This window comes from Natrix helvetica, assembly GCF_964273705.1.
Source record: "Natrix helvetica genome assembly, chromosome: 1".
NCBI classification, from domain to species: Eukaryota; Metazoa; Chordata; class Lepidosauria; order Squamata; family Natricidae; genus Natrix; species Natrix helvetica.
Genome location: NC_138548.1, coordinates 298,566,209 through 298,638,297, shown reverse-complemented (window position 1 = coordinate 298,638,297; position 72,089 = coordinate 298,566,209). Strand labels below are relative to the sequence as shown.

The 72,089-nt window shown below is 41.2% G+C and overlaps 1 protein-coding gene across 3 annotated transcripts; it reads left to right on the top strand.

Annotated features, from left to right (window-relative positions):
* Positions 1-20,670: 20,670 nt before the first annotated feature.
* Positions 20,671-71,762, top strand: DCAF1 (DDB1 and CUL4 associated factor 1). Of its 3 annotated transcripts, none has more exons than XM_081956177.1 (24): positions 20,671-20,804; positions 29,209-29,326; positions 30,729-30,805; positions 33,765-33,838; positions 34,850-34,963; positions 36,271-36,408; positions 36,956-37,429; positions 38,126-38,227; positions 39,479-39,637; positions 40,418-40,594; positions 41,135-41,344; positions 47,310-47,479; positions 48,315-48,439; positions 49,592-50,852; positions 51,171-51,369; positions 52,567-52,649; positions 53,242-53,326; positions 55,412-55,645; positions 56,782-56,875; positions 57,616-57,720; positions 58,824-58,897; positions 59,032-59,136; positions 67,631-67,754; positions 71,572-71,762. In XM_081956177.1, the coding sequence occupies exons 2-24, from the start codon at positions 29,217-29,219 to the stop codon at positions 71,628-71,630; spliced, it is 4,353 nt and encodes a 1,450-aa protein (XP_081812303.1). In that variant the 5' UTR covers positions 20,671-20,804; positions 29,209-29,216; the 3' UTR covers positions 71,631-71,762. The 3 variants fall into 3 exon arrangements, 2 of the variants coding, with proteins under 2 accessions (XP_081812303.1, XP_081812302.1); XM_081956176.1 differs by having other exon boundaries at positions 67,631-67,883; XR_014175636.1 differs by lacking the exons at positions 55,412-55,645; positions 56,782-56,875; positions 57,616-57,720; ... (2 more) ...; positions 67,631-67,754; positions 71,572-71,762 and adding an exon at positions 52,959-53,130.
* Positions 71,763-72,089: the final 327 nt, after the last annotated feature.

Sequence of the window (72,089 nt, the reverse complement as noted above, 5' to 3'; positions counted from 1 at the left end):
AGCTCAAGAAGAAAACTGACGAGACTTAGAAGAGCTGACAGAAACAGATACTTTTAAATGAAATAACTAATGATAAGGACATTCACTGTCAATCCTACCAAGACAGTTAAATGTAAAACCCAAAGGGAAGCATGACAAATGGTCCCATGGGGAGAAAAATCCATTGCTCCTCTCCTATTTTCCAAATTTTCCATGGATATAGTTGAACCGTTATCAAAATCAGTGAAAAAGAACCATTATACAGTATTCTGGTTTTATGTAACTATGCCATTAGATACCCTGAGGCCAAACCCCTGCGCACAATAACCACCATAGCTACTCAACTGAATTGAATAAGACATTTAGTGAAGAAGACATACCTAATGAGATTTAGACAGATCATACTCCAAGTTTTCAGTTCTACTACTGAAATATTTGTATGTAGATATGGCCATATCTGGAATTAGAGCTGGTCTGTACTACCCTCAAACAGATGAACTAATGGAGTGTCTTAATCAGACTTTGAAAAAACTATTGAAGAAATATATACAGGATGACCTTAAGCATTGGGATGTCTGTATGCTTTTTGCATACAGGTATTCCTCAACATACAATCACAATTGAGCCTGTAATTTTGGTCATAAGTTGTTGTGGTCACTAACCATGTGACCAGACTCAATTTTGTGACTGTTTTTCTGATGGTCGCAAAGCGAGTGTCCATAAGTGTTAACAGAACATGTGTTTATTATGTGAATCCAGCATATCCAATGAGCGTTTTTTGCCATTTTCTGTTGGAAAACAGAAAAATAAATTGCAATGTGGTCATGGGATGCTGCAACAGTCATAAAGGCGAGCACCAAGCATCAGAAATGTGATCATGTGATCCACATAATTTCAAGACGGGTTGTAAAATTCATGGGGTTATAAATGCATGTAACATAGATGTGTGTGTGGGTAAGATTATCACTCCTGCTGTCAAGCAAAACCAAGCATGTAATAGTGATTGTCATACCATGTGCATGAATCACACAAGTGGCAAGAAAATAGGGGCAGTCAGGCATAATACAGGTTATGTAGACAGTAAACACAAGGTCAATCAAAATGGACTCAAATGTCTATATATCAATGCACAGAGTATGAGGAATAAACAGGGAGAATTAGAAATTCAAGTAAAAGAGGGCAGATATGATATTATTGCCATTACAGAAACTTGGTGGGATGAAACTGACAAATGGAACATACAGCTAGAAGGATTTAAATTATTTAAAAGAAATAGACCAAATAAAAGAGGAGGTGGAATTGCACTATATATAAGAAATAACTATGTCTCTACAGAAATAGAGCACAACAATAATGAGAACTATCTTGAATGCATTTGGGTCAATATTAAAGGTTGTGGGGGAAATGACATTGCCATAGGTCTATACTACAGGCCACCCAACCAAGCAGAGGAAGAAGATGAACTTTTTGCTAGTCAGCTAACTAAGGTATGTAGGAAGCACACCACAATAGTAATGGGAGATTTTAACTACCCTGACATCAACTGGGAAACAAACTCTGCACCAAGTGGAAGATCCAACAGGTTCCTAACAAACCTAGCAGACAACTTTGTTTTCCAAAAAGTAGAGAAGGAAACAAGGGGATCAGCCATACTGGACTTAATTCTCACTAACAGAGAGGAAATGATAGAAGGTGTTGAAGCCATAGGAACCCTGGGGGCAAGTGACCATGCAATATTGGAATTCAACATTATCCAAACACAAGTAGTAGAACAAAGTCAAACTAGAGTCTTGGACTTTAAGAAAGCTAATTTCAATAAACTTAGAGAGAGCTTGGGAAAAATTCCATGGATGAGAATCCTCGAGGGGAAAACAACTCAAGAAGCTTGGGAAATTTTGAAAAATGAGATTAGAAAAGCCCAGTCTAACACAATACCAATGAAGAAGAAAAACAACAGCTCCCAAAAGAAACCAGCATGGCTGCATAAACAACTATCTGACAAACTGAAAGACAAAAAAAGTAAGTATAAAAAGTGGAAGGAGGGGGACATAACTAAGGCAGAATATCAGCAAATAGCCCGAGCCTGTAAAGATGAAGTGAGGAAAGCTAAGGCTCACAATGAAGAAAGGCTTGCCACAAAAGTAAAAATTAACAAAAAAAGCTTCTTCCAACATGTTAAAAACAAGAAAAAAGTTAAGGAAACAATTGGTCCATTGCTAGGAGAAAGTGGCAAGAAGGTGACAAGCAACAGGGAGAAAGCAGAACTATTTAACTCATGTTTTGCATCTGTCTTTACACAAAGGGATAAAACAGTCCAACCTATCAAAAGCAGCACCACAAAATTAGGAACACAAATTGAAATAGGGAAGAAAATGGTAAGTGAGCACCTGTCTACCCTAGATGAGTTCAAATCACCAGGACCGGATGGATTACACCCCAGAGTTCTGAAGGAACTAGCAGACGAGATCTCAGAACCACTGAATTATATCTTTCAGAGATCCTGGAACACCGGGGAACTACCAGAGGACTGGAAAAGAGCTGATGTGGTTCCCATCTTCAAAAAAGGGAAAAAATTAGATCCAGGAAACTACAGACCTATCAGCCTAACCTCAATACCAGGAAAGATTCTGGAAAAAATAATCAAGCAACGAATTTGCGAACACCTAGAAGCAAACAAAGTAATAGCCAAAAGCCAACATGGATTTGTCAAAAACAGATCATGCCAGACTAATCTTATTGCATTCTTTGATAATGTGACAAAATTAGTGGACCAGAGGAATGCCGTTGATATAGTTTACTTGGACTTCAGTAAGGCTTTTGATAAGGTAGACCATAACCTACTACTAGATAAAGTAGAAGAATGTGGGTTAGACAGCATCACCACCAGATGGATTGGTAACTGGCTGACCAACCGCACTCAACGTGTAGTTCTCAATGGAACTGCATCTACATGGAGGGAAGTATGCAGTGGAGTACCCCAAGGCTCTGTTTTAGGCCCAGTACTCTTCAACATCTTCATCAATGATTTGGATGAGGGAATAAATGGGGAACTCATCAAATTTGCAGATGATACCAAGCTGGCAGGAATAGCCAACACTCCAGAAGATAGGCTTAAGATACAGAAGGATCTTGACAAACTTGAACATTGGGCACTATCTAATAAAATGAAATTCAATGGTGAAAAGAGTAAGGTTCTACATTTAGGCAACAAAAACGGAATGCACAGGTACAGTATAGGTGATACCATACTCAGTAGTAGTAACTGTGAAAGGGATCTTGGAGTCCTAGTGGACAACCATTTAAATATGAGCCAGCAGTGTGCAGCAGCTGCCAAAAAAGCCAACACACTTCTAGGCTGCATCAACAGAGGGATAGAATCAAGATCACGTGAAGTGTTAATACCACTTTATAATGCCTTGGTAAGGCCACACTTGGAATACTGCATTCAGTTCTGGTCGCCACGATGTAAAAAAGATGTGGAGACTCTAGAAAGAGTGCAGAGAAGAGCAACAAAGATGATTAGGGGACTGGAGACTAAAACATATGAAGAACGGTTGCAGGAACTGGGTATGTTTAGCTTAAGAGAAAGAAGGACTAGGGGAGACATGATAGCATTATTCCAATATCTCAGAGGTTGCCACAAAGAAGAGGGAGTCAAACTATTCTCCAAAGCACCTGAGGGTAGAACAAGAAGCAATGGGTGGAAACTAATCAAGGAGAGAAGCAATTTAGAACTGAGGAGGAATTTCCTGACAGTGAGAACAATTAATCAGTGGAACAGCTTGCCTCCAGAAGTTGTGAATGCCCCAACACTGGAAGTCTTTAAGAAGATGTTGGATAGCTATTTGTCTGAAACGGTATAGGGTTTCCTGCCTAGGCAGGGGGTTGGACTAGAAGACCTCCAAGGTCCCTTCCAACTCTACTATTGTATTGTATTGTATTGTATTATTGTAAGTAGTTTTTTTTTTTAAGTTTATCCTAATTCAAACCATTCGTAAGAGACCAATCATACATCAAGGTCTATATTGAGAAGTTTTACAAGCTTCCACATAATATTTATTTATTTAAAATATTTATATAGACACCCATCTTATACTGAACTCTGGTTGGCTCCCAAGCAACAAAGAAAACAGAGAACATCAATAATAAAACAAAATAACACATATGTCTACTAAAACTATAAACATAGTTTATAAAACTATAAACATTAAAAACCTGGCACCAAAGGAATTGCTTTCTGCATGAGGGGGCTGTCCTTTTTCAATTCTCACCTAAAAGTTGTTGTGTAGGTTGTTTTGCTTTTTCTTTATTCCTAACATATGCATATTTCTACAGAATGTAGAGGTTAACCGAAAACTAGCCTGTTTGGGAAGATTGTGTGTTCCTTTGTCTAATCAAGCAAAATGTTGCAAACAAGAAATAGTAATGTTTATTTCACAAGCAGGCCTCTGCCAAACTCCAAGCAGATTTATCAGCCTTTGAGTAGTTACATACAGCTTGCTCCAAGCCTCCTAGGGTCTCCCCCATCCCCCCTGGGGCACCCCACACTCCTTATCTTACTGTGCTGCCTCTCTGCTCAGAGGCTGAATTCAAGCTGGATTTTGGCTCCCTCTGGTCTTTAAGTACTGGCTGAAAGAGCACTGGCTGAAAGAGCAACATTTTGCAATGGCTGGAAATGCTTTAGCAGCTATAAAGCATCATTTTTCAGGCCGTCGTTTATTCAAACCATTGATAAGCGAACGGTCATAAGTCGAGGACTACCTTTAAAGTTATTTTTATTGTGCATGCACACGTACGTGGAAGTAGCTGAAACATTACAATGATATGGAAAGAGATGTTTTGTAATCTGCTTGCATAGGCTGCAAGTAGTTTTTTTTCAAAGACTTTGCATAGCTCTATTGTGAACATTATTCAATGTGGCTCTGAAATTGCCTATATGAGTCTTGGGACAGTATGCAGCATATCAGTGCCAGCACTGTGATACAGGAAAGAACACCAGGGAATTTGCCAAGAATCAAGGGCATAGAGTGGTCACAGGAAGCAGAAAAAGCAGACGTAGGTGGATCAATGAACCAAAGTAAACTTGTATAGTTTACACTAGTAAATAGGTAACAAGGGGATCCACTTATGCATGAATTACATAGTTATTTAAAGTATATAGCAAATTCATATCAAATGAAGACCTTAGTGAGGCAGATTCACTTTCAGAGTTATTAAAATGGAAGCGGCATAATGCATATTAATTGAGCACAATACATATAGTAAATTATTAAATTATATTTTTCACAGGTAGGTAGTCTTCATTTAATAACCATTCATTCAGTGACTGCTTGAAATTATGATTGCACTGAACAAAGGGACTTACCGTACAATCCATGTCTGAAGTTATGGCCGTTGCAGCGCCCCTGCAGATTATTTTAATTCATTGTGCTCACGTTTTAGGCCTTATTAAGTATGCAGATCATGCTTGTAGGTGATCTGGTTTGGGACAGGGGTAGCATACTCAATTTTAGCTTTCTTGGTGGTTTTTGATACCATTGGCCATGATATCCTTCTGGAACAGTTGAAGAGGTTAGAACAGGGCTGTCAAGCTTGGCTCCTGGATGTGTCACCTACTAGCCACGCTCATGCCTGGTTTAGCAAAGGGGTGGGGGAGAGTCGTGATATGTCACGTAACGCTGCCGTGACAATGCGGGTTTGACACCCCTAGGTTAGATAGTAAGTTCTATAGAGATTCTTCTTCCTCTGAATCCAGTTCTTTAACCCAGTTTCTCAACCTTTTTTTCACTGGTGGACCCCTTCCAACCTTGTTTTTCTCCCGTGGCTCCTGTGGTTCCATTGCTGTACATGGACATAGGGCTGTAACTGGTGCATTTTCTGGCCTCAGCAAGATAGTATATGCAGTATAATACAATGTTGTTTTTCTATGACCATCTCAGCAAGTGCTCTAACCCCTGTTACATGTTTTTCACCCTTGGTCTCCTTAAAATATCCCAGGGCCCCCAGGGTGCCATAACTCCCAGGTCAAAAAAGCTACTTTAACCAACCTTTTGCTCAAACTACTGTCATTAAGTAGTAATGAAAGTACTTGAAAGGAAATCATTTCTCACTCTTGTCTATATCCTGCCATTTTCTTTTGATGCGGTTTTTGGTTTCCAATGGAAGATATTCCTCTCAACGAAACCATCAGCGGAGCAAAGAAAAATCTAAGCAAGCTTCCAAAATAATATCAGGAGAGTTGTCTCTTAAAGGAGATAATTTATTTAGACAATATTATCCCGACTGGAAATTCACTGACACCGTTGAAATTTGAAGCAATTTTTAAAGTATGTTGCTTTGATGTTAAATTAAAAGTGACATGTTTTAAAACATTTTGATACTAATACTAAATGCGACACTCCTTTTTCTCTCCCTCCTATTCCTCTCACTCTTAGTGGTTATGAGGAAGTGTGTCAAGGCTTTTGCCTCCCAGATTATAACAATTATTTATGCCTCAGTTATTTCCTAGCTTAACTACTGTAGCACATTTTACATCAAGCTATCTTTGAACAGTTTGGAAGATAGCTTGTTGATCAGAAAGGTAGGCAGTTTAAATCCCTAGTTCAGGTCTCCTGCGTGAGCAGGAGGTTGGACTAGATGACCTCCAAGGACCTTTCCAACTCTGTTACTTAAAAGATACAATTAATGTAAAGGGCAGCAGCCGGGCTTCTAAATGATACACAACACAAGGAGTATATTATCTTGTGGTGAAAAAACTGGGATTTCTTGCCAACTTAAAAACAACCTTTAAGGACCTTTATAGATTAAAGATATATGAACCAGTCTGGATATTAAACTCCACAGTCTTTGTAGATGTGTTTACATTTAGGCATTTTTTTTCTGGATGCAGAGGAAAAGGCTTTCTTCAGTGCTGCTTGTAAGCTAATAATGCCCTCCTTTGGGAATTAATAGAATAATAGAGTTGGAAGGGATCTTAGAGATTTTCTAGTCCAACCCCCTGCTTAGGCAGGAAACCAGAGGTGGGTTGCTGCCGGTTTGGCCTGGTTCGGCTGAACAGGTAATGGAATTCAGGCCTAGGATGCAGAACCGGCAGCGCCCCAGGCCTGACATCCCCCCAAACCGGTTCTCTCGCTGCCGCTGATGTCGCCCCCATGTTAGATTGTGGTGACTCTGCGTCTGCAGTTCGCTGTAAATTGTTCTGCACATGCATTTCAGACAATATGGTTGTCCAATCTCTTCTTTAAAACTTCCAGTGTTGGAACATTTAGAACTTCTGGAGGCAAGTTGTTCCACTGATTAATTGTTCTAACGGTCTAGAAATTTCTCCTTAGTTCTAGGTTGCTTGCTTCTCTCCTTGATACGTTTCCATTCATTGCTACTTGGTGCTGCCTTCTGCTGCTTTGAAAAATAAGTTGACCTCCTCTTCTTTGGGGCAGTCCCTCAAATATCGGAACACTGATATCATGCCATCCCTAATCCTTCTTTTCATTAAACTAGACATACCCAATTCCAGCAACTGTTCTTTGTATGTTTCAGCCTCCAGTCTTCAAATCATTTTTGCTTTTCTGTAGGTTCGGTGGGAGGGGCTACAGCTGGGTTTAATCACAGCCTGATTGGTCCAGAGACTGAGGGAATTTTCTTAAGTATCCTTCCTTCCCTATAGGCTGCCAGTTTCCCTAAGTCTTAGGTCCAAGCACTAGCTGTGGCTCCAGTGAGGTACTTATTGAAGTTTATATTTTTCTTAACTTGGTTGATTGGATATTCTAAAATTTATGCGAAAATTTCAACTGCTGGCCATAGAGACTGTCCCTCAACCTCATCAGGATAAGGAAAGCCTTGGCATCCTACCCTGGGCCTGAAGAGGGGCTTGCCCGATCCCTGGGTGTGCAGGGATGGCTGGCTCCTATTGCAGTCGAGCAAATTGCAGGCTCTGCGGGCGGCTTTGATTGTCAGACCATTTTCAATTTAAGGTCACGAGCCTTGCTGCGGCTTTAACAACCCGCCGCTGCTGCAAGGTCTCGCTGCCACCAGAGCCTCACCATGACTTTAAGAATTCGCCGTGGCTTTAATTATGCTTTGAGAGACACGCATCAGTTGTTAAGTCACCGCGTGCGGTGCAGCGCATCTCATAAAGGAGCGTGGAGCGTGAACGGAAAGATCTAGCCGCTGCAAGAGTTCCAAGGGGACTCAGCCTGCCGGGAGGCCACAACCTCAGAACCATTGATACCGGGCATCTTCTCTCTCGATCCATGAGGTGTGGTGGCTAATTTGGTGCGACGTCGTGGGTGGCGGCCATTTTGTAAGACAGTAGCCTGCATCGGGGCCATTGACCAAGGCCCACAGATGTCTTCTCCTCTGGCCTACTGTCAATATTGCAGCCATTCATTGAGGCCTATAGATTCCTTATCCTCTGACCAGCTACCTGTAGCGTGGCCATACATCGAGGCCAGCAGGTTTGCCGCAGTCAATCCAGGCACAGGCCACGTGAGTGAGGCATGGCCTCCACAGCCCCTGAATCAGTGCAGGCCCAGGGAGAAATAGCAGAGGAAGGCCAAAGCAGACTCAGAACCAGGGCAGTGGCCTCCAGGCCTGCAGCTGACCAGTGCCCTTCCAGAGCAGCTGCTAGAGATGAGTCAAGGAGACAGAAGGCCTTGGAAAAACAGGTGGCCAGGGCAGAGAGGCGAGCACAACCTGTTAGGCCTAAATCCCCTTGTAGATCCAGATCCCCAATAGGGCCCAGCTCTCACCATTCCGGCTTGCTCCCCAGGGGCTTCAGTCCTTCTTCCACTTCTATCTCACCTGCACGGACTCACAGACAGGTGGCTTCTCCTTCACCTCCCATCTCACCAAACTCGTATAGGGAAGGGGGAGGAGATCCAGGAGAGGGGGATCTCGGGACTATCTCCCAGACACACAACTTGGCCCCCAGGGGCCCTCATCCCGGGGCCCTTCCAAAGAGGATTTAGAGGATCTTGAGCTTCTGCCTGACAGCGTCAGGAGGCTCATTTCCACCGCTATAGCTAAGAGCATTGCCTCGGGCCTTTCCCAACAGGAACGCCCCTCCCAAGGGGTGGCAAGGCCTCACTGTGTCTCCAGACATCCCAGATCTCCATCCTCCTCTAGGGGACAGGATTCACCTAGACCTCCTTCCCCTTTGGTGATTAGTGAGGGCTCTATCCTAGGGGAGGTAGCTCATTCAGACCTGGGGTTCTCAGAAGATGAGGACTCAGTTCCTCCTGACCCTCCGGCATTTCCAGGCCTCTTTCCCCCTCCGGCCTTCTCCATAAAGCTAAGAAGACTACTCAGATTGGTACGGGGCCCCCTCCAGTTTCCCAATACAGGGATCCCAACCTAGCCATGTTTATAAATCCCAATACAGATAAGGAGGAAATCCCACCCCCCCTCTCTTCCCGGAAGTGTTCAAGAACCAGTGGTCTCGATCTTCTTCCTTGCCTAATCCTGGGAGTAATGATAGGCACTTCTACAACATGGAGCAGGCCTTCTCCCAGGCCCTACAATTACCAACGGTAGACTCCCCTGTCACCTTTCTCGCTAATGCATCCACCTTAGTCTCAGGCGACGTGGCCGACAAACTAAAGCCCGAGGACAAGCGTGCGGAACTTACACTCCATAAGAATTTCAATGCTTCGGCCTGGGCTGTTAAGTTGGCTGCAGCGGCTTATTTTAATCGCACGGCAGTTATATGGCTGCGCCAATTACAGGACCGCATTCCACTCCAGGATGAGCGTCTTCAGCAAGACCTCACCAAGATTTGCTTCAAGGGCATTGTCTACCTCTGTAACATCATGGCGCCTCTTGTGGCTCCGCAATTGGCAAATGGACAACAAATCCAAATGGAATCTAGCAGCAGCCCCCTTCACCGGCCCCAACCTCTTCGGGGCTTTGCTTGACCCAATCCTTGTGGAAAATAAGAACAAGAAGAAGGTCCTTCCCTCTAACACCAAGAAGCCGGAGTCTCATCTGGCTTCTTACCAAAGACTACCTTCTTTCAGGCCTCCTGACCATGACTATCGCCAGCAGCAGTATGCCCCCTACAGATATGACAGGCAAGGTTAGCGCCCCTTTTACCAAGATAGGGGTAGATATCAGGGTCAGTCCAAATGGCCCTTTCGCGGAGGAGGAGGCTGCCCCTTCTGCAGAGGGAAATGACTCCAACCCGGGTCAGCCCATAGGTGGCCGCCTTGCATCCTTCACAGATCAGTGGGACCAGATAACATCGGATGCCTGGGTCAGGTCAACAGTCAGGGACAGCCTCCATCTGGAGTTTCTCTCTCTTCCCCCAACGCTCTTCAGGACCTTTCCCCTTCCAGGGATCTGGACTAATGCATCTAGCCATCCAACACCTGATGGACATTCGAGCCGTCAAGCTGGTCCCCCTGGAAGAGCACGCTTTAGGCCTATACACAAACCTATTTGTTGTTCCAAAGAGCTCCGGCAGATGGAGGGTGATTCTGAACCTGAAGTGCATAAACTCTTACCTTGTCTACCGGCGCTTCAAAATGTCCTCCCTCAGGTCCATCCTCCTGGGGATCCGACAGGACGACTTTATGGCCTCAATACACTTGACGGAAGCGTATCTGCATATCCCAATGCTGCCAGCCCATCGCAGATTCCTCCACTTCTCCCAGGAGGGCCCCCACTTTCAATACAGGGCTCTCCCATTCGGTCCGGCCTCTGCCCCCCGCACGTTCACGAAGGTCCTGGTGGCATTGGCAGCTCACCTGCGATTCCTTCCAGTGAGACTCCATTGCTACCTCGATGACGTGCTTGTCCTGGCCCAATCCCGAGCACAGGCAGTTCATGACCTGAATCTAACCATCCAGACTCTGCAGTCTCTGGGATTTTCCATCAACTTTCCCAAGAGCCATCTCTCTCCCTCGACGAGAATACTCCATCTGGGCACAGTGATAGATTCTGTAACGGGACTCATTCATCTTTCTCCAGAACATCTGACAAGCCTTCAATCCTTGGCATGACACATCCGCGCAAGTTGGCCAGTTTCCATCTTAACCTTGTCCCACTTGCTGGGCAAGATGGTGTCGTGCATAGGGATAGTTCTCTGTGCCCGCCTCCACTCTCGGACTCTCCAATGGACGCTCATCCCTTACCAATGCCAACACATGAGCAATTCCCCACGTTCAGTCTCCCTGTCACTGGGGCTTCTCTGGTCCCTGAAGTGGTGGCTGTCCCTGGCCTTCCGCCACAGATCCGAGTTTTTGGAACCAGATCACATCTCAATCATGACAGACGCGAGCCTTTTCGGCTGGGGGCCTTGATGGAATCCAGGCTGGCGCAGGGTCTCTGGACAAACTCAGACCTGTGCCACAATATTGGCTGGAGCTGAAGGCAGCTCGCCTGGCCCTGCTTCACTTTCGGGACTCTATAGCTAATCTCCATCCTTTTGACGGACATTGTCGCCGCAAAGGCCCACATAAATTGTCAGGGGGGGACCCATTCCAAGAGTCTATGGCTGGAAGCCCAGAAACAAGGGCTCTGGGCGAAGAGGAACCTGGCGTCAATAACATCAGAACACATCTCGGGCATAGCCAACCATCAGGCCGACTGGCTGAGTCAGGCGACAGTCGATCACGACGAGTGGCAGCTAATTCCAGAACTCTTCCACAGAATTTGCCTCTGCTTCGGCAACTCAGTGGTGGACTTGTTCGCCAGCCCGACCAATGCTCAGCTGTCCCGGTTCTTCTCCCGCTTCCCAGCACGCAACACAGAAAGAACAGATGCCCTCAGATGTCCATGGCCCCCTGGCCCCCTTTATGCCTTTCCCCCTCTCCCTGTAGTCCAGGGGACCCTGAGGAAAATAGTGATAGAGGAGGCACACGTCATCCAAGTAGCACCATATTGGCCGAGGTGGCCTTGTTGCGAACACACACCTCACATATATAAATCAAATCAGAAAACGTTTCTGTCCCTTTTCCTTCATGCTTTTTCCTCTTGCATTGTTGGCCCCAGTCCTTGGTAGTATTTTTCTAGGCTTTTGCTTCATTTTCCTCTTTTGCTTTAATTAAATAAACTCTTAATGAAATTGTTGAGGTGTTTGTCAATCACATCCTTCATAAGATCTACTTCTTATCTTCTCAGAAGTCATTCATAAAAATAATGCAATCTACAGTAGTCGAGAAACTTTTCCTGGTAGCTAAGGTAAGTTGATGTAGCCAGTTGTTTCCTTCCAATTCTGTCTTATGTGGAACAATTAATTTGAAAAATAAAAGCACTACTTGTGCTTTCAATTTTTTTTGTTCCAGTTCAACTCATACTCTCTGGAGATTCATTCAAGATACTTTCTGGCACAGATAGTTATCACTGTCCTTGAAAGGTTTTTGCAGCCTTAATGACAACACCTCTTTACAATGTATGTCTGTAGCCTCTATTATTCGAAGAAGGGAATCACTCATAACTACAATGTGCTTCTTCCTCCTCAAATTGGTTCTTGAGTTTCTTTTACCCAATGGAACCCAAGTGACAGGCTCAGAATGGGGGGAAATGCAATCATTCTGAATCTCTTTGATTGAGATTTTTGATACCATGAAACAAAGTGGTGGTATCCAGCAGGTTCTTACCAGTTCTGAAGAACCAGTAGCAGAAATTTTGAGTAGTTCGAAAACCAGTAAATACCACCTCTGACTGCCCCTGCCCCCATCTTTCTCTGCCTCCCGAGTCCCAGCTGATCGGGAGGGAATGGGGATTTTGCAGTAACTTTCCCCTGGAGTGGGGAGGGAATGGGATTTTGCAGTATCTTTCCCCTGCCACACCCACCAAGCCACACCCACCAAGCCATGCCCATAGAACTGGTAGCAAAAACTTTTTGAATCCCACCACTGATCAAACACTGTTCCTTCTGGACTTACTCCAGGGGTTGGAATTGGGAGGCTGGGAGTTATAGTGGTTCTCCTCCTTTCCCCAGGGCCAGTTTCAGGGAGGCAGTGCAATCTACGACCATAGGCACCCTATGCTCTCTCTACTTCTGTTCCACTTCTACATGAACTCACTGGAGGAAGTCACTATGCTCTCTCTACTTCTGTTCCACTTCTACATGAACTCACTGGAGGAACTACATGAATTCACTTGATCTTTTGGCTAAGATCAAGTGGGAGCTGTATCATGAGTGCACTGTTGACACACAGCTGTATCTCTCTGTCTCTGGCTGGCAAGTGTTGTTGTCAAGAATTGTTGCTAGAGTGCAGAGGCTATGGGTGTCTGGATAGGGAAGAACAAGTTTCAGTTCAACAAACAGGTAGCAGCTGTGACTAGGAAATCTTTACACAACTTTGTCTTGTTTGCTAATTGCCTCTGTCCGGCAGCAAAAGGCTTTGCTTACCATTAATCATCTTAAGTCATATCTTGGATGGACTACTGCAACATGCTTGAAGATAATCCAGAAACTACAACTAGTCCAGAATGCAGGTAGATTTGCATACACATCAGTATGACCATGAAACATGACCTGCACTAGTTCCCAATAGATTTTGAAGTGAAATTCAAGATACTGGTTATCACCTCTAAAATACTACATGACAGAGGACCCCTATCCCCAACAGTATCTGCTCATGGCACACGCTCTACAGGATGGACATGTTTCAAGTCCTTTTCTTAAAGCAACATTATGTGGTGGGCCTCAGCAAACGTGCCTTGTCTGTTGCAGTACCTGCCCTCTGAAGGAATCTCCCTTCCAATATACAGTTGGCTCCAATTTTCTGGCCTTCAGAACAGCATTAAAAAATTGGTCCTTCTTTGGGCATTGGGGTCACGTTGAGTGGAGTTTTTGCCTGGAGGAGGTCCAAAATAAATTGGGGTTTTGATCTCCTTTTAATATATGTTGCTGTTCTTAATTATACGAGATTTGTTGCTACTTTATTATTAATGGTACGAAACCCACAGTCACAATTGTTTGAATTGGGCAGCCATAAATAGAGTGTCTTCCCACCCATTCTATGAGGCCAGTTTTGGTGAGAATTCCTCAGATAGCCATAGATTGTTTTCTAGACCAAGAACTTAATATCAGTTGCTGTGTTCCATTGATCCTGGGTACCTCCTGATCCTTTCCTGGGACACATGATTCCATTTGTGTCCTTTATGTGTTTGCTTCTTTCCCTGTCTTACCCAGAAAATTTACTGCTCCTGTTATGTTGTAGTACAGAAAATTTCTCCTCAAACCCTTGTACCTTCTTCAGTAATAATGTAACTTGGACTTATATTAGATATAATTTTGGTTCTCTTCATGTAGTGGGATTAACATTGCACATATTTTAGAGATCTTCACAAAACAACCTTCACTGTATTATGTTGCTTAGTCTCCCTGCATTTTCCTCTTGCTAACCACCCACCCCTCTCTTACTGTATTTTTCTATTTTCAGATTCTAGTTTCCTTTTATGTTCCCCTAAAGTTAAACGGTTACAACTAGGTCAGCAGCAAGCAATCCTCCAATCACACACAATGGGCAATCAACAGCAGTCAGGAATAGCCAATGAGAGACATCAGTAAGCAGTCTCTATCTCCATCTCCTTGACTTTTCCATTCTCTTCTTCCACCTTTTTCTTTTCAATTTCTCATGACAAACACCCATTTGTTCTCCTGCTTTGAACACTCAAAATGAAATCACTTAATTAAAAACTGTAGTAAATTCTGGCAAACCTTAAGATTTAATTAATAAAATCATGTATAGAACTTGTTCTATTACTAGTCAGGAAAAAATGGAACTATAATAATTAAAAAATTGCTGCAAATGGAATATAACATAGCTTTTATAGCATTAGTGAGAGCGTGCGGAAGAAATTCTTCGGTAAATTCAACTAAAAATACTGTAAATCTCATTTCCACATAATATAAGATTTTAAGAAATCCTCCCGCATAATACATCTGCTGTGATACATACAATGTTTACCCATAACATATCACTTTGTCTAGGGCAAATAAAGAAAAAAAGTGCTTTAATGGGAACACCTGTCTGGTTTATGACATCAGAATGGAATCTGATGATAAAACACACTGTTAAAGAAGAAAAAGTGGTTGTACCAGATGATTCATCCAATGAAGCAAATTCACTTACCACTAAAAAAAAAAACACATTTGGACCATTGAGTCATTGTTGAGCCAAATTCATCAACATGAATCATCAGATGTTTCTGTAAAGGTAAATAGAATTTTTCTGTGAAATATTTTGAAAATAGTCCTATAAAACTTTCACGCATTTCAAAGTTAATTTAGTAATTTAAAAAACCTTTTCTGCAAACCACCCCCATCATGATTTGTTCATTCCATCCCCATTCTGGCTACATTTTGTCACACAGGACTATATAGATTTTTTTTTATTTGTGCTTGAAAGAAAAGACAACAACTCCAAAGAAGCTGTTCTGTTCCAAAAGCCAATGAAACCTACCATCTTGAGAAACTGTTCTAACAACAAAAATGAATTTTGCTTTCTAAGATTACAGAAATGTGAAGTGAATAAGAAATTACATGTAGTCATCATATATTACAAATTACAAGTAGTAATCATATACTACAAATATATGATGGTATAATTTTCTGTGTTTTTGTATTATTCATAAAATGTATTAGTAGCAGATACTCCTTGATTTTTCAGAATCCACTTTTGCTGCATAAGGTAAATCTCAGATTTCTGCTATGGAAGTGATCAGTTTACCTGTATAAGGTGACTTAACTAAAATTCCCAACAAAAGCCTCCTTAGGTAATACTAGAGAAACTTAGAAGAATAACGAGATCTCTTTAAAGTACATATTCTTCAAATCTTTAATCAGACTTTCTGTTTTATCATGCATCTGTTGACATTTTTTTCTGCAGAAATTGGGATGGAATTTTTTTTGTAAAAAAAAAATCAGATATTTGGAATTGTGTTCATTTAACACAGTGGGTCTCAACCTTCCTAATGCCTTTAATACAGTTCCTCATGTTGAGGTGACTCCCAACCATAAGATTGTTTTATGTTTTCTGTATTTTTTCAAAAATATGGGTTTTTCAATGGTCTTAGGCGACCCCTGTGAAAGGGACGTTCGACCCCAAAAGGGGTCCCGACCCACAGGTTGAGAACCACTGATTTAACAGATACTAAGGACCTTAGTGATACATGGTGATAATTTTTCAGTGGACTTGAACTTTGGGAACGATAGCATAATTCCAAATGAACTGTGCAGATCCAGAGTACTGAAGATAAGTTAAGAAGTTCATTTACCTACTTTAAAGTGAGTAAAACTATTGTACACAAATCTTAGAGCAAAGAAAGATGAAATAATAATTCAAGTTCTAAAACTTATTGAAACTCCAGAATATTGCTGTAGTAAGCTGTACTTTTTTCCTTCAAGTTTGCATGAAGTCTTCATTCTAAAGTTTTAAAAAAAAGGTTCACCCATTTTCCTGTACATTTATTAATTACATCTATACCATGTCTACCTGCTCACTCAAGACACCAACTAGTTTTTAAACCAGAATGTAACCTAATACAATGAAATGTTATTTAATGGACTAACTACGGGCGCAGTTAGCTGTTATTCACAACTGATAGAATGAAAAATGAGGACAGGGGAGAACATCTACACTGTTGCCTTATTGCCATATAGAGGGTTAATGTGGTTTGATTTGAATTTTTTTTTTTTTTTTTTGCATATAACTGAAAAGCCAATGGAGACAGGAAATGTTTGCAAGTACTGGAAGCCACCTCACCACCAAAAAAAAAAAAACAAAAAAAAAACACCACTTCCAAATAATATCTTGCAGAGATTTTGTGTGTGTGTTTGTATATGTAATTTTTATCTAGGATTGTTAGGAAAATGATTTATAGATTAACATTAGTACATAAAAAATAAGGTGTTCCCCTTTTTATTTATGGAAAACCGATTGCCCCATCTTTTCTGTGTACCCTTTGATTCTTTCTCTCAAAAACTATCCCCTTCTATTATTTTGTCTTACGGTGGAGATAAATGCCATTTTGATCAATATATATATATATATATATATATTTCTGTTGCTCCTTTTTATTCTTACTGATTTGAAATGTCTGAGATATAGGGAAGATGGAGACACTGAGATTTGTTGCATCTTACTATTGGAAGTGATTCTGCTAATCATTTAGCACCAACTGAGAAAATGCTTCTAGAACTGTTGGAGAATATAATGTTATGTGGACAAAACCTAGACAAAGGAATGCAGGAATAATTAAGAGAGAAAAAATGAGTCTTGGTAAAAGGGAAAGTGTGAGAAAGAAACTCAAATTATTCCAATGTATAAGAGTACAAAAATAACTGTGAAGAAAGAATGCAAGAACTATTAAGTAAAGATGAACTTAACCCACAGAGGTAAGAGGGATGAGAAGGAAACATAAGATAACACGGTCTTGATTTGAGTTAGTATAAGAGGGAGCAGAGGTTTTCAAAATTATTACTATATCTTCCAACAATAAAGTACAATTCTAATAATCATTATGAACTAATATGCCTTGAAGGATTGACACCTGTCTTATTCTACTTGGTATAAGAGGGGTCATAGGGTCGGCTTTTAATATTCTGTTATACTTTACAGCAGCGTTTTTCCAAAAATAAGACCCAGCTGGAAAACAAGTCCTAGCATGATTTTGCAGAATGCTCATAATATAAACCCTACCCCCAAAATAAGCCTCAGTTAAGATTGGCAGCCAATGGATACATTTAGTATTGTATTTCCTCCAAAATAAGAACTAACTGGAAAATAAGCCCTAGTGCATCTTTTGGAGCAAAAATTAATATAAACCCAGTCTTAATTTCAGGGAAACATGGTTAGTACCCTGGTAATCCTTGCAGTTTCTATTTTCTGATCTGGTGTATCTCAAGGGATGAAGAGTGAAGAACAGTACCTCATGTTTATTGCATCCACAGATTCTTGACTAATGGCTCTATTTAGGATGTCAAAAGATGCCTGAAGGCTTTCCGGATAATTTTGCATGTTTATTTGTAAATAAGTCATTTGTATTTGCTCTGATTTGGATACAAATTGGGCAGAATTAAGTGAGGTGAGAGAGGTGATTTATTTCACTATAAAATGTGCATCTTGTGGTACCTATAGGAGTAGATAGTTTTTGTAGTACCGTACGAAGTCTGCCACCTATTAAATTTATGCAATTTATCTTGTGTCCTTCTGGGTTCCCTGGAAGTGCTGGGAATTAAGGGCACTGGATAGAAAATTCCAGTTGGTAGTTATGTGGAGAGAGTGATTAAGTCCTTGGTTGCTTCAATCACAGGATTTGATCCTTTCCTAATCTACCTTAGCATCTATATAGGTGATCAATCATTAGCTTGGGATAAAGCATATTGGTGGTACATTGCCACCTCAGGCTAAGCTGGAAATGTTGTGGAAGTCTTGAATTGGTGTCTTGCATACCCACAGAGACTGGATAGAGAGATAGATATATAGGCTAACTCTGGCCAGATGGAGTAGCTGCTCCACCATAAAAAAAAAATTCTATCTAATATTGGCCATGAAGGAGCTGATCTGTGACTTGAGTTCCCCCTTGTTCAACCAATAGGTAAAAACTGTTCTTCTGGACTACTACAATGTGGTACATATGGGGCTATCTCTGAAGATAATGACCAAGTGACTAATGTTTTTTTTTTTGCAGTAATTAATATTATTATTGTTACTCATTAACATTTTATGACTTGTTTGAATTTATGGTTTTAATTCTGTGAATACTATAGATCAAAGTCTATATTTACTGGGGTGGTATATAAATGTTGTAAAACAAACAAATAAACAATATATTCTTTTATTCCCAAAGTAGTCATATCATTAGGCTGGTTAATAGTGGTATTGTCGGTAACAGAAATTACAGTCTAAAATGGGTGGTGGGTGGTGGTGACACAAATTAGTGATGTCTTGGTACTATGATATATAAACAAATAAGGAATTTCTTGATTCTTGTTTCACATAATACGCCTATGTAATGCTTAAAGCAATCCAGGATTGTAATGATAAAGGAAGGTAGTGGGTTTTGAAACTGACAGCTAGAAAGGATTACCTGAAGCTATGATGGCTTATCCAGGGTTATGTGTGATATAATCTTTGATCTAAAAGCCTGAATATGCAGTAGCAATTTCATATATTACTCATTTTAGATGAGTAAAAGATGTTGTCTTTGTTTCTTAAAATGTTATACCTGCTTGGAAGATTTTGTTACAGCTCAATACTACAGAGTAGAAATTGTATTTAATCATCACTAAACACTAAGGGATTTTTTTCCAGCCAAAAAGTGATAGGGATTAGATTGTATAGCAACAATATGAAAGGAAGCAATAAACTATCTATTGTGTGATGTAATGCTAAAACATCCACTAGGAGAATGATTGATGCTGGACAACTTGATACTGTAACTTTTTATAAGAGGAATGCATGGCCTTTTGAATCCTCATTCTTTTGAAGTGTGAGGAATTTCAGATATAACAGTACAGAGTTACTGCTATAACTATTTGCAATAGTTATGAACCTGAAGAAATATTGAACACAATGTTGCAGCATAGATAGAGTTTACCTAGTGGTTCTTCACTTAGGACTGTTTGCTTAATGACCGTTCAAAGTCACAATGGCACTGAAAAAAAGTTACTGGCACTTACAGCTGTTTGCAGCATCCCCTGCAATCACTTTGGAATTGCAATTTATACGATTTACAGTTGAGTATCCCAGAGTCACATGATCACAATCTGCGACTTTTCCAACTGGCTTCCAACAAGCAAAGTCAATGGGGGAAGCTAGATTCGCTTAACCACAATTCACTTAACAACTGCAATGTTTCACAGACATGGCAAAAAGTTTGTAAAATTGGGGTCTCAATTCACAGACTCTTTAGCAACAGCAATTCTGGTCTCAACTGTGAATAGTATAAATCGAGAACTACTTTGTTCTTCTGTCACGATGCCAAATTAAATTCAATAAGCAGCCTTTAGAGAGCTGAATTTACTTTTTTGATGTAAGATAGAAGTCTGCATATTATTTACCAAGAAATCAGTTCTATCGAGATCAATGACCTTTGCTTGTGCGTATTAAGAATTGAAAATAGTTCAATGTCTGCAGCAAATTTGTGCCATATGCATGCTGAAAAGTTGTGCATAAGCGCACCAGCGTACCTATTGTCCCTGTCCAATTCGTACCCATTTACTGTGTTCATATTTATGTTAATACTTATACCTATTGTTTTTTTTTACATGTTTGACAAACTAAATAAAATTATTAAAAATTAACAGTAAATTTTATGCAGTTTGAGGCTCTCATCCAACTTGGGATTTATTGAAGGTAAACACTGTTTAGCCTGTACAAGTCCTTGTGGTTTTAAAAATTATTTCTCATGCCATCGAAAAGATTTAACAGCACTGTCTCTTTACGACTACGAACCTGCGGGGATCGGAGGCTCACTAAAACAGCCATTTCGCGCTTTTCCCGCGGCGTAGAGGAAGCCAGCGACTCCCCCCGCGGAGGAAAACAGAAACGCTTCAGAAAGCAGAGACTACGATTCCCAAAGACCTTTGCGGAAGGGAGAACATGAATGGCTAACAGAGCGCGCAGGCGCACTCCTCGGACTACATTTCCCTGGGCCCTGTGCGCGCGCCGCCCAATGTCTCTCCGGCGCTGGGTCGAACAGCGCGTGGAGCTGGGAGGGAGGGAGGAGGGAGGAGGGCGACGAGGCTCTGCCGCGGTGACGAGCAAAGTGTGTGCCCGCCATAGTGCTAGCAGCCGCCGGGCCGCGGTGCGTGGGGCCGGGAGGAGGCCGAGAGGGTAGCGGCGGCGGCGGCGGTTCGAGCGAAGGGGCAGGTACGTAGGAGCTGGGCGAAAGGAGAAGCAGGCTGGCAAACGGGGATGGTGACAGGCGCAGGCCCGGCTCGCCGTGCGGACCCCGCCGAGGCTGTTCTGAAAGCCGAGCGGCGCTTCCCATGTGTTTCCAGGTGGCCCCTCAGCAGTCGCTGGACTGGGAAGGACGCGGGCTGGTTGGCGAAGGAGAGGAAGCGGGCGAACCTGGCCCGTCTCCGCTGCATTGAATCGAAGTGGGAAAAGGCGGACGGGGTGGTTAGCCCGCTTCCTCCTCCTGCCTGGTACTTCTGGTCGGTTTAGAAAGAAAGGAGTTTGTGCCCGTTTGCAGGCGCGGGAGAAGAAATGCACGGCAGAAACTACATGGGTGCAGTCCAGTGTGAGGAAGCCCCATGGACCCACCAGGGAGTTTGTTTCCGAATGAGGATAATTCTGTGTTGAAACCGAAGCCTTCACCTTGGATACCCTCCCTGTAAATCACCATCCCTACAATGGGGGAAGGGCTTAAGGGAAAAGCTACCAGAGTTTGGAAAGCTGGTTGTGCTGTAGTGTTTTTGTTTTTTTCCCTCTCTTGCTGGGCTGGCTTGCTTCCCTCTTTGGAACCCCGCTTAGTTTTTGTCTTTGTTTTACCCTCTGGTTTTCCTTTTCTTCAGTCCCCTTAGCTATCAGCCCTGAGGACTAGAAGCAGTGGGCTGCTCCGTAGCTTTCCTGTAAAATTTCCAGAAAGAGTTTGCCTGACAGAGGATTGTCTCTCCCCCCCCCCCCCCCCCTTCTTCAGTTTTTCTCTGGGCTTGAACGTATTTTGACTTAGGCTATAGCTTCAGGAGTTTTTTGATATCGCAATGCAATCCTGAAAGAAAACAATAGACAAAAAAAAACCCACCCCAGCATGTGCAAAAATTCATTTTTCTTGCTGAAGAATAGTCACCTGCAACCCTCCCCTCCTGTTTATTATATGTATGAGGAGGGGAATTCAAAGCAGCCCTACCACATGGTGCAAATTGACACTGGGAAGGCCCCATGCTCTAGTCTGTGATAGTGGACTCTTCCTAGAAACAGAATGGTTGATTTCTTGTATGCTTTTGATATGGACCAAATTGGTGGGTATGGAGAAGTAAGGATTAAGCTGTTGGCCTAGAAATCAGGGAATTCTGAGTTCTAGTTCCACCTTAGGCATGAAAGCCAGCTGGGTGACTTTGGGCTAGTCTACCTCACAGGGTGGTTGTTGAAGGGAAGATAAGAGGAGGAGGAAGTGTTTAGGTATGTTCACTGCCTTGAGTTATTTATAACAATGATAAAGGTGGGATGAAAATCAAATCAAATAAACTACTGTCAAGATTGCTGAGGTCATGGAATGAATTGCAGCCCTTAGGGCCTCTTTTGCTGGAGGTTAAACTACTCGGTTCATTGGTTTAGCATTTTCCAATTCTGTATTCCTAGGTTTGTTTGCCTTTCTGTTCTGTATAAATGAATAAGAGTAATTCTGTTATCCAGAAGAAAATTAGGCTGGTTTTGGCTAGAATTTTTGTCTAAATGCTAGCTTTACACTGCTGATGGTGGTCCTATATCTGGGATTGCCCTCCTTTGGTAAACTCCTTTCGTTTTTTTCTTCATACCAGTAGTTCATTGAGAATCGTTGCAACAATCCCTATCTATTTGGTAATATTAAATGCTTAATGTTTGAGAGAGATGCATTAAAAAATAAAAAATAAAACGCCCTTACATCTAATTTATCAGTGGTAGTTATGTCAAATGGTGTTAAGAGTTTTTTAAAATTTTGTTCTCCCTAGTTGACTAAATGGCACCTTCAGTCATACATCTATAATAGTAGCATATGGAAGTGAACTTTCATCTTCTGCTCTTCCCACGTCCCTTCTCTTTCTTGCCCCAATTAAATTTATCCTCTAAAGTCAGTTCTTGATTTATAGACAAAAAAACCCCAAATTTGTACCATTTACATTATCATTTTCATAGAATCAATAGCTTTGTGTAAAAATATAATTGGAGAATTGGGAAAATAGCATACCAGGAAATGATGGTGAATCGGAAGTCTATATCTTGTGGGTCAGATTTATTGCAAAGTCTTTCCATTTATCCTGTAACCTTTTCCCATTGGCTTCTCTATCCTTCTGGGTTTTTGGGGGTCTGCTTATTACCACCCAACCATTCCCTGGAGGGAAGTGCAGATTTTGAATGAATAGATTGACGGAGATTTGAAGTACTGTAGGACATTGTAGTGACACTTGCTGCTAAACTCTTTGACTGGACAGCCAACTCATTTAGGTCTCTCTTATTTTCTACTTCTGCCTTCTAATGGCTATCCATTAGGTGTTTATTCCCTTGCTGATATTGTGGTCTACTCTGATTTGCCCTAAGTTAAAAAAGAAAAAGAAGTCATAGGGAACACAGATCACTTTCTCCCGTATTAAGTATACAGTACTTTGGTCTTCAGTGAGAAGTATTGAAACCCAGTGCTGCTTTCATTTGTTTGATTAGTTCTAAGTTGAGTCTCTTGATCATAGTAGAATGTCACAAAATGGAATATATTGTACTACCTTCCTATCGCACACATCCTGTGACATTAGCTAAATGTTATGATTATGTACAGGAAATGTTATAATAAGGGTTGAAGAATCCTAGGGGTTCCTGACCACTGGATTGATGCTGGAGTGTGACTGTTTGGACCATCTTCAGATGCAAATATTTACGTTCAATTATTACTGTAAGCATTTCACTACAATGTCCTTGATTGGCAAAATTCCTTTGAGCAAAATGAATTGAATGCTTGAAATAATACAGTTTGAGTATCAGTGATTTGCAATTTCATCTTGTTAGGTCACATAAGTGGAGCCTTCTTCAGTTTGGTGCAGTGCTTTGCTATTGTAGCAATATTTTTTAGAAATGCTATTGGTTAGTGTTTAAGTATCTTGCTAGGTTTTCTTCTCTAGCAATGAATAATAATACTTTACTTCATTTTATACTGCCAGATGTACTGAATAAGGGAATGTACATATAAAGCTTGCTAGTTATGTAATAGCTTGGTCAAAATATTGTGTTATACAGGTAGTCCTTGACTTATGACCATAATTGAGCCCAGAATTTATATTGCTAAGTCAGACATTTGAGTTTTGCTCCATTTTACTACCTTTTCTGCCACAGTTAAGTGAATCACTGCAGTTGTTAAGTTAGTAACTTGGTTGTTAAGGGAATCTGCCTTCTCCGTTGACTTTGATTGTCAAAAGGTCGCAAAAGGTGATCACATGACCCTGGGAAACTTCAACCATCATAAATATGAACCGATTTGGCAAGCATCTGAATGTTGATCACATGACCTTGGGGATGCTACAAACGTCATAAGTGTGAAAAACAGTCATGTCACTTTTTTTCAGTGCTTTAATAACTTTGAACAGTCACTAAACGAACTGCTGTTACTCAAGGACTACCTGTACAGGCTTTATATTTGTATTTATGGGTATGTGATAATTTTGTTGTACAGTGCATTTGAAACTTTGTTCTTGTTATGATTTTTGGAAGAGTTCTGCTTAAAAATAATCTGCATAGTGTACATTTTCGTTAGATCAGATATTTTAATTACATACAGTACAAACAGTTAAATAATGTAACCAAAATTATTATATCTATGGCCCAATATTATGTAGTAATTGGATTTACTTCCCCCGTTCAAGATCTGTTGTATGTTGGAAAGAAAGGATAATTAAGCACATTCTTGGAAAGAAAATGAATGTTTTAGTTGGAGAAGCAAAGAATCCTTTTACAGAGATCAAAAGCAAATTGTTATAGTTTACAACAATGTGTACACACATTGAGAACAACATCAGAGGCTCAAAACTCCAGTGGTTCATAGGTAGTCACTCAAGACAGATCACTCTGAATACTGTGCCTGCATTGATTACTGGAAAGCCTATGACTCAATGCCACACATATGGATCTGTGAATGTTTGATGCTGTATAAAGTCAACAGACACTAAGGACCTTTCACAATAATTCAATGGGACTATAAAAGACAACATTAGAAGTCGAGACAGTTGACACAGGTGGCTATCAAGTATGGCATATACCAAGGTGACAATCTAAGTGAGGACATTGGACTGTCATTCAGACTGAAGGAATCTGGCCAAATGGTAGTCAAGAGAAAGAAGGTAGTTAAAACTGTTGGGTTGAAACTACCATTGGTCCATATAAGAAATATATAGACCAGGCACAAGTGCCTAAATATCCCACAGTTTCATGGAAATCATGATGAGAAAACAAGGAAGACAACAACATCCAACTACCCTTGAAGGATAGATAAGATAGATCCCCAAGAGCTAGGAAGATCAAGTTTTTCACCATCAGGACAAAGCCCTGCCAGTCATCAGATAACGTGCTGCATATAAGCTGGTCAAAGAAAGATATGGAAGCTACCAATGTGAAAACCTAGAAACTCTTTCACAATTTATGAAAGTTTCCACCCCAAGTCCAAAGCCCAGAGACTGTATACCAACTGGAAAGAGGGTGGGTGGGGTCTGGTGAGTGTCAAGGCCATTGTCCTGGATGAAACCCAGAGTTTGCAGGAATACAACAGTAAAATGGCACTCAGAGATGAGTTGCAGAGAGAATTCCCGAGTCAGTAGCAGACATGGGAGGAAGATCAAATAGAGGAAAGAGCCATGGTAAGCAGTGGTAGGTTGCAGGCGATATGCCCTGGTACCGGCGTACCGGAGCCTGCCCGGAGCACCGGGTACCGTTCCAGTACGGTGCTCCAGAGGGTCCACCTGCACACCTGAGCTCCTTACCTGTCCTTTAAGCCTTTGGTGCTTCCGCACACGTGCATGGTGCGTACAGCACCCGCGCAATGCTCTGCCAAGCAGCTGGAGCATCGCGGAGGCGTCACAGGCAGGTACTATGCATGCCTGCGCTGTGCGCGTCCATGTGAACGACGTCAGGCCAATCGTACCGGTTGAAACGGGATCTGGAACCCACCACTGATGTCAAGCTAAGAAAGACCCTACATAGGATGTACCATTGACAGATACCTGAGGTAGTTGGCACTGGGAAATTCTACCAGTGGCTGGAAGGGGTTGGACTAAAAGACACTGATCACAGCAACACAGGAATAGGCATTCCGCACCAGATCCATAGAAGCAAGGGTCTACCACACTAGGCAGGACCTGTGGTGCAGATGATTCAGAGAGGCCTCAGAGACAGATTCAGAGATGCAGGCAGGAATAGCATACACTGAACAGCACAACCAAGTAGTTGGCATTGTGTACAGGAGCATCCTCCCAAGTCCAGATGGGAGATTCCACATAGGACTGGAGAGAACATCAGGGCTAAGATCCTGTGGGACTTTCAGATCCAGAGAGATAAGCAGGCATTGGCCAAGCAACCAGACATCATGGTAGTAGACAAAGATCAGAAGATGGCAGTGATGATAGGTGTAGTGGTGCCAAATGACAGCAACATCAGGGAGAAGAGGAAGCTGGAGAAATACTAAGGCCTGAAGAAAGAATTAGAGAGGCTGTGGATAGTAAAGGAAAAAGTGGTCCTACTACCACTGGATGCTGTGGCTCCAACAGATCCCAGAAACAACATTAGATTTCTCTGTCTAAAAGAATTAATACTGAGAATAGTTAAGATACTGTGCAGGACCCTCAAATTCTCAGGCTCTGGTAGAAGACCCAAGAATGAGGAAGACACATAGCCATATGTGTGAGAAATTCCTTGTTTGTCATTTTAAGTGAATCCCTTTACAAACATATTTTAAAAATGATGTATGCGTATGAATATTTTTAGAAGAAACAATAAGATGATTCATTAAACGTTTATGTTATTCCAGTGATCAAATCTTATAAATGGAAACTCCCTCTTTTTCCTTGTGACACATCATATATTTCTGAGGCTTGGGTTGTATGTTCTTACTGCTACTTTATTATGTTTCATCAGCTCTCTTGCCAAGTTATTCATCACCATTCTTTTCTACCTAGAAATATGTGGTTGATGAAAAAATAGTTACCAACCTGGATCATTTTGAAGGAGATTGCAGGCTTTTGGGAAGGCTAAAGCTGTCAAGAGGTATAATGGATGAATGCTAATTTCAATATTGGACGCAATTTATGTCTCAGTAGCAATTGCTGAGAAAGGCTATATACCAGTGATGGCGAACCTATGGCACGCATGCCACAGGTGGCACGCGGAGCCATTTGTCAGGGCACGCAAGGCGCTGCCCTGTCAGCTGAGTTCACCCTCCAGAGGCTTTATAGGAGCCTGGGGTGGGCGAAAAGAGTCTCCCCCATCCCCCCGGAGGCCCTCCGGAGACTTCATGAGCTTCCCGGAAGCCTCCGGAGCGCAAAAAACCAGCCCTACCGGCAAACCGGAAGTTCGGGAACGGACTTCCGGTTTGCTCAGAGGGTTGTTTTGACTGCTCTGAAGGCTTCAGGGAAGCCTCCTGAAGGTCCCTCAAGCCTCCGGAGGGCTTCCGGGGGGGGGGGAGGCTGTTTTCACCCTCCCCAGGCTCCTAGAAAGTCTCTGGAGCCTGGGGAGGGCAAAAAAAGCATGCAAAAAATGGGGGGGTTGCACCTGTAGTGTGCGCATGCACACTGGGGGGGGTTGCGCATTGCATTATGAGTGTGGCTCGCCTGCCGTAAGTGGGGGGAGTGCAGGCTTTCCAATGTCATCTGGTTAAGCCACCGTAGAAGCACGAAGGGTTAGATTAGGATTCTCAGATTTTGTGTTGTCACAATCTCCTAAAATGATACATTAATTTGTTTGAACCTTCCTAATGAAACAAAAAAGCTACTCCTGAGTAGTGTTGAGTGCTAGCTGACAGTTTGGTATTGGATGGATTCCTTATTCTTTTCTTTATTCCAGTGGTGGGTTGCTGCGGGTACGGCCCAGTACGGCCCTACCGGCAGTGGCCTGGAGCAGTGGAGAGCATACCGGTACGGTGGCTCATTTGGCTCACCTGCCTGCCTGCGCTCTATAGCTGTGTTTATGCCAAAAGGCACAGTGCGCACACGTGCACAGTGTGCAGTGCCGGCACAAGCCCCAACAAGCAGCTGTTTGTTGCAGGGGCAGTGGATTGCGCAGGCATGCACAGTGCATGTCCGGCACGTGCACGAACAGACTGCAATCAGCCTACCGGTAGCGATGGTAAGAGCAACCCACCACTGCTTTATTCCCTTATATACTTAAAACGAGCCCTGCCCGAATTTATTCCGCTGCCAATTTGTCCAGAAAAGGAAGGAGTGAGTTCTTACATGGCTTTGGAAGTTGTGGATGGAGCTTTTGGGAACCAGAAGCTGGGATGCAGGTCATCATACTTAACACTGGCTTTCATCCAACTAAATGTCATTTTCAACTCCAAACAAAAGGTCTGACTTGAATCTCTGTTTTGGATTTTTTTTTTTGAGCTTTGCCAATCAAAACAAAGGGAGGTCTGTTAAATTAATTACTCTTATGTTTACAACTTCCTTTATTTGGTTGCATGGATAATATTTAACTATGTGGAGTATAGATTTATTTAATCCATTAAACCTTAAACCTGCTTTCTCATTTGATGGAGCTGACAAAATTTTTGAATCCTGGTGTCTTTCTGTTGAAATACTTTTTTTAAAAAATAAAACATTTACAAAGATACAGCCATCCTTATCTATCTGTCCAGATTAGCAGGTGCTCTAATGTGTTACTATCTCTTTGTCCAGTTTACCCTTCCTGTGTTGGGCAAAATATTTATGTTCCAGAGGAAAAATATTTTCCTTGGTCCAGATAACTTACTGTGGGCTGATTTCACTTACTTCATTCATTTCCAGTGGAGGAAATTTCTAAAATCTTTTGTTCTGAGAGAATTGAGGGTTGGGGTTAGATTGAAGAGATTAAAAAGAACTATTAACCCTTTGCTTTTGAGTCTGATGGAATGAAAGCGAGTGTAGTTTATAAGCCAAAATTTTATAATCTGTTACATTAGGATTAGAAATCATGGCCATGACTCCTGAAAGCTGTAATTAGTTGCAATTTTTTTAATATGGCAGAAAGGGAACTGATTATAAATATGATTGGAGGGTAATCATATTAGTTGCTTTGTATTTTAGTTCATGTAAATAACATTAAACACAGTTATTGTCTTGGTTTCATCTTGAGTGGCACCTCATTTGGAAATGTTGGCATATGGTGTCAACTGCTTATTATAGAAGAGAATACTGCTTTAAAAACATAAACAAGCTGAAGATCTTCGTGATTAGTGCATGCAAAGATATTTTTAAAATGTATGTCTTAACTTCCCCATTTTCAATTGTTTTTATAAAAAGTTGGTGGCTTTTCAAATTTAATGTTATTTTTTTGTGTGAAAACGAATGCAATAAGAATTGAGGATGTTTTTATCTCATCTTAATTGCTTCTCTCTTTTGTTTAGAGGGAGTCATGACTTCATGTTCTGAGCATGTAGATTCCAAGGCTGAGCTCACTGCTTTGCTAGAGCAATGGGAGAAAGATCATGGCAGTGGACAAGACATGGTTCCCATTCTTACCCGGTAGGTGTGATCAAGTATGGAATATGTTGTCGAAATGACACCATTCAGAAACAAATCTCAGTAGGGCTTAGTCACAGGTAAACCTTTTTATAATTTCATTTTTATATTCTGTTTACTAAGCTTTTGCACATCGTTTGATAAGGCAGGTATCAATTTTCTGGTTACGCAAAAGTGTCTTCTGAGCATGGAAATTTCATGGTCTGAAGACCTCAGGCAGTCTTGAAACAGCCCTACCAAATGATTTGCATATTATAGCCTAATACCACGAGCTTTGAGCAGTGTGAAAGTGACAGGAAATAACAGAAAAGCAATGGACTGGTTTTCCTGCTCCTTCCTTTTCCTGCTCCTAGTAACATTTGCTATCAAGCTCCCCTGTCCAAGATTTGGCAGTAAATACCAGATTTTTTTTACACTTCATAGCTAAAATTATTTCTTTGATTATACAGCAGAAGACTCAGACTCAGCTTGTTTGAGTGACAAATTGTGTCAGAAACAAGAATAAAACCATACTCATGAGTTGATTACCTACAGCAGTTAGAAGATGTAAATTCTCTTATAGCCTTAGGATTTAAATGAGTGACTTCTCCCTTCCACTTTTCCAAATTAATGAAGATGTAGGATAGTATTTGGAAGTTGTGAAGCTGTATGTTTATTGTATGTTTACATGATGGCTGTCTTTGGCTTGAGAATTGCCTCAAAGCCTCACAGTTCCTACCTTAGCAGTTCCATAAGTAGCAAAGATGACATTATTAAACTTTCAACAATATAGAGAAATTATGTAGATCATGGACATGGACATTTCAAGCACGTTTTTAGATGGATGAATTAATTAAGAGAGTGTAGTGTTTGCCTCTTTTTGCTGAAATGTTGCTAAATATAGATAGTGTTCATAAAGTTAGATGTCACTTGACCATCTTAGCTTACAATAGCAGTTGTGGCAGTCCCAGTTACCATTATTAGGCGAATCCTGCACATATGCAATATCCTGCAGTCACATGATTGCCCTTTAGGATCTATTGACTTCCCCCCATTGACTCCGCTTGTCAGAAGATGGAAGTCTCAAATTGCAGTTATATGACTGCAATGCACTGCAACTGTAATAAGTAATTAATGAAATGTGTATGTCATCCATCTCACCATCAAGCAACTCTGGGCAGCTCTGTGAGCCATTTGCCAAGAGCTCAAATCATGTGATCATGGGAATGTTGCAGTGTCCATAAGTACAAGTACCTCCCTATTCAGCACCATTGTAACTTCAAGTGGTCATTTCAACAAGGACTGCCTGTAATGTTTTGATCTTATGTAGTCCAATTAAAATCTTGGTTAATCATGGTTTTCCAATTTTAACAATTGAAATATTAAAGAGAAATACAAATTGCTCGTGTTTTTTTTCTGTTTCTAGAATGTCAGAATTGATTGAAAAGGAAACAGAAGAGTATCGCAAACGAGATCCAGATCCATTTGATGATAGGCATCCCGGTAAACTGAGAAGAAAGCATTTATCTGTGTTTATACATCACCTTAAACCAGTGATGGCGAACCTATGGCACACGTGCCACAGGTGGCACGCGGAACCATTTGTCAGGGCACGCGAGGCACTGCCCTGTCAGCTGGCCAGCACACATGTGCACGCTAGCCAGCTGAGTTCACCGTTTTTAAAAGCCATTTTTTCGCCCTCCCCAGGCTCCAGAGGCTTTATAGGAACCTGGGGAGGGCGAAAAGAGCCTCCCCCGCCCCCCCCCGGAGGCCCTCCAGAGGCTTGAGGGACCGTCCGGAGGCTTCCCTAAAGCCTTCAGAACACTTAAAACGACCCTCCGAGCAAACCAGAAGTCACTTCCGGTTTGCTTGGAGGGGCGTTTTAAACGCTCCGAAGGCGTCATGGAAGCCTCCGGACCGTCCCTGAAGCCTTCGGAGCACTCAAAATGACCCACCGAGCAAACCGGAAGTGACTTCTGGTTTGCTCGGAGGGTCATTTTAAGCATTCTGAAGGCTTCAGGGAAGCCTCCAAACGGTTCCTGTAGCCTCCACAGGGCCTCCGGGGGGCGGGGAGGCTCTTTTCGCCCTCCCCAGACTCCTATAAAGCCTCTGGAGCCTGAGGAGGGTGAAAAAAGCATGTAAAAATGGGGGGGGTCTGTTGTGCGCGCATGCGCACTGGGGGGGTCGCGCATTGCATTATGGGTGCGGCACACCCTGCACTTCCCCCACTTGTGGCACGCGAGCCAAAAAAGGTTCGCCATCGCTGCCTTAAATCATCTTTTTTCTATCAGAATTCTACCAAGGAGCAAAGTATTATAGTGCTTCTCTTTTGTATCTCTCTGAATTAACTAGAGGATTCGTAGAGTTTTTTTTTTAATTAAAAAAAGAGGGCTAAGAAAGAAAACCATAAATAAACCCCAGGCACATTTCATATGTTTTCAACCACAGTTGCAGAGATTAGGACAAAAATATGTAAAATTATGGCTTACTGCATTTAAACAATCCATATAAATTAACTGATATTACTTGGACACCACATTAAGACATCAAGACATGATTCATACAGATAGTCCTCAACTTACAACCACAATTAAGACTAAAATATTTATTATTAAGTGGTGCAGTCATTAAGCAAGGCATTAACATGACCACACTTGATTTTATAACCTTTGTTTTTGCTGTAGTCATTAAGTGAATCACTGTTAATTAAGCAAGACATCTTATAATTTGTGACCTCTCCTGTCAGCTTCCCCATTGACTTTGATACTCGCAGGGGGAGGTAGCCCCTCAAATAATCTGGTCTCATTGTAGGTGATTTCATTAAATCAACATAATAATTATGTTAACAACAGCATGCAACTAAATTGCTTTTTGGAGTTTCTGTAATTCTTGCTTCTTAAAATATTCCAGAGACATATCTTTAAACAAATTAAAAATACATGGAAACTGATTTTAAATGTTATATGAGAGGCCTGGAACAAAAAAATGTGAAAGACCTGCTTTTACCAAACAAATAGATGGTTTTTCAACTAATTAAAGTGTTTTTCTATAATTTAAGATATAGACCGTGATTGTACAACTGTATTGTAATTTTTTCACCTATCCAAAAATAACTTGTTCTTATGTGTGTTATAAATATTGAATAACCATAGGTGTGGGAGTGGAGGTTCGTTCTTCAAACTTGTGGGCTGGTTTCCAAACGTTTCGTTACCAGGCTAGTTAACGTCTTCAGTGTAATTTAGGGGATGTCAATGTTGGTGTCCTTCTGCTTATGAGGGCTTTGTGTGGTCAGTAGGTCTGGTGATGGGGGAGTCACATCAGGTGAAGGCCTAGTGATGAGTCTTGTGAGGGGATCATGTGTGGATCACGTCAGGTGAGGGTCTTGTGATGGGGAGGTCACATCAGGTGAGGGTCATTGGGAGGTGAAGTGCTGATTGGAGTTGTTGGCTGGTTGAATGTTGGTGCTGTCGGTATTTGGTTTTGCGGTTGATTTGACTTCTTGGATTCGTAGGCTGATTGTAGTTCAGTGTGTCTGTTGATGGAATTATTTGTGGAGTGCCAGGCTTCAATAAAGTCACAAACCCTCAGAAGACCCAGCATAAGACCTTCACCTGATGTGACCTTCCTATCACAAGGGCTACTGATCACACAAAGCCCTTATAAATAGAAGAACACTAACACTGACATTTCCTAAATTCCGCTAAAGGTGTTACCTAGCCTGGTAACAAAATGTTTGGAAACCAATCCACAAACTCGGAGAATGAACCTCCATTCTTATCCTACACCCGAGCTACAAATATTTGCCACTGTTGCAAAGCATAGGTGTATGACATGAATGAGTGTGTGTGTGTGTGTGTGTGTATGTATGTATATATATATATATATATATATATATATATATATATATATATATATATATATATATATATATATATATATATATATATATATATATATATATATATATATATATATATATATATATATATATATATATATATATATATATATATATTAGAAAGCTACCCAAATCCATAAGATTTTGGACAGCGTATAACTTTAAAAAGTGAGAAATATGAAAAGAATAAGTTGATTGCAAAACTATTTTAACACTTTTTTTTCCTGAACATACTGGACTTTTCATTAAAACAAGCTACTTAAGAATTATTGGCCAACAGTTTAGATTAGAAGGCTTGTTTATAGGTTTATAAAATTAAAATATAATTTTACATAAATTTGTCAATACAATTTTTTTACTTAAATTCAGTGCCAATATTTCTCTTCCATTGATTTGTGGGTGGAAATTTTTGAATTGCCAAGATATTCAATTAATCATACTTAACTTCAGTTAGCTAATATATTGTTTTACAAGTTTGTTTTGTTTTATCTGCGTAGTTTCTACTTAGGTTTGCTAGTGAGTGTGTGGTCTATTAATGGATACTGTTGTCTGTTTGTTTTACAGGTCGAGCAGACCCAAAATGTATGCTTGGACACTTGCTGAGGATTCTTTTCAAGAATGATGATTTCATGAATGCAGTGGGTTTGCCCTTTGAATTTATGTATAGATTTCTACTTGGCAACTGGTAGCTAGGATCTTGTTATTTAATTTTTTTGCCAAGATGGAAAAGGTGTGGTAAGGGGTTCCTTTTGTTTTAGATTCATTCTCTGTTGAAAGAGGAATGCAATTTCCAAAACTTTGTATAAAATTTGCCTAAGTCTCATTTATTCAAATCATGATGCAAGCAGTATAAAACGAGTCTTTTCCTTATTAACTCTGTCTGTCTTATCTCTGTCTACCAAAGGGCCCTTTGCCTCCATTGTATTTTCCAGAAAATTACAAATTCAAGGTGGTTATTGAAATTGAAGTAGACTCCAGTAAACTGAAAGAATTTATGTACAATGACAAATGGACTTAAGCTCTAATTTTGAACCTTATATTTTGCAAAAACTGATAAAGACTAATGTATTGAAGAATTCAAATGCCTGGATAGGTTGCTATACTTAAAGATGTAATATGTGCAGCAGAATCCTGTGCAGAAGTGGACAGAAGTGTGCACAGTTGAATTAAGTGTACTTAAATTTTAAGTAAATGCTCTTAGAATTACATTGTAATCTTATCTTTTGCTTCTATGTAATTTAAGGCTATCAAGACTTTTACAGTGCTAATGGAGGAACCTAAGCAATTCTACTTTTAAAAAATTGATAATAGTAATAAAGCATAATATAGATTTGAAAACTTTTTTTCTGTGGGTGGTTCTTGGCTCGTGGAATAAAACTGATTTTTGCAAATTTAACTTTTCCCCAGCATCTCTTGTCCTGTAACTATTGACTCCAGAGAGTCAGTGATCCATTGAATAAACATTGTAGGAGAAATTCAATTCAGATTCATCCTTCCCTCCTTCCCTCCCTCCCTCACCCCTTCATCCTTCCCTTCTTCAAAATGCAGCCTCTGCTGGACTGGCGTTTTTCCCTTAAATAGAAAGGCATTCAGATCTGACATGTAATTTTTTCTTTCTTTCAGAAATAACCCCCCAATTTTTCTTTTAGCTGGTAAATGCTTACGTCATGACAAGCAGAGAACCTCCACTGAACACAGCTGCCTGCCGACTCCTGTTGGACATTATGCCTGGGCTGGAAACTGCTGTTGTCTTTCAGGAGAAGGTATGGGAGATAGGATGATAGACCTAGAAGCAACATGGTACAGATCTTAGTAGACTTTTCTCTGACAGTTTTGGGAGGCTGGTAAGAATGAATTCCAGGTGGCTGAGAACATTACTTCTGCCCCAGTCAGGCAGTATATATAATACCAATTAATTGACTCCAGGTGATAGCTACCTTTATTTTGAAGGCTAAAATTCTGTTCATTTACATGGCCACCCTTCTTAAGTAATTCTGGGCAGCTTACAGCAACAATAAAACCAATATCTTTCAAATAATCATAAAACTGTAAAAACAATAAAATCCTGTACCTTAAATATTCCCTTGGGATGCCCCACAACAAGTTACAGTTGCCCTCATTCCTTATATACTGTAGAGAGATATAAACTGCCCAGAGCTCCCTCCCTGAGAGAGAGAGTGTGTTAGTAAATAAGCCAAATAAATAAATAATAAAATAGTTCTCTTTTTTTTCTTATTTATGTTCATATTTATATACATTTAAATTCAGACATATAAAATAGTTCAATATTTCTTATATTCTCCGAGACTTGATGTTTGCAGATATCAAGGCAAATAGAAAGGTTTTTTTTTTTAATTGAGTGGTATTGATATGCCAAGAGTTGCTATGATTAGTGTTTCAGTTGCTTTTCAACGGTTATGGAATGGCTGCAATCAGACACAATATGCTAAACATTCCTTTTTTTATTTGTTTGTTTTTATGAAGGGAGGAACAGGTAGGAATGAATGAGTTATTGTGGTTTACCATACTGACAATCCACAGTGCAGTTGATATTATGACGAAGAATTTTTGGCTTTACCTGGCATCTGAATGCATTCAGTGGGCCATCTGTGTGTAACCATACAGTCCCCGATACAGTTTGCAGTTAGTAGCCAGAATTGAATTATTTTTGCACTGAGTTTCTGAATTACATGCCAACATGGAGAAGAACTATATAAAAACTCCTGTGTATTGCCAGAAATTTTTTCATGCTTGATGGCAGCAATTTTGAAGAAAAATTATGTTGCTGTCCAGTTTAAAAAGTGCTTGTCCTTTCTTAGTAGGAAGTCTTACCGCCAAAAAAATCAAAGAAAATGCTTTAAAAAAATCATTCGGGATATGAATTTATTACTTTAAATATTGATCGTATCAACAACTTCATCTGCTTTTTTAATCTGAAAAGTTTCTTTTTGGAACAAAAAGATTATGGGACTTATATGTGAGTAGATGTCATATTGGAATGTAAGCTGTGAAAAAATTAACTTGCCTAAATACACCTCTCTTGTCCCGTCCCCCCGCCCCCTTATTCTAGGAAGGCATTGTTGAGAATCTCTTCAAATGGGCACGAGAAGCTGATCAGCCTTTAAGGACATTCGCAACTGGATTGCTTGGAGGTGCCATGGAGAATCAAGATATTGCTGCCAACTATAGAGATGAGAATTCCCAACTGGTAAACAGGAAATATCCATAACATATCGTAGACAAGTATTGAACATTTAGCCCCTGGAGCATTATCACAATGAATGTAGAAAAACTGCAGCAATGGTTGCATGTTACTATTCTACAGCAAATTTTAGAAATGTTCTTCTTTGCAAGTGGAGAAAATAGATTCATATATCAGCATGTTTGGTTTTGCAAGAAAATGTTTCCCTGACTCCAGTTTCCTGTCCTTCCTTACAGTATTAGAATAATAATATGCGACCTTAAGTTTGCAAAACAGGTGTATTTAAATATTGAACATTTGAAATTAACACCGGGATGTTGGTTTTTTTTGCTCCTCATCAATGTGTTTCCTTTTTGGAAAGTGAATTTACTTTACTTTACTTTTATTTAGATTTTTATACCGCCCCCTCTCCCCAAAGGGACTCGGGGCGGTGTAATAATGGCATAATAATAATATTATATAATATAATAATAGGTTTGAGTTTCTTTGGGCAAACTGATTTTGGTATAGCAGAACCTTGTTAAAATGATGCATGTTCAACTCTTTATGAAAGGTGGCATTTGTCCTTCAACGTTTGCGAGAGCTGCAAGTCATTGAAACCAACACAAAGCATGAAAATAAGCGTCCCAGCCCTCGAAAAGTGCCATCCGACCCCTTGCTGCCTCTAGATGAAGAAGCTGTGGACATGGATTATGGGGAGATGGCTGTGGATGGTGAGCAGGAGGAAGTGACGGGGGACATGGATATTTCATTTAACCTTGACTCAAATCACAAGACAAGTAGTTGGGTAAATTCTTCTGCAAAAAAATCAGGGAAGCAACACGAAAAAGAGAATTTCCGAAAAGCAAAACAAAAACTCGGCTTCTCTTCTGAACCAGAAAGGATGTTTGTTGAACTGTCTAATAGCAGCTGGTCTGAGATGTCTCCTTGGGTGATTGGCACAAATTATAACCTGTATCCCTTGACCCCTGCCATAGAGCAAAGACTGATTCTGCAGTATCTGACTCCTCTAGGGGAGTATCAAGAGGTAGGTTTAAAAAAGCAGAAGGATTCATGATAATTGCATTTCTTTTGGGAAGAAATTACACTTTATTATGGAGAATCATAATCTGTTTATGTTCAAGGTATGATCTTACGCAGAGGCATTCTGCAAAGAGCAAAAGATAATCTTTGGAACTGTCTTTCCAATTGTGCTTTGTTATGTGCTTGCCTTACAACAGGATGTTAATATTTTGATCATATTATAAATACCCCTCAATTATAAATAAAGATACCCATATTATGCAGATTCCTTTATTATAAAGAAAAATAAATCATATTATAAATAATGCATGTGTTGTAAAGAAATACTGAAGTAGTATACCAGAACAACATTCTTACTCCCCCTCCCTCCCCCCAGCTACATATTTTAATCTAAAAATATATAAGAGGGAATGGTTAGCTAGATAGTAAGTGCTATCCTCAAGATTACGCAGCACAGGAGTGTCAAATTGGTGGCTTGTAGGCCGGATGTTTCACACACAGGCCACACCCACCCCAGTTCCGTAAAGGAAAAAAGCATCCAGTATGTCATGTTACATCAACCTGATGCGGCGAGTTTGACATCCGTGATGTAGTAGAAATCTTGGTCAACCATACTTTGCATCTGGCTTCTTCTAGTTTTAGGAGAAAGAAAATATTTAAGATGACCTTCTTAAAGTATGTTATACATTTCCTCCAACAGTTGCTGCCTATCTTCATGCAACTTGGATCAAGAGATTTGATGATGTTCTATATTGATTTGAAACGGACCAATGATGTACTGCTTACTTTTGAAGCCCTAAAGGTAAGCAATAGCATTATGAACTGTTTGTTCAGAAACACAAACAGGCCTTGTGGCCTAATGTCAGTGTAATCTAATTGGATTCTTACTCTAGCCAAGTATTGCCATTGCTGTTTGGATGGAAAATTATGGATACTAGTCTGGAAGGAATTGGACTGGTACTGACTGACAACTGGTACAGAAAGAGCATCAGCTCTGAATACTTAGTTTTTTGATTTAAAGCTTTGAAATATTTACCCCTTATTTCTGTTATTTACCAGATCTATATATTAAGAGCTATACAGTACTCCAGATTAAAGACAGAATGTGTTTTAGTGATGTCAAGACTCACAGAGTTCTTATGCATATTATAAATTTTGAAATGTTGAACAGAGAGAGAGACTGGATATTCCAAACCTCCCCTCTCAGAACCTGCCTTGATCCTCTCACCTGCTCCTGCCTCCTAGTGTGGTTTGTTGGTGTCAGAATCTGTTTTCTTGGGAACCTCTTACTTGGGATCTACCCCTAATCCTTGTGTGTGTGTGTGTGTGTGTGTGTGTGAAGTATTTCACTCTGTAAACCTCTTTGCTATGCAGTATAGACTGCATGGTATCCAGAAGATTTGGCCTTTCTTTTCTTTTTTCCTTGGTGTATAAATCCATTTCACTAACAAAGCAGTTTGCAAATTAATTTAAAATCAAATGGCTAACTGAACGTTTCTGATTTGCAATAGATCATGAGTCTTCTACTCAAAATATACAGATCACAATGAGTTAATACTCATTAACCCATTATAAGTTAATACAGATACAAAACTCTGAAGAAAAAACATGTTCATGCAACATAGATACTGATTTTAAACTGAAAGCTCTTTCTGGAATTCTTGCTGATTTCAGTTCAGTCCATCTTGCTGAAGAGAATATTGTGAGATTTGTGCTTGGGAAAAGCATTTTAAATTTTGGTAGTTACCAGAAGACTGACATATACCGATCCTTCAAAAAAACCTGTATATTTAAATGTGGACAATTATGTAATGATTATGTAATGCTTGGGGACAGAACATTGCCTATTTAAACTTTACCAAAGCATTTGAATTGGAATCTGTTCTTATTTCAATCACAGTTTTTCTTAAAGAGAGCAATGGAGTGAAATCTCATTCGTCTCCATTTTTCACAGGACACAAGAAAGAATATTTCATTTGTAGCTTTGCTAGGTTAATTGTAATTCCCCTCTCTTCCCTTATAATTGACAATGATTTTATGCATTCGTCTGCAGTATTTGGCATCTCTGCTGCTCCACAACAAGTTTGCAACGGAGTTTGTTGCTCATGGAGGAGTACAGAAGCTACTGGAGATTCCTCGCCCTTCTATGGCAGCCACAGGTGTCTCCATGTGTTTATACTATTTGTCTTACAATCAGGATGCCATGGAAAGGGTAAGAGCACATCCTGCCACCAGAGGCCGTTCGCTTTGAAAAGGGTTTGCCTATTTCAAGTGGGGACTGGACTATTCCAGCTATCCTCACCTTTTGGGAAATCCAACATAAATATTTTGAGCGTACTTGTGTGATAGCTTATAACAGGATAATAGTTACTAGTAAACTGCTGGAGTTGAGAACAAGTCATCAATTAGATACATATCTTTATTGAAAGGTGGGTTTTATTGCTTATATAGAGTATCCTGTTAATTTCAGCAGGGGAGACACATACATTTTTTAATTTGGCTTGAAAATGTCTCTGTACCTGAAGACAGCAATAGTTAAGACACACACTTATTCATGTAATAAAACATGGATTTTATCCGACTCTATTTCAGCAAGGTGTATCCACTAGTTCTAAAGAAAGGATTGCACAGCTTTTGATGGTTTTTTTATCAGAATTCTGTGGTGTGTTGTTTTGGTTTTGATTGTCGGTTTCAATTATTTATTTATCTTCCAAGCATAGGTATCCTGTGTTCATGTTAACCACTTATTTATTTTTTGTAGTAGTGTTTTTATTAGAATTTGGATGTGTTCTGTATTTGTATCCTGAATGTTCGTTTTTGACTTTTGTTCAATTCAAGGACTCCAAAAGATTTTAGGCTGTGTGTCATCTTTGTAGTTAAAATTGAACAATAGACGCTATCCCTTTCATCACAGCACTTGCTGGTGGATTTGTCTACATATTGTTCCCATTACTAAAAGTACAAACGATCACAGTGTTTTCTTGTTCTGTAGGTATGCATGCATCCCCACGTACTATCAGATGTTGTGAACTACACCTTGTGGTTGATGGAATGCTCTCACGCATCAGGCTGCTGCCATGCTACCATGTTCTTTTCTATTTGTTTCTCGTTCCGTGCAGTTTTAGAGCTCTTTGATAGGCATGATGGCTTACGGCGCCTAGTTAACTTGGTAAGTCTTAAAACTGTTGTGTTTTGCTTTTCTTAAGTACTTCATCAGAACTGCTGCCTCCTTTTTTTTTGGGGTGGCAAAGCTGAGCGTCATTACAGGACTGGCCTTTCAGCTTGACTCTGCTTTGTGTTAAACAGAAACTTAAGGTTGTGTACAGTTTCTGAGAGTCTTGATTGAGGTTTTAAGAGCTCCTTCAAAAGTTTCCACCAAACAATAATAATCAATATGCTGGAATCTCCATTTAGTCACCCTGTTCTCAAAGCCAAATGTGGCTTTCTGTCCAAAACCAACTTACATGTATTCCATTTAGATAGTTTATGTGATACTTTGGACAGTGAATATTCATACCTGCAAATGAGCACCTTATGGTTTTAGAAGGATTCCTTAGGTTGGTTATGCAAAAATATGAACCAAATAACCAGCAAACTAAGAAGCAGGAGAGGTGGCTAAATGAACTTGTAACTGATGTAACAATGAATCTATAGATATTAAAAATAAAACTGCAGTAAGCCTGTTTTTTCTTCTTCTTCTTCATTTTAGATTAGTACTCTTGATATCTTAAATTTGCAAACCCAAGGTGCGCTGTTAAGTGACGATGAGATATTTGCTAGCCGTCAGACTGGAAAACATACTTGCATGGCCATGCGCAGGTATTTTGAGGCACATCTTGCCATCAAAGTAGAGCAAGTGAAGCAGTCACTTCAACGCACAGAAGGTGGAATTCTGGTCCATCCACAGCCTCCATATAAGGTAGGCAGTACATTGCTGGAAGTAATAGCTCTTCCCTTTTCTAGAGAAGAAAGAGAGATATTGAAAAGTGTTTTCAACTACAGGTAATCCTCGACTTACGACCACAGCTGAGCCCAAATCTTTTGTTGCTAAGTGAAACATTTGTTAAAGGAATTTTGCCCCATTTTACGATCTTTGTTGCCGTAATTGTGAAGTGAAGCACTGCAGTTGATAAGTTAGTAACATGGTTGTTAAGTGATTTGGCTTAACCATTGACTTTGCTTGTCAGAAAGTGACAAAAGGGGATCAAATGACCCTGGGACACGGCAACTGTCATAAATATGAGTCAGTTGCCAAGTGTCTGAATTTTGATCACGTGTCTATCGGATGCTGCAATGGTCATATGTCTGAAAAACAGTCTTAAGTCACTTTTTCAGTGCCGTTGTAACTTTGAACGTTCACTAAATGAACTGCTGTAAATCAAGGACTACCTGTACATCTAATACAGCAACTGTTATCACTTCTGGGAATACAAGGTCCTTACTGTGATTATATTTGGCATCTGATAGATGCCAGGGGTTGGCAAACGTAAACACTCAAAGAGCCATTTGGATCCGTTTCCCACAGAAAAGAAAACACCGGGAGCCACAAAGGTCCTAACCGGAAGCCCCCTGTTCCATTCTGGAGCTGACCGGAAGTTCAGTTCCCCCACCATAGAGTCTCCTCCTAGCGCGGCGTACTTTTTCCTCTGCCTGTCATAACCGAAAGCCCTATCAATTGTGGAGACAACTGGAAAACCCTCCCCTTTCCATAGAGTCTTCTCCTGGTACACTGTGCTCTCCCTCCCCTCCCGGAAGCTCCTCTCAAAATTGTGGTGCCGACCGGTGACGGAGCCACAGCAGAGGGAGGAAAGAGCTACATGCGGCTCCAGAGCTGCAGTTTGCTGACCCCTGTTATAGACCAATTTAGGGCACATTCTTTCTGGGGCTGCAATTTAACTATACCACTTTTCAGCTGGCTGTGAGGATCCAGTTCAATGCATAGGAGGAGGAGGAGCTTCCAATGATGATGGCGGGCGTCCCTTGAGCTCCAAGAACACCATGGAGCTCCCGCCCGGTTAAGGGTTGCTGCCGGCTCCCGTATCATCTGAGGGAGCCGAGAGTTTGATAGCCCGACCACCCAGGCATGTTTTGGGCTTGTTTTGGCCCGCCAGGGTGGTCGGTGAAGACCGGAGGGAGGAGAGGACTGGAGGGCTGTAAACGGCTGTAAACGGTCACCGGCAAGGAAAAAGCAATGGCGACGGCGTGACGGCGTGGTGCGGCTGCGCTGGCGCCGAGAAACGCTGAGAAACACCAGGAATAGAGGGAATAGAGGAGAAACACCGAAAAACCTCAAAAGAGCTGGAAAAGAGCCGGAAAAGTTGAAGGAGAGTGAGAGGAAGGGGGTGAGAGGCTCCGGAGGCATTGGAAGCATTGGAGGCACCGGAGAGATCCTTGAAACATCGAAGAACTTGAGGGAGAGAAGCAGGAAACATCTGATAGGTGAGAAGGACTGGGAGGTGGACGGAGACTGCTGGAAGAGACAAGGGGAGATGGCTGCGACGATGGCTGAATGGAGGAAGTTGCAGCCAGAGAACCCCCTGGGATATTTTGTCATCTTGTTATTCCTGGCTGTTTGTCTCTGGTTACTCCCTCTCCCCCCCCTCCCGGGCCCCTGCTGGCTCGAGCAGACTAACATTGAGAGCCAAGCAGCTGGGCCAAGAATCCCCCCCCCTTCCATCGGGGGGGCCACATCCACCATGGAACAGATGAATGGAACTATCATCTATCCTTTACCACCATTTACCATTTACCATCTTCGCCTTTCCCCCTACCATCTGGGACATCTAATCATGGCTTGCTCTCCCCCCCCTTTCTCTCCAAGTTCTGAGTACCATCTGGACATTGGAAAAAACCTTCTGCCCTCCATTGAGACTCTAGCCCACTGGTTTTCAACTATTAACTTTTATATCATCTGCACCCCTACCTTATCGGGATGGTCAACAACCTACCAATTTACTCGAGGACAGACCTGTTTCGCCTGCGGGAGGCCCCTCTCTCGCAGGTATGGCCCTTGGCTCTCTCAAGGGCCAGCCTTGATGACGGGTTCGCGAACCCCGAGAGGTGGAAGAAGAGGAAGCTGAGGGGCTTTTTAGTAAAATGTTTTATACTGTTTTTAGGGGGTCCCAGGGTGGGGGGGAGGGTTAATCAGACCGGGAGGACGGCCAGAGCCGGACAGACGGGTGAGTCCAGGAAGGACGGGGATGCGGTGGAGGGGGGGAATATAAAGGTCACGATAGCAGAGGGTTGTCCTATTACAACGGTCGCGGGGAGGAGGGGATGCGAGGACAGGATAAGATCCCAAGGTCGGTTGGGAGACCGTGGCTGCTGGTTACGCCCGGTCGCTTGTACCAACCCCTGCAGCCTAGGTGGACAGGTGCTACAGAGCCAGGGCCTGCGGCTGATGCTTTGCAACGCAAGGTCTGTCATCAACAAGGCCCCCCTCATTAATGAGTTGATCTCAGAGGGGGAGCTAGACCTTGCAGGGATAACGGAGACCTGGTTGGGCCACGAGGGTGGTTTACCCCTCGTGGAAATGTGCCCACCGGGTTTTCGAGCATTCCACCAGCCTCGGGCCCTGGGTAAGGGTGGTGGGGTGGCGGTGGTTATGCGGGAATGTTTAGAGCCGAGGGAGTTCACTGTTCCTCAGATACCCGGGTGTGAGTCCCTTGGTGTGAGTTGGGGCCCAGGGAGGCAGTGGGGCTTGCTGATTGTATACTTGGCTCCTCGCTATGCATCAGCAGCCCTGCCCGAGCTCCTCGAGCTAATCTCAGCGACGGCAGTTGAGACTCCCAGACTTCTGGTCATGGGGGACTTCAACTTGCCGTCAACGGGAGCGGCTTCCGAGGTGGCTCGGGAGTTCATGGCTTCCATGACGGCCATGGACCTGACCCAATTAGTGCAGGGCCCCACTCACGAAGGGGGCCACACACTGGACCTCATTTTTGTATCTGAACAGTGGACGAGTGATCTGGGAATAGGGGATTTAGTTATCACGCCCCTGTCATGGTCAGACCACTCATCCCTCCGGCTGGACTTCCCTGGCGCTATCCCCCACCGCGAGGAGGCGGAACCAGACTCTATAAACTGGTACCGCCCCAGGCACCTGATGGAATCTGATAGATTCCTGACGGAGCTTGGGCCAATACCTGTAGCCTTGTCCCGCTCCCGTTCCGAGGACCTAGTGACTGCCTGGAATAGGGCGACGACTGGGGCCTTGGACCGGGTTGCGCCGTTGCGACCTCTCCTGCGGCATCGACCCACCTGGGCTCCTTGGTTCACTGAGGAGCTCAGGGTGATGAAGCGCCACAGGAGACGTCTAGAGAGCAGGTGGAGATCCTCGCGCTCCGAATCTGACCGAACACAGGTAAGAGCCTATTTGCGGACTTACCTTGTGGCAATAAGAGCGGCCAAACGTAGACATTGTGCTGCTCTTATTGCGTCCGCGGATAACCGCCCTGCCGCCCTGTTTAGGGTGACTCGCTCCCTCTTATCGCAGGGGGCGCGGGAGACACCCTTACAGGGTAGAGCAGAGGAGTTTGGGGAATATCTTCAGGACAAAATCGATCAGATCCGGAGCGGGTGGACCTCCGTCAGTGGACCAGACGAGCCGCCAACAGCGAGTCTTGAGGGACCATTCTGGGAGGAGTTTGACTCTGTTGCCCCCGAGGATTTGGACAGGCTGTGTGGACGGCTGCGACCCACCACTTGTTTAACGGACCCGTGCCCCTCCTGGCTGGTACTGGCAGCCTGGGAGGTGACACGAGGCTGGCTCCTGGGCCTGGTGAGCGCCTCACTGAGTGAGGGATACTTACCAACCGCCTTGAAAGAGGCGGTGGTGAGACCCTTGCTCAAGAGGCCCGCGCTCGACCCAATGGAGCTAGCTAACTATCGTCCAGTCTCCAACCTCCCCTTTCTGGCGAAGGTTGTCGAGAATGTGGTGGCGCAGCAGCTCCCGCGACACCTAGACGAATCCGACTATCTAGACCCACGCCAGTCCGGCTTCCGACCCGGGCACAGCACTGAGACAGCCTTGGTCGCGTTGGTCGATGATCTCTGGAGGGCCAGAGATAGGGGTTGCTCCTCTATCCTGGTCCTATTAGACCTCTCGGCGGCTTTTGATACCATCGACCATGGTATCCTATTGCGCCGGTTGGAGGGGATGGGAGTCGGAGGCACCGTTTTGCGGTGGTTCGGCTCCTACCTCTCCGACCGGAAGCAATGTGTGTTGACAGGGGGGCAGAGATCGTCCCTGAGGCCACTCACTTGTGGGGTGCCACAGGGGTCGGTCCTCTCGCCTCTCCTGTTCAACGCATATGTGAAGCCGCTGGGTGAGATCATCCGTGGTTTTGGGGTTGAGTACCATCTTTACGCTGATGATACTCAGCTGTATATTTCAACCCCAAACCACCCCAACGAGGCTGTCGAAGTGATGTCCCGGTGTTTGGAAGCCGTCGGGGTCTGGATGGGGGACAACAGACTTAAACTCAACCCCTCCAAGACCGAGTGGCTGTGGTTACCGGCGCCTCGGTTCAGCCAGCTGACTCCATCGCTGGCCATAGGGGGCGAACAATTGTCCCCTGTGGAGCGGGCGCGCAATTTGGGCGTCCTCCTTGATGCCCGGCTGTCAATGGAGGACCATGTGGCAGCCGTGGCAAGGGGGGCGTTCCACCAGGTTCGCCTGGTGCGCCAATTGCGCCCCCTACTGGACCGGAGTGCCCTGCGCACGGTCACTCATGCGCTGGTGACGTCTCGCCTGGACTACTGCAATGCTCTCTACATGGGGCTTCCCTTGGGACGCATCCGGAGACTGCAGCTAGTTCAGAACGCAGCCGCGCGGGTTATTATGGGAAGTACACGTTACTCCCACGTAACACCTCTCCTGCGCGAGCTGCACTGGCTACCTGTGGCCTTTCGGGTGCGTTTCAAGGTATTGATCACCATCTTTAAAGCGCTCCATGGCAGTGGACCTAGTTACCTGCAGGATCGCATCCTACCACACACGTCCCTGCGACCTATCCGCTCACACAGAGAGGGGCTCTTCCTGGTGCCGTCTGCTAGTCAATGCCAGCGGGCGACACCTAGGAGTAGATCCTTCTCTGCGATGGGCCCAACCCTCTGGAACGACCTCCCCCCTGACATTCGAACTACCACCGACCTCCGTTCCTTCCGGCAAAAGTTAAAGACTCACCTATTTCAATCAGCTGGCCTGGCACTTTCTTAGTTCTACCTCCCGGGGATTTATTTATTTTAATTGGGTTTGGGGTTTTAAAAAGTTTTTAATATACTATATACTATATTTAATATTTATTATTCTATGTACAGTCTTGCAACCTCCTCCACCTACGTATTTAATTATTTAACTGTTTTGTATGTATTTTATAACGTATTTTAGTGACTGTACACCGCCCCGAGTCCCTTCCGGGAGAGGGGGCGGTCTATAAATATGAATAATAAATAAATAAATAAAATAAATAAATAAATAAATAGAATCCTTGTCCTTTTTTACAGAATGTTACCTGTAGAATCTGTTGAATTTTTTTCATTGGTGGTTTCGTTACCCAAATTCTTCTTCGCAAAAGACCACTAAACCTACATTCTTTACAATCTAATAAACGGAATATTTTTTAAAAAAATATTGAATGCTCTTGGATTTGCAATTTGAAATAGTGGGTCAGGTCATTGGGTTTTTAAATATATGCTCCTGTTTTTACTTTGTGCTTTTATAGATTTTGAATTTTGTAGTTAGTTTTTGAATAGTTTTTGATTTCCGTAGTGAAAAGGTAGATTGGATTTTTTTTTAAAAAAAACTATTTTATCAAGTGTTTGTCTTAATTTTTCCAGGTAGGTGATGATAAGGCTATTAGAATGTTTGCTTCTACTTGCAGGCTTGTTCCTATACTCATGAACAGATTGTGGAAATGATGGAGTTTTTAATAGAATATGGACCAGGCCAGCTGTATTGGGATCCAGCAGAGGTGTTTCTCAAGCTATGTTGTGTACAGCTCATGCTTCAGCTTATTTCAATAGCATGCAATTGGAAGACTTACTATGCAAGGTGAGAGAACAACAGGATATGAAATACCTTGTAAGTTGAGATGGCATTTGCTCCAGGACAATTGTTCTGACCCCCCTCCACGCCTGTGAATAAACCAGAACACAGGCTTGGCTGTTTGCCACTGTTTAATTATTGAGATAACGAATCCTTTGGCTGAGGGTCCAGACAACTCACGTTCAATAGAGCAACCCAGATAATTCCAATGAAGCAACGCAGATAGTCCAAACAAACAGACATGGCTAGAATACACAGATAGATTTTCTTTACTACTAATTCGAATGGTTGTTTCCTGCAAATGTCCCCTCCCAGCGCCTCACCTATAATCTCTTTTGGGAGGGGCCAATCCACAACCACCTGTGCTTAATCATCTTCTGTGAGTCTGCCTACGGAGTTGCTGCTTCCGTTTCTCAGCCCTTCTCAATCTAGCATCAGGGACAAACTGACTTTGATCCTCCCCACTGCTCCATGCCTCAGGCGCCTCCTGGTGGCCAACCAGCCTCTCTGGTCCCTGCTCTGAGTCTGAACCCTGCACAGGGTCCTCCACATCGTCCAGGGCAGACTCATATGGTTCCTCGCTATCGGAGTCCATCAGCAGCTCAACCGGATCCTGCTGGGCCACAACAGACAACTGTCCTCTGTGGTTAATATATATGTATTAATATTAACACAGTTTGTTTGTACCTGACAGACTTCTGGAGTTCCCCATAAAATTAATAAAAAACAATATACTCTCTTGTTTTTGAAAAAGACTATCCCGTGAATTTATTCAGTTCACTTTACCTTTAATAGGTTTCATAATGCTTTGAGTTACATGTATTTCATTTTCGTTTACCAGAAACGACACGGTGCGTTACGCGTTGGATGTTTTGGCCATCCTCACTGTGGTTCCAAAAATTCAGTTACAGTTAGCTGAGGCAGTGGATACCGTGGATGAGGGAGGAACATCTATTTCTATTGTGGGTAGGTGAAACCTCGTCTCTTGGTGTGCTTCCTACGGATACCAGTGCCAATGTAAAACTGTTAAATTCTGAGCAAATGGACTGTGATAAAGGATCCCCTTGACCGCATGGCTCAGTTAGTACAAATGATTTCTTTTTTAACTGGATGGTTTCATCTGTCTGAACAGATGAACTCAGGTTGGGAGGCAGCGGGGCGGGGAGAGAGATATGTAGGATGTTGCTCCTTTTGTCCAAATGATTAAAACAGTATTGCACCCTATGCTTCACTCCTTTTGTACATGTGCGACAACATGTATGAAGCACATTAAAAAAAGAATAGGGTTTGTACTATGCATCACTGTTTTCATCAGCCTCTTCTCTGCCTCTCACTAAGGTGTATAGATAGATTTGAAAGGGAAACTAGAAGCAAAGGCATCCGGTTCGTTATTGGCTCATTTTCTCTCTCACACACCAGCTTTAGAGCTTTCACTTCCAATTATTAGGTTGAATTATACCAGTGATGGCGAATATTTTTCTGCTTGGGGGCCAAAAGGGTGTGCAATACCCCCCCTCCCCCTGGCGCATGCGTGCAGGCCTCACTGAAGCCTGTGGACTTCCTGTTGGGCCAACTGCCCAACTGGAGGCTTTCCTGAAACCTGGGGAGGGCGAAAAACGGCCTCCCTCTGCCCTACGAAAGGCTGAAAATCAGCTGGAGCTGACATAGGGCAACACCTCGTGATATGGTTCCATGTGCCACCTGTGGCACGCGTGTCATAGGTTCGCCATTACGGAATTATACCCTCCTAATCATTATTGTGAGAGAATCTAGTGCTATAACATTAAGAATTATTTGAAAGAATGAGATGTTGAAGGGTTTTTTAGAATAAAGCTGCCCCCAACACTCTTTTTGACTGCTCTATTACTAATCCTTGTAGGAATTTCTTTATTTCATGGCAATGGGGTCTGTTGAGATGCAGGTGGGAAAAATAAGGTTTAGTCTGTATTGTGTATTGCTCAGCATTTTCACTAGATAAACACAGATTTGTGCAGCATTACATGAGTCAAAAGTTACATCGCTCCTATAATATACAAGCAGAGCCATTGTTCTCTTACACTAATGTGTGATACATTTTACTTGCTAATGTTTGACTTATTCTTTTTTCCTTTTTTCCAGGTATCAGCATCATTTTGGGGCTTGCCGAGGGTGAATTCTTTATTCACGATGCAGAAATCCAGAAATCTGCCCTTCAGATCATCATTAACTGTGTCTGCGGTCCAGACAATCGCATCTCCAGCATTGGCAAATTTATCTCTGGCACACCTCGTCGCGTACTCCCCCAAACACCCAGGAATAGTGAGCATACTTTGGCCAAGATGTGGAACGTGGTGCAGTCAAACAATGGCATCAAAGTGCTGTTATCCTTGCTCTCTGTCAAAATGCCCATTACAGATGCAGACCAGATCCGAGCATTGGCCTGCAAAGCCCTGGTCGGGTTGTCGCGAAGTAGTACCGTCCGGCAGATCATCAGCAAGCTGCCCCTGTTCAGCAGCTGTCAGATCCAGCAGCTAATGAAGGAGCCTGTGCTGCAGGATAAGCGCAGCGAGCATGTCAAGTTTTGCAAATACGCTGCAGAGCTGATAGAGCGGGTCTCAGGAAAACCCTTGTTGATTGGGACCGATGTCTCTCTGGCCCGACTGCAGAAGGCAGATGTGGTGGCCCAGTCGAGGATTTCATTTCCTGAAAAGGAGCTGCTCCTTTTGATCAGGAACCATCTCATCTCGAAAGGGCTAGGAGAAACTGCTACCATCCTTACAAAGGAGGCAGATCTACCCATGACAGCAGCTTCTCATTCCTCTGCCTTCACCCCAGTACCTGCCACTTCATCTCCGGTGTCTCTGCCTCGTACCCCTCGCATAGCAAATGGCATTGCGGCCCGGTTGACTAACCATCCTTCTGTTGCTTCTGGTGCTTCCTCTGTTCACCCTCAGCCAAGACCAGCTGGCTGCCAGGGCCCACTTGCACTGCCAGGCCCATCTCATGCCACCAACAACCCAGTGATTGGCAGAATTAGCTTTATCCGTGAGAGACCATCTCCCTGCAATGGCAGAAAAATCAGAGTGCTTCGGCAAAAATCAGACCACGGCGCCTACAGTCAGAGCCCAGCTATCAAAAAACAGCTGGACAGACACCTTCCTTCCCCTCCCACCTTGGACAGTATAATCACAGAGTACCTTAGGGAGCAGCATGCGCGCTGCAAAAACCCTGTAGCTACTTGCCCCCCCTTTTCTCTTTTTACACCCCACCAGTGTCCTGAGCCAAAACAGAGGCGCCAAGCGCCAACTAACTTTACCTCGCGGCTGACCCGCAGGGCAGCCTTCCCAAAGTATGGCGGGGTAGATGGTGGATGCTTTGATAGACACCTTATATTTGGCAGGTAAGGAAGATGGTTCTTTATTCCTACGATTTTTTGGGCCATGCCATTTAGAAAGTGGATTTGGGTGCCATACCGTGGCTTGGACAAAACTGATTGCCTTGGGACCACAAGGAAGACTTTGCTATATCACCTCTATAGCATTTCTGAGCTATTGGCAAGATCCTTCTTCCTTTACAAAGAAAGCTGAAGCCGTGTCTTTTCTCCTAGCAGACTAAGATGCAGCTGCCCAACTTCAGTCGCATTTGGCTATTGCTCCTGTTTCTCCTTTTCCCTTCCTGAAAATTAATTTTCTTACTTAGTTGCTCTTTCATATCCCAGGTTCCGTCCAATTTCTGTGTTCCGGGAAGCAAATGAAGATGAAAGTGGCTTTACGTGTTGTGCATTTTCTGCACGGGAGCGATTCCTGATGTTGGGCACCTGCACGGGGCACCTAAAACTCTACAATGTCTTTAGCGGGCAGGAGGAGGCCAGCTACAAGTGCCACAACTCTGCTATCACGCACCTTGAGCCATCCAGGGTAAGGAAAAGGCTGAGAATATTCAGGTCAGGTACGCTTTAATAATAGCATTCTCTCTTTCATAAGGATTGGGAGATTAGGCGAAACTCCAGGAATGAGAAAACATTACAAGTTGTGTTTAATAGCACAACAGGATATTACGGCCTGATTTTATTGACTTAGGTGGAATTTTTAGTCATTGCACAAAATATAGGTAGTCCTTTACCTATGACCACAATTGAACCTGGAATCTTGGTTGCTAAGTGAAGGGATCATTAAGTAAGATGTCACGTGACTGATTTCAGGTGTTAAGTGATTGTACAGGTTGCTTAGCAATCCCAAGTAGGGAGTGCAAAGTGTCTCGGGGGTGGGAGGGGAGAACCTGATTGGCTCTGTTCAGAAGCAACAAATGCTCCCTGCTGAAATCCATGGAGGATTTTCAGTTCCTGGGAGAGATACAAGCATGACATGCACCCGGCTTCTCAGGGCCTCTCCCACCTCCCCTCGGTGCTCCTTACCTTATTACACCGCATCTCGGCTCTCCACTTGGAATATTCCTACTCATCTCTGGGGACTGGCTGGACGAGCTGCCTGCCAAAGAACGTCTTTCATATTGACTTTCTGGGGAAGCCGGCAGAGAAGACTGCAAGTGGCAATCAGATGGTTGTGGGGTGCAGGACAAGCAGTTATAAATGTGAACAACTGGCAAGCACCCAGATCATGATCATGTGACTAATGCGGGAGTGGAGCGTGATGTTTTATAATGCAACCTTTTTGAGGGTGTAACTTTTAATGGTTGTTAAATGACCAGTCATAAATTGAGGATTACCTGTAACCTATCATAGATCACTCTATTCATTATGTTTTAAAACTTTTTTTTCTGAACATTCAGAGGATTGAGGAAGAGATGAGCTTCCAAAACCAGTCTCTTATTTTCTGATTTTTGGAGATCATTGGCTTATGCCTGAAGTGGAATCATTGTTCAGGACAGTTGATTTGTAATAACCATCTGGTCAGACCAAGCCAATAGTATGTTAGAGGTTTTATCTTTGTATAATTGTGGCCATACTACCTTAAATTGGCAAGAGTATTATCTGCCTAGAAGAGTATTTTGTACATTGTGACATAGGTAGAAATTCCCCTTTCTCTTAAAGAAACCCCACATGCTGTCCCCGTGCCTAAAGAGTGTCTGCTTTGACTTCTCTTCCCAAACTGCAGGATGGTTCTTTATTGCTGACATCTGCCTCCTGGAGCCAGCCACTTTCTGCATTGTGGGGAATGAAATCTGTCTTTGAAACCAAGTATGTATGCTTTCTGTCAATCGGTGTTTCTCAGCCTTGGCAGCTTTAAGATATGTGTTCTTCAGTTTTCACAATTCCCCACCCAGCACACTAAGAATTGAAGTCCACAAAGTTGCCAAGGTTAAAAACATTACTCCTTTATGGTGATTTAATTGTCTTGAATGAGCAGGCCATTAATCGGGCAATATTTTAATATTTAAAACTTTTTGGTTTTAAATACTGTGTAATATTCAGGCTCTCTAAAGTAGCCAAGATGTGTGATACTTTTTTCTATTAGTTCCTGACAGTTATTGTGTATTGTGTATACAGAGAACCATGTGGCACAGTGGTTCGAATGCAGTACTGCAGGCAGACTCTGCCCACAGCCAGGAGTTTGACGCTGTCTGGCTCAAGGTTAACTCATCCTTCTGATCCAGATTGTTGAGGGCAATATACTGACACAGTACATAGTACTGTAAAACACTATGGAAGGGTATATACTGTAAGTCTTATTGCTATTGCAGATGCATTCAAATATGCTAGATAAAAGCACAATTTTTGAGTGAAAGCTTTATTCTTTGTAGTTGGCTGATGATGTGCTTTTTCCTCGCAGGCATTCCTTCACGGATGACCATTATGTTGAGTTCAGTAAGCATTCTCAAGATAGGGTCATTGGCACCAAGGGGGACATTGCCCATGTAAGTATTGGTTGTTGAATCTCAGAAGAAATACAGGGTTACTTACAAGCCACAGCCATTTCTTATATACAGCACTTGAAAATGCAGAGAGCGAGGTTGTTCCTAAAAAATTGTTTCATGGCTTGAAACCATTAAAGTGAGATTGGTGGTATATAAATTTAATAAATAAGTACTACTAGGCTTTTTTCAATAAAATAAAAATATGTAATCACTGCCATATATTTTTTTAACAAATAGAAAAGTGGTGCTAAATGAAAAATATATTGATTAAGTACACTTTTGGCATTACTTGAGAGAATTAGAAGTAAGTTCAGAAGTGATCTAAAGTTCAGATATGTTTTGTGGGATTAGATTAGATATTCTTTAATATCAAAATGTGCAATATATTCTTCAAGACACGATCCTACCTTTTGAACATCTGTAATTATATCCCTAATGCTTCATGAGAAAGGCTGTTTTCTGGAATGTATGCCGGAATTCGTATTTATTCCTTAAAAAGGCAAACTGATTATACATCAGCAAATGTTTCCTAGTTGTAAAATTAAATATGTTGGAAGCTTTCAAGACAGAAACTGTAGAATCTGGTTTGTTTTTTTAAAAATGATAGCAATTTACCTTAGGAAAAATAAAGATGAATATTGAAATCCGAGTTCTGTGGGGAAAATTCTACTCAAGGGATACTCTAAATAGAGGAAGGATGGCAGGATTTGAGTGGAAGATGATAGCTGTAAATTTTGCCGATTTTCTGTCTCTTAAAAGGAGGAGATGACATAGTTGCACTGCAAGAGAAAAGGAAGAGTTAGTGAAAGCCGTGGTACCCTTGCTACAGTTGTGTTGCGCTGCTAGTTGTCAAACAACTGGCAAGCTAGGCATTGTGGCCTAGCCTTGCTTTCAATTTTCTCACAACATTCCAGAAAATATAACCGTTGTTTCTTATGACCTGATACAAGTCACCTTTAGACCATTTAGCCCCTGCTGCATCTATCTATTAAAATCTCGTCACTTTTCCTTATGCTTTTTGTTCTTATTCCTGCATTTTTACATTTAAGCAAGATGTTTTTCTGTTGATTTACTATTCTTTCTGTTAGCCTTCAACTATAAATCTGATCTGGGTTCATACTATGGTCATTTGTGACAAGCTAAAATGTTAATTCTGAACTTCAGCAAAGTGCAAGTGGCAGTTAAGAATCCGGGATGTAATCTATTCTGACAAAAAAGGTAAAAGTAATAAAGCCAGATGCTCAGAATATAAAAGAATAGATTACAAAAAAAAATTTAAAAGAAGAGAATAAGACTGTTAATGTTATTGGGTGCTAATGACAGAATGTTATCATCTTCATTTTTGTTTTGTGAATCTTTTTCACCACATACTACATTGGGCATTATTATGTAACTCACTGCCTCTAAGATCAGCTAGAATACTTTTATATTGCGAGCCACACATTCAGATATCAAAGTATAGTTTTCAGCCTAGCAGTTTTGCTTCATGTCATAGAATATTCTATGGCTGGGATGGTGAATGTATGGCACGTGTGCCGCAGGCGGCAAGCAGAGCCATTTGTCATGCGCACTGGGGGGTCGTGCATTGCATTATGGGTGTGGTACACTCGCACACGTCCCCCCTGCACTCCCCCCGCTTATGGCACGCGAACCAAAGAAGAATTGCCATTGCTGCTCTATGGCATAGGAATGAATCTAGGAGAAGTGAGTGACAGCCATGCTTCCCCCCTGGGTTATTAGATGACAACGATGTTCAAGGCCAACATTTCCCTTAATCATTTGGAGACAGAGGCTGAAGAATTTGTGAGGTTTGCATGTGAGACCAAATGGTCTGAGGTAACCTCTAAAAGACAGAAATAAAATTTAAAACTAATACGATTGTTGGATCATTCATTCTTCATCTTGACAACTTTTAAGATATATGGGTTTCAACTCTCACAGTTCTCCAGCAAGCATGAGGAAAACAAGGTAGATGAGAATCCATAAAATGTGAGTGATTTGGAAATGGTTGCATGTGCTTTTTTGGACAAAATATTTGACAGGTGTTGACTAAGTTATTTTCTTTTTTCCTTTTTCATCTAAAAGATCTATGATATTCAGACTGGCAACAAGCTCTTGACTTTGTTTAACCCAGATCTTGCAAACAACTACAAGAAGAATTCTGCCACCTTTAACCCCACAGATGACCTTGTCTTAAACGATGGTGTCCTCTGGGATGTTCGCTCTGCACAGGCTATTCATAAATTTGATAAATTCAATATGACCATCAGTGGCGTTTTCCACCCGAATGGATTGGAGGTCATAGTGAACACAGAAATTGTATCCTTTTTTAACCTTAATTTCAGTGTCTGTTGGAATAGTAGAGGTTGGTAGGAAGAGCTTACTTAATTGTTTATTTAATTTCAAGATTTATAATAAGGTCACACAACTTAAATTGTGTGACTCTCGGCAGCACATAAGATAAACCCAATCCTCTTTCATGTGAGAACTCAAAACGAAAATCCTTAATTGTGGAAATAACAGCAGGTTGGTAAACTTTTTGGCCTTGCTTATTGTCAAGTCAATTGAAGTCTTCTGCTCAAAGTGACTAAGGCAATAAATGTTTCAGCAGAAGGTATAAACAGCACTGTTCTGTAGAACAGAAATGAACATACTGCAGCCAAGTTTCTAGGAGCCACTTTTTATGGGATGGGTATCTATACACATTTGGTTAATGAAGCAAGAAAATTGGGGGAAAGGTAAGAAAAGCACGATGGAAGAAGAGATGGAAGCCATTTAGAAAACAGCAGAAACGAGAAAGCCCAACGCAGTAATGAATCCAGATTTCTGGAAAGGGCAAACTCTTTTTATCCTGATAGTTGTGTATGGATGAAGAGAAGAAAAAGGATTGTTAGAAAAACAGTAGATTTATAAAATATCCTTTTTGGGTTTCCTTTGACTAAAATATTTTTCAGTTCAAATATAGTTGAACCGTAACTTTTTGTAGAATAATTATTATATCAGTGGTTGTATTTTCAGTATACTTTTAACATTCTCTAGCATAACATTTGCCTTTGTTACAAAAGTGAGAGCAATTATGACTCTCCTAACTTTAGAGTCTGGTGATCCATGGTAGATCCATCCCACCATAAAGACATCTGTGAAATTCTGTACATGAGGAATTAATGCAAGGTCAATTCAAAACTTTTAAGTGATTTTGCAAGCTAAAATGAAATTTGATGGGTAGATTCAAAAGTATTATTCTGTGATATATGATTCAAACATATATGTAGCATGCAAATTGAGGAAATAATTTATTAGATTATTCAGATACGTTACTACAATTGTTAGAGAAATTCTGTCTCAGGGCTGGGCAGATGAAGGGGAGTGTGAGGCTGTCATTGGAGCTGGAGAGCGAGATCCTTTACCAATGTCCCTTATTTATAGTGCAGAATCTTCCTTAATGACCTCTCCAGTGGGACTTGCGGACTTTCCACTTGTTACACACAGTGCCTGCTTTGGATCAATGCCGTGTTGTTTTCAACCATACTGGGACAGTTATGTATGGAGGTAATGACTGATTTTCATTATGTGATGGCATCAGGAGAGCTATAGATTTTGTTTCATCCTGCTTTCTAGCAGTCACCAAAACAGCACAGTGGGTGTTGCCAAGATTTGCCAAGGGAAAACACTTTAAAAAGGTCTTGAGTTGGCAGTAGACTTCAGAAGGGGCTGAGGTTCAGTCTTAGTTGAATCTCTGGCATTTTCACATAGGATTGGGAAAGGCTGTAATCTGAAAAGTTGTCAGTCAGGGTCAGCACTTCTGAGTTAAGGGAGAAGAATTTTGATTCATGAAAGCAATTTTCTATGTTCCTGTATATATTAACATAAACAGTACCCTGCTGATTGGACCCCTGGATTATTTTGGCCAGCAATCTGTTCTTACAATGGCCAACCAACTGCATAAGGATGGCTTCTATGGACTTCTCTGGAAACTCGCTTAACATTTTCCCTTACTTTTTTTTAATGGTGCCTTTTTCTCCTTGTTTAGCTTTGTTGCTCCATTTTGGTGTTCTTTGAATCTTAAACAAAATGAATCATAACTAACTAAAATGGAATTTAAATTTCTAACCTGAAGTATAGTACAGTTGTATGGCTCTATATTTTCTGATTTTTTGATAGTAATCTTATTCAATTATAGGAGCAAATATGTATTTAAAAACAAAAAGATTCATTTAAACTCCTAAAGCTTCTTGTTTCATTTGCTTCCTCTCCTTATATTCCCTAAAAATATTTTCTTTCTTGATCAGCTATGCTACAAGCAGATGATGAAGATGATTTGCTGGAAGAGAGAATGCGAAGTCCTTTTGGATCATCTTTCAGGACATTCAATGCAACAGATTACAAACCAATTGGTAAAGATTATAATTGTTCCTATTGAAGTAAACCGAATGAAATTATGATTTCAGCTGCTCTGCTAGGAAACATTTCTTATCCATTTACTATCATGATCTTTCCAGAATGTAAATTTTGTTAAACATCAAAAATGATTTTTTCTGTGAAAGTAAAGAATGAAAATATAGGGGGAACAAAATGCCAAATACATAAAAAATCTCAAAATTTGTTCAGTGGAGAACTTCAGTAAAGTATATTATGTTTGGCAAATTTCCAAGGCCAAATATTCAAAGAAATCATAACAAGCAGAAGGAAAATCTCTATCTTCCCTTTCCTACTACATGGGGAAAATCAAAATACTACCTTTTTATTGATGAAGTATACTACTTCAGTTCAGAATCTGTTCAAAATTTGTTAGTAGAGGAATCAAAGATATTACTAAATAAATAGTATGCGAAAATCTCCCTCCCACATGCTGTTGAAATAAAAGGAGGAGGAATGAGACAATTGTGTATTTATTAGAGACTGGCTTTCAATCTGCATGTGATTCCTCTAGCCTCCATTTTGCTATTTCAGAGTACTTCTAAATCATAATTAAATGCATTACTATGGGTTATTTTTCTTTAAAAAAATGGTCTGTCCCTCTAAATCTTTGTAGATTTTGAACTCAATAGTTAAAAAAAGGGCGGAGAACCAAAATTTCTTTTTCCCCCTTCCTTGATCATTTTTCCTATTAGTAATTTCATGGTATGATCAGAAACATGATTTCTGTCATCCTCATAGGCTAAATGTTGTAGATCCCCAGCTAAAAATATTGCATCCTGGGGTATTTCAGATAATTTCAGAGCTATACGTGTAAAAATATCTTTCTGATATATGTCTTACAAATTGTAGCAAGGAATTGCCTTGTCTACCCTACATCACCATTTTGTCTTTCCTGTCTCCTTCCTCACTAAGGCCATCCTTTTGTGTGGAGGTTGGCATTGGGGTTCTAGACATACAGTAGATAAGATACAGAATTCCAGATCTCACAAGCTTAAAGTCTACTTATCCAGCTCTGAGACTTTGCAGTGTCCGGTTGATTTTATTATATGTCTTATATCTATATTATATTTTTTTCCAGCCACCATTGATGTGAAAAGAAACATCTTTGATCTATGTACGGACACAAAGGATTGTTATTTAGCTGTTATTGAGGTAAATTTTATAAACACACACACACACACACGTACACACACACAATCATTGAAGAAAAATAATCATACAGTGTTCATTAATAGCTTTGGCTGGAAAATTAATTTACTATGTTGTGCTGATTGTTCCTTTTATAGAACCAGGGAAGTATGGATTCCATGAACATGGATACTGTTTGCAGGCTCTATGAAGTAGGCAGGCAGCGCTTGGCAGAAGACGAGGAGGATGAGGAAGAAGATCAGGTGAGAAGCAGAGTTCTGATGAATGCCTTGTTTCTGGTGACAGGCTGTTAGAAACTCTTGACCTATTGAGTGCTTAATTATGTATGTGTGTATGATTAAACTAGTCAGTCAGTACCTCTAATGAGGTAGCTAGGCTTATAATTCTGTGCAGGATATAAAGAAGACAAGATGTCCTCTTATGATGATTTGTGGAATTTTGGGGGGCTTTTGCTTCAAGTAGCCAGTCATGAAATGGGAAGGCTTGGCTGTGAAATTGTTCCTGGCTAAGTAGGAAGAATGATTCAAGCTTGCTTAAAGATTCTGCTGTTTGTTTCCATTGTTTTACTGATATACCTGTAGTTGGCCATTAGGATATCTGAAAAAGATTATTACTCCCCGTCTTTTTAGGGCTGCAGCAAATAACATATACAGTTGAGGTGAATGCTCAGCTCCTGTTCTTGACGCACTTTGGTGTCACATTTTTTGTTGGATGATTTGGGTTTGTCATTTTATGGATAATGATTTTTAAAAAATTATTTCAGCAGAAAAATTGGTGTGTATGCAGATAAAGTTAAAAGATTGTCATGGCAAAGTATAAGAGAATAAAACAAGGAAATAGTGTTGCAATTTGATTTTCTGATTTGTCTATTAGGGTAGATTCATTAGGCAGGATTTCACTCATTGCCATTGGCATTTCATTTAGTTTTTGTAGGTGCTGAGTGTGATGCAACCCTAATAACAAGCACTAAACTTTTCATTGCTAATCTTTTTTTTATTACTCCATCTGTTACGAAGTCCAGTGTTTTCTTGAGGTAGCAGGCTCCTTTCTCAACATGTTAATTTTTTTTTCCAGTTTTCTGAAAGACAGGATATTGCCTCTGTTTTTAAAACTCCTTAACACATATTCCGTATCTTTTCCTGGAAAGCTCTGTTGCAATAAAAGGTTGCAATGAGATCTGGGCTTAGGCTTGCCCTCTTGCTGATATACATTTCTGCCTTAGTGTTTGCTTTTCTGACCATATTTTTATCTCCTCTAAGGGCAGTGGAGGATGAGTTACAACCCAAAAGTCAATCTTGGAGAGGGATACTGATTTGCCCTTCTATATAGGACACTTCAGCCTTTGCAAGAGCTGCAGAATTTCTGAACGATAGAGCCAAGATTAAAAATGAGACAAAAAGATGTTTTGCAAATGGAAACACAGAATGATTCTTTGGGACTTTGAGGGAAAGTTACTTTTACAACAACAGTTGCAATTTTGGCAAGTCTCTACTGTTGATCTGTAATGTCTTTTAAACCTTTTACGTTTGGGCTACGTAAGATTTCTGAAGATAAAAGTATATACTGCACCCAATCTTTCTAGTTCCACATTGTAAAGGCATGTTGAGATGGCATAGAAAACTAAGCTAAACCGATTCAATGCACTGTGAGGTTATTTTCCCTTGCCCAGCTCTTTCTGTCCTCTCCTCATAGGTTTGAGCCTGCAACCTTTTAACCAGTCTCTTGGGTTTGGGTTTCCTGTTTGGGCTACCCTGGATGAGAAATAGCTATCGGTGCCTCTGCTCTCAGGAAAGTCCTGCCTCTGGATATGCTCTTTTACCATTAATAAACTTGGGGAAGGTTTTTTTATTGTGCTGTAATCCATCTTTTATTAGTATTAGTATAATACTAAATTAATATTCCCTCCTGAATAGAGATTTCCCAATATATAGAATTTCTCCATCCTGATTTGGACAGTATCATCATAGCTGAGAAAGAAAACTGTGCTGTCAAGAGGCCTGCTCCATTCCTTTGGTTTGCACAGAAGGGGAAGAGAGAGTTGTGCAATGCTGCTTTCATCATTGCCTCCTCCTCCTCCTCCTCCCTTTGGGCCACCCCCTGCAGACTCTTCTGGTGATTGCAGCATGGATGTAAACCTAGCTGAAAGCAACAGCAGTCTCTGCGTATGGAGTAATAGCTATGTATTTTTGTGGGATAGCTAACTTATTTAATAGTGTGGGAAAACAACTGCATCTTATTTCATTCTTTATTTCATTTCCCAGCACGGCGCACAGGCCCAGCTCAGTGGTCTCAGCTCTTCCTTGAATCCATGTCTGATTCTCTTAGTACAAAATAAAGACTTCAGTGACTGAAACACAAAAAGTCACTTACAAAATGAAGTGACTCTATGGAACGTCTTCTCCTCTAATACCACCCAGTCCTTTTTTGCAGCACCACAAATATTTTATGGAGCTATGGTAAAAAGTCATGCTGTCTCCTCTAGCCTTACTGTCCTGGTCATTGCAGCATGATTTTTAGTGTAAAAAAAATGGATTAGTTGCATATCTTCATTATAAATATTTAAGCCTTTTTTATGGGCTTGAATAAAAAGGCGGCCAAAACTGTAGAAAGATAAACACTTGGGAATGCAAATATTTGAGAAATTGCATAAATGTAATCGAAGTTCCCTTTTGAGAGAGAAAAATTATGGCACGCATATGCCTTATTTGTTTTGCAACAGGTTGTTCTAACTCATAAGTTTTCAAAGTGCAGCATTCAAGGCTGTTCATGCCACTTATTATCAAAACACGTGATATTTCGTGTTAGGTATAACACGATGAAATTTCATTAGACATCTTGTTCTTCAGCCTGTTTGATTATGGATATGAATTACTTATTAACTGTTAGTGGATTATTTTTCTCAAAAAAATTATTCCTTTTGCATAATGCATCCAAAATATTTACAGTATTTTAGCTGCAATCCTGATTCCAACCAATCTTATCACTGATTTTTAATCATTAGGCAAATATGGCAAAGCACAGTCAGCTTTAAATCCCAAACAATAGCCTTTAAGAACTAACTCGCTGGAGCCCTTTTAAGTAGTCCATGCAATTAATTACTATTAAAAGATCTATACAAACCAGGTCATAAAAAACAAAATATAACAATGTATTCAATACAGCTAATTAACAATGACTATTGGGACTAGAATTTCTGTTGCTAAGCAACATCACCTGACTGTGCTGCTTATTGATGGAAATTCTGGTTCTTCTGATTGCTATCATTAAGCAAATAACCACAGTCATTAAATGAAGGTGTTCTGTGGTCACCATATGCAACCTCCTGCTGGCTTCCCCATTGACTTTGTTTGTAGGAAGCCAACAAAAAAGATCCCTTATATCAATCACATGACTGGGGGGGGGGGTATAACCAATGTTTGTATGAAGATATTTCTAAGTATGAGGCCCTGTCACAACTACCTCTTGTTCAGCATCACTGAACTTCAAATGGTTGCTGAACTAGATAATAATAATAATAATAATAATAATAATAATAATAATAATAATAATAATAATAATAATAATAATAATAAGCTTTTATTTCTAGACCGCACCCTTTCCTAAGCAGGACTCGGGGCGGTGTACAGTCATTATTAAAACCATATACAAATACATAGACATAGACATAGACGTAGACGGAGGAGGTAGAAAATATACTGTACAATATTTAGTTAAAATACAAATAAAATTAAAATTCCCTTAAAAAATTCCCCAATAAAATGTTTGCCAGGAGGTGGAAGATGGAGCTATAAATCGGCTAAGCCAGCTAATTGGAACAGGTGGGTCTTGAGCTTCTGTCGGAAGGAGCGGAGGTCGTTAGTAGTTCTAATATCGGGGGGGAGGTCATTCCAGAGGGTTGGGCCCATCACAGAGAAGGCTCTACTCCTAGGCGTCACCCGCTGGCACTGCTTGGCGGATGGCACCTGGAGGAGTCCCTCCCTGTGAGAGCGGATAGGTCGTAGAGATGTATGAGGTGAGATGCGGTCCCGCAGGTAACTAGGTCCCCTAGTTAAACAAAGAACAGCTATCCTTTCTGATAAATGTTTAATTTCCCCTTAAACACAGTGATTTTTAAATCACAGTAAATGGACAGTGGTATTTATTTTGAAATTCCTTTGATTTCTTTTACTGATAAAAGCTTGGCCTTAGAGCAAACTTGGTTTGTCTTGCTCAGAAAAATTGAAGTACTTTATATTAACTGGACTGTTTGTCGATCTGGCTCAATGTTATCTATACTCACTGGCTTTCAACCAGCTGTTCACAGGGTCTTTTCTGTTACCAAATTCCTTTTTTACCTGAATATATATTGCAGGCAAAGCATGTATTCTAACATGGATCATGTTATTCTCTAATATCTCACCCTGAATGAAGACTCTGAATGTTACTTATGGAATCCAAACAGGATAAATGTAAGATGCAACATTTGTACTTGTAGATACCAAGTTACTGTTTTAGTTGGCTAAGCTATAGAATGGCAATAACTATGTTTTATCTCTTCACTCCAATTTTGCCTCTTGTTACAAATGGTTTGCTGTGTGACACGTATTCTGTCCATCCATGTCTTCTGGGTCTACGTAGAAGCCTTTGGTTAAGAATCTTGCTTTCTGTGTGCTGATATGTATAGTCAGGTCTGTGTTATATTTGGATGACCCAGGAGGAGTTGGAATGCATTTGGAGGCCAAGCTCTAAAGGTAAAAGCAATATGTATCTTTTATACAGGATTTCTGTGCAGTTTAGATGAAAGAATAAATTATCTTCCATTTAAGGTAGGCAATAAAGGTTTAGAAACGCAAATGTTCAAACAAGGAGCTAAAAAGAATGTTAATTTTTTACATTTACATATTCAGAACAATCTTTTTGAATGAAATATGTATTCAGAAAGAGTAAATAGCATTTAAGCCGGAGATGAGCTATGTTTAAGCAGAAAGAATATATTTTCAGGGAGACAGAATTTGTTTACTGGATATTAATATAAAACAAGAAACTAGAGAAAGTTGAATTTTATTCCGAGGTAGTTATAGACAGTGCCAGGATTTGGACAGCATGTGGAATAGCAGTTCAGGTTTTGGAGCAGAAAGATCTTGATTCTAGTTTACCAAAGAAACCCATGTAGCAACAGAAGCTCTTTTGCTGAAGATTTTTTTTTTCCGACCGAGTAAGAATAATTGTCTAAAACAATGCTTATAAAATGGAATATATCTTTAATAATTTAAGACTTGGTTAGAGGAAAGAAAAGTGCATACTTTCTAATATAGAGATATTATAACAGTTGCAGATGTTGCTATAGCAATTGAGATTTGGGATTTTTCCAGTGCTAAAACAAAACATACAAGATCTGTTGCATTACCCTTTCCTGGATTTTAAAAAAGGATTGCAATTTCAAATGCATACTGATGGTCCTCAACTTACTACCATTTTAGTGCCTGTTCAAAGTGACATTGTGACACTGATAAGTCCTTGCATTTATGACCATCGCAATGTCCCCACAATCACATGATCAAAATTTGAGTGCTTGGAAACGTATATGTTTACAATGATTGCAGTGCTCCACAGTCATGTTGTATTTGTAACCACCCCAGGGGGCTTCTAGCGACCAAAGCCAAGGGGGGAAACCAGATTTGCTTAAATACAGCTTGATTCACTTAATGATCGCAGCAAAAAGCTTGTAAAATCAGACATGTGACTCGTTTAATGACAATATGGCTTAGCAACAGAAGGTCAGTCCCAATTGTGGTTGTGAGTCAAGGGCTGCTGTAGCAAATCTGCAGATTTTTTTTAAATGCTTCTATTATTAGTAACAGGGATTACACCTTCTGCTTTTTTTTCTTAAATACTAAATCTTTAGATACTTTTTAGGTAAAATAATTATTAATGCCTGATTTTGAATTCATGATCTCTTTCAAAAATCTGGAGACTGTATGCCCAAAATAGCAAGTGAGATTGTATGTATGTATGTATGTATGTATGTATGTATGTATGTATGTATGTATGTATCAGTGGTGCGTTGCAGGTGTTTCGCCCCGGTACGGGAGTACCAGATCCTCCCTGGAGCACCGGGTACCATTCTGGTACGGTGCTCCAGAGGTAAGCTCCTTTCCTGTGCTTTAAGCCTGTGGCGCTTCAACGCACCTGCGCGACGCTACGCTGAGCAGCTGGATTGTCAGGGAGGCTTGTGGAATGCATGTACGCGTGCTGCGCGTGGCCATGTGGGTGACGCCGGGGTCATGTGGGTGAATCCGGAACCCACCATTGGTACTGTATGTATGTATTTTCCCATATATGGATGTTTTGAGCTGCCTGTTTATCCCTCAATCTAAGGTGTCTCAAAAGTCTACAGTAATATGAAGATCAGTTTCCGGACTAAGAGGAATTTAAAACTAAAGATGCTTTAATGAAAATATAATTAACAGTGGCAGTTCCTTTTATACAGTTTATCAATAAAATTCCATTATTCAGATATTGTGTGAAATGTGTAGCTTGAGAGGTGGGCTAGTTTGGCCCTTTCTTTGTATGGGAATCTCCTTGGCCTCCTTTGATAGGGCTCAATGAAATGCTCCCTACCATTTGACATGGCTGTAGTTGCTAATAGGAACAGAAACTTGCAATTTCATCTAGAAGTTAAACCTTCTCTTCCCCCAGGGATCTTGAGGTTTCCCTACTCACAGAACCAGAAAACAGTGTCTAGATCATCTACAGGGGGGAAGCTTTTTATGTGGATGCATGTGCAGTTCTTATGTTGGTTTGTGAAACTGAAAAGGTGGTTTACTTGGTGACAAGAGTTGTACTGTGTAATAACTTAGTATTATTTGGTGGCTATTGATTAAATTTGCTCATTCTGCTTTTAATTTATCAAGTGAGATGACTGAGAAATAAGAAAAGATAAGTTCCCACTAACGTGTATTGCTGGGTTATATTGCCAGTCTGAATAGTTCCCTTCTGTTAGAAATGTGCTAAGATTAGATTGGGGCGTTCCATTTTATGCTTGTTTGTAGGGAAACAAAGTACAGTGATGCAAATATTTAATATTTTGAAAAATATTTGGCCAATTAATTGAGATAGTTTTTATTATAAATGCCACTTCCACTGAAGACCCATAAGGTTTGGCTATGTTGTTAATACATCTTAATGAATTTGCATAATTGTTATAGCTTAGCCATTTGCACAACTGAATTGCATTTTAAGAATGACATGTTTCTGGAATGTGTGAATCACATTCATCTTGATATATCAATGCAGGGTGAGAAGACGTAGTCTAATGAATAAGATGAAATGATTCCTCCTTTGTCTTTTTTAAAAAGCAGCGATTCTCTTGTTGAGAAATAATGCTAGTATGACACTGATTGACATATTTTCTTTTACAATATACAGTTTATACTGTTTTAGAAAATACAATTTGGTTGTTGAATAATTGGAGGAAGGGTCAGTAAGAACCTTTTACTTTGAATGGAAAATATGGGCATGTCTTTGAGTAAGTTAGGGGACTGGAGACTAAAACACATGAAGAATGTTTACAGGAATTGGATATGTCTAGTTTGATGAAAAGAAGGACTAGGGGAGACATGATAGCAGTGTTCCAATATCTCAGGGTTGCCACAAAGAAGAGGGAGTCAAACTATTCTCCAAGGCACCTGAGGGTAGAACAAGAAGCAATGGGTGGAAACTAATCAAGGAGAGAAGCAACCTGGAACTAAAGCGAAATTTCCTGACAGTCAGAACAATTAATCAATGGAATGACTTGCCTGAAGAAGTTATGAATGCTCCAATACTGGAGGTTTTTAAGAAGAGATTGGACAACCATTTGTCTGAAATGGTATAGGGCTTCCTGCCTAAGCAGGGCTGGACTAGAAGACCTCCAAAGTCCCTTTCAACTCTGTTATTCTGTTTTACTGTAGTTTTTCTAAGCTGGTATTCTCCTGATGGAATGGATTATAACATCTCTTATGCTAGTTTAAGATAATTATCTATTATGCTATGCCAAAGTCATTTACTAATAGATTGTTCAACCAAATTAAAGATGCCCAATGGGTCAGGAACAATACAGTTGAAAGGAGCTAGTGATGGTGGGCAAGTTTCAAATTAAATTCATTGAACTTTGAATCAAAGAGAATTTAATCAGTGGGACAAGTTAACTATTAGTTTTGATGGACCTGAAGTTCAATAGTCAGGATCTAAATCCCTAAATGTAGATTAACATTTTTTTTACTAAAGCTGTTAAAAATACTTTTAAAAAATGATGTATTTCTTCCCTCCCAATTCATTGTGGCCTAGTGGTGAGTATAAACTAAGCCCCATATTAATTGTGTTAAATTATGTTTAAAAATCATGGCTATCATTTTGCTTATTGTTGTCAGTATAGTCAGCACTGTTTTGATTGGTTGATATAGATAAAAGTTTTGATCCATCATTTACAGCATGTCATAGTTGTTTTAGTTTAGACATGATATTAAGACACTATAACTGATTGCAATATATTATTTTAGCATTTTTATAAAATGTGCAGATTTATTGCATTAGTTATAAGTGCATTATAAGCAAAATAATTACTACCATTACAACTACTACTATACTACATTCAATAGAAACTTCCCTCTGTAAATGTAATGCTAGGAACGTGAACTGGAATTCTCTCTCCCAGTTTGCTTCTTACCCAGTTCCGGTTTTATTCCTTCTAATGGGGCTTCTGTCATGTCTTTTCAGGAAGAGGAGGAACAGGAAGAGGATGATGATGAAGATGAGGATGATACTGATGACCTAGATGAGCTGGACACTGATCAGTTGCTGGAGGCTGATTTGGAGGAAGAAGAGAACAACGAGAATGCAGGTGAGGATGGAGAAAATGACTTCTCCCCTTCTGATGATGAGGAAGTGGCCAACCTGCTTGAAGAGGGAGACGAAGGAGAAGATGACGACTCTGATGCAGATGAGGAAGTTGAGCTGATCCTTGGTGATAGTAAGTATGCACAGGTCTTCTAGAAATTAGTTTGATTCTGTGTGATTTAGGGAGGCCAATCTAGCCGCGAACCAGAGTGTGACAATAAGGTAGAAAGCAACAAAAACAGAAAAATATGGCAATACATATAACAGAATGGATGGTTGTGTGCATTTATTTGATGTGATTCAATCAACCAGAGGCAAAAGGATAATAAAATTTTAAAAAAAACGGAACTTTTTTTTTGAATGCAAAGAGCTGTGCTTTCTGCCAGGGAAGCCAGTTCCAGAACATGGGGATCATCAGTGCTGCCTAATCCTTGTCCCATATGCAGAGGAGGGACTCTCAGCAGGCCCTCTCAAGAGGTTCATAATCCGTGTTGGCAAGGCAGGCCTAAAATAAGCTAGCATTGCATCAGACAAGGCTGTGTGGATCATTACCAGCACTTGGAATTGCACCCCCTTCTTTGGTAGCTATTAGGACCAGCATTACCAGATTTTTAAAATATTTTTATCCCATCTCCTACTTTCCTCACATTAACAACCCTGTGTGGTGAGTTGGGCTGAGAGAGTGACTGGCCCAAAGTCACCTAGCTGGCTTTACTGCCTAAGGCAGGACTAGAACTCCCAAGCTCCTGGTTTCTAGCCTGATATTTTAATCACTATATAAAACGGGCTCCACCAGAGTGCCACAGTATTTTTAGCTGAAGAGCAATTCAGTTTTGGGAGGATTTAATCAGAGCTTACTTCAGCTTATCCACATTCTAACAGTTTTTCGATATAGGGTCAGGTTTTCCATGGTATCTACAGGTTGGCCAAGGGTGGCAATGTATTATTAAGTGTCTTCGGAAACCAATGATGCTTTACCATAACTGGCAGATGTGTCCTTGGCAGTTTCATATAGATCTTAAATAACATAGTAGAGAGTACCAAAGATGCAGCACCCACATTCTTGATGATAATTTTGCCTCTTCTTGGGAAGAAGGTATCCTTCCCTTTGCCCAGTTGCTGTGTCTTAGCCCAATCACTATTAATTTTGGACCAGAGAAAGCTACATTAAACATCCAACAGAGAAGAGTCTTTGACTTGAACCTGCCAAAGATAGATTGGGAGTCTCAGACTATTTGCTATTCCAAATAATTGAGCATAAAAAGATACATACAACAGCATTACTCATGGAGGTGTTGAAGGAAAAGTTCAGTAACACCATGTATTTCAAATGCCTCAATTTGGAGACCACTAAGACTGTTTCAGCCATCTTGCTATGTTGTTCCTTGTATATATTTCACACTCTAGCATTTCCCTCCTGAAGTGCAAGAGATATTCTTTCTATTAGCTGATTAAGTTACAAAAATCTCCTTGAGAGTTGTTAGGCTTTGTTTATTTGTGCTTTCTGCTAGAAAGTGCAAAGTTTGAAATGAATGGTCTGGTTAGCTATGCCTTGGGTCAGGCGAACCTTTTTTGGCTCACGTGCTGTTAAGTAATTGAGCTCCCCGTTAGAAGAGTGAGTATGCAGAGAAGCGTAATGAGAGTGATATGGAATAACACGCACAAACCAGCATACAGAGACACTGAATAGTATAAAAATATAGTAGTTTACTATATAGAAATATAGAAGTAGTCAGAGTCCGGTTATCAGTCCAAGTCATACACGGTTCAGTAATTCAGTTATCGATATTCTCAGTTTAACACACAAAGTATAGCTAAACAGTAGCAAACCACAATACCTCAAAACACCGACCAGCGTCTAACAAAACAGAGAGAGATCTAACAGCCATTCTGGCTCCCTCTTATAGCTGCTTGAGGCAACAAGCCAATTAAATCTGTGAATCATGTAAAGTAACAAAGTAATCATAGCTTATATATTGCCAAGCCAAGCCTAGGGTTACATCCCTAACACGTGCCATAAGTGGGGAGAGCGCAGAGGGGTCGTGCACGGGCGTGCCGCACCTATAATGCAATGTGCGACCCCCTTGCATACATGCATGCATGACAGGCGCTTCCCCCCATTTTTGCATGCTTTTTTAGCCCTCCCCAGCTCCAGAGGCTTTATAGGAACCTGGGGAGGGTGAAAACAGCCTCTCCCCCCGGAGGGCCTCCAGAGGCTTCAGGAGCTTCCCTGAAGCCTCCAGAGTGAAAAAAAAACAGCCCTATGGGCACACCAGAAGTTCAAGAACGGACTTCTGGTTTGCTTGTTGGGTCGTTTTTCGTCCTCCGGAGCCTTCAGGGAAGCCTCCGGAAGGCCCCTGAAGGCTCCGGAGGGCTTAAACCGGCCCTATGAGCAAACCGGAAGTCCATTCCCAAACTTCCGGTTTGCCTGTAGGGCTGTTGTTGTTTTTCTGCACTCTGGAGGTTTCAAGGAAGCTCCTGAAGCCTCCGGAGAGCCTCCGGGGGGGCAGGGGGGCTGTTTTCACCCTCACCATGCTCCTATAAAGCCTCTGGAGCCTGGAGAGGGTGAAAATGGCTTTAAAAAGGCTGAACTCAGCTGGACAGTGTGTGCATGCGCACTGGCCAGCTGACATAGCAACACCTCGCGTGCCCTGACAAATGGCTCCGCGTGCCACAGGTTCACCATCCCAGCCTTGGGTGAAAGACTAATCTTTTTTTAACCTGTAACTCCTACATAATATATTAATCTCTCAATAACTCTCATTATTGAGTTATTTTGTATTCATGTTTTTTCTTTGTTTATTGACTATAAATCAGTGTAACACTAGTCCTGATCGTAATAGTTATTAAAAAGATAGCAATGGAAAGAATATGCAATAGAGGAGGAAATGGAATTAAAGGCATGTGATTAGTTAAAATGTCAAAGGAAAACAAGAAAACCAAATGTCTATTTTGAGGTATGTGAGGAGGAAAAAAATAGCACAGCAATTCCCTGTCAAATATGACATAGCTTTTTATTGCTTTAAGTTGGTCTGGGAATTTCTGGTAAAATGTTCCACTTTGTATTACCTTTTTGTTGTTGGATTGAAAAAAAAGTTTTAAGAAGGATGTTGCTGGGGGCTTTCCTAGCCTCTTCCACTCGAGTGCACAAATGGAATTTTGTCTCGAAAGTTTTTCAATCCTTCATATAAAACCTCTGGATGGATCACCAAATTCTGCCTGAAGTGAGATTTATTGGTATAGCTTTTGAAAATATCTTTATATTTTCTTGAATCAAAAATAGCACTCTAGAACAGGGGGGACAAATCTGCGTCATCATGGAGGCATCACATGACGTATTGCTACTTCCTCCCCCTTTGTTAAACCAGGCATGGGCGTGGCCAGTGCGTGACGCATGTGGCCTGCGGGCCACGAGTTTGATAGCCCTGCTCTAGAGCATCCTTTTCCATGAAAAATTCCAGGGGAAAACTATAATTAACAACGATGAAAACAAAATAATAGTAATGCCAAATTCTTCCTGTTGCAAATGATTCTGTCCTAGAAATTGAACATTTCTAGCTCTTCCAACAAAACCACAGTATAAAGTATGGCTGCACTGATTGGAAATTCTAGGATGGGAATAGATTGGGGAAAGACCATAAAATGTGTTGTTAATGTCTTCATTCCTTTCAAGTGTAAACCACCTTTCCTGTATCTCTTAATAAAAATAAGAAATGTTTCATAGCTGTTTAAATTGCAGTATTTCATGTGGACAAGGTCCTCTTGATTTATCAAGCCTTAATAACTGAATATTTTTAACAACTCATTGGTCACCTTTGCAGCCGACAGCTCAGATAACTTGGATCTGGAAGATGACATAATTTTGTCGCTGAATGAATGAGGCGGTCTTCATCCGGGACTTTGGCAGCAGAGCAGCTCCCGACTCAGAAGCCAGGAGAGCCAATCAAGAGGCGAACACCGAGCACCCTGTCAGCTTCTTCTACTTGGCAGAAATCCAGTCCTTCCAGTTTTCAAGTGGACAGACATGGGCTCAGGATAGGCCCAGTGTCTTTCTACAGAGACCAGGGATTTGGCCTTTATTTTCTCTGCCTTTTTTTTTTTTTTGGTCATTTTTTTTTAGGCCAAGACACAACTTCTCCAGGAAGACTTCTGAAGATATTTCACAGTATATTTTCTTTGTATAAAGTTCTTTCCTAAAGAACAGAAATAGTTTTATATGAGACAAACAAGCAAAAAAAAAAGGATAAAAAAAACCCAGGCAGGTATTATAAAGAAGGTGTGACTTTGTAACCTTCTAAAATTTAATTACCCAACTGGATTTCTGGGAGATTAAAAAAAA

Coding starts and splice junctions, on each gene's coding strand:
- DCAF1 (XM_081956176.1), top strand. CDS start 29,217: ATGACTTCATGTTCTGAGCATGTAGATTCCAAGGCTGAGCTCACTGCT. Junction 48,440..49,591: donor AACATCTATTTCTATTGTGG/GTAGGTGAAACC, acceptor CCTTTTTTCCAG/GTATCAGCATCATTTTGGGG. Junction 52,650..53,241: donor AAATCTGTCTTTGAAACCAA/GTATGTATGCTT, acceptor TTTTCCTCGCAG/GCATTCCTTCACGGATGACC.